Source organism: Prionailurus bengalensis, chromosome X (assembly GCF_016509475.1).
Source record: "Prionailurus bengalensis isolate Pbe53 chromosome X, Fcat_Pben_1.1_paternal_pri, whole genome shotgun sequence".
NCBI classification, from domain to species: Eukaryota; Metazoa; Chordata; class Mammalia; order Carnivora; family Felidae; genus Prionailurus; species Prionailurus bengalensis.
Genome location: NC_057361.1, coordinates 38825280 through 38897368, shown reverse-complemented (window position 1 = coordinate 38897368; position 72089 = coordinate 38825280). Strand labels below are relative to the sequence as shown.

Here is a 72089-nt window from a genome sequence, read left to right as displayed (position 1 = left end):
GGCGTGAAGAGAACGAAATTGATTTCGAGACACTCCCAGGTGTAGACCTCCATCCACACGTGACCGTGGGGTCACAGTCTTTCTGCTTACTGAAGTCCTCACTTGGTGGCCACCACTCTTTCACGCCTTTCACCGGGATCAGGCAGTGACCTAGAAATGCTAGAGGCACCCGGAAGTTTTTAGGACAGGGAAAAGAGTTTCACAAGTACAGAGAGTCAGTATCACGAAGCGATCTTTACCAAAATTAAGAGTGCCCTTGTGGTGATGAGCCCCGAGTGATGTATAGAACTGGTGAGTTGCTATATTGGTGCTATACCCGAAACTGATAGAACACATGGACATGGACGTTGATTTTCCTGGAATGTTTTCAATAAATAAATAAATAAAAAGACCAAAAAAAAAAAAAAAAAAAAGAACTAAACCAAAATAGAAAAAAGATGAATCCTGGAAGAAGGTCTTTCTACTCCACCAGACTTTCTGGATTCACTCGTCTGTGACGGAAGATACTTCTTACAACGAAGGACTCGACCGAAAAAGCAAGTGAGCAATGAATGATGGGGCCCACGTTGGGTGCTGAGGACTCCTAGTGGGTCCGGATGTCTGTCACCGGTGCCTCCTCGTAGGACCTGTTCGGCCTAGCTTGACTCTTACATTCTGGAACCCGCTCACTTCTTCTCTGCCCTGGACTCGCATGCTTGCTCCCCCTCTACTTGGGATGATTTCCCCCAAGTCATGGGCCTCTTCCTTCTCATCCCTCAGGTCACGGCAGCAAGCTGTCCTGAGTACTCAACCCGGGCAGGTCACCATTCTTAATGATATACTTGTTTGTCTGTTTACTTATTGGTTCCTTTTCCCCCTCAATGGTGACTGGCTTCATTTGCTGGGGCTGCCATAACCAAGTACCACAGGCTGGATGACATAAGCAAAGAAAGTTCATTGTCTCATGCTTCTGGAGGCCAGAAGTCTAAACTCAAGGTGTTGTTGGTGTTGGTGCCTTCTGGGGGCCGTGAGGGAGAATGTGTTCCAGGCCTGTCTCCTTGCCCTTGTAAGACGACCTTCTTCTCCATGTGTCTTCACGTTGTCTTCCCTCTATGGGTGTCTGTGTCCAAAGTTCCCGTTTTCATGTGGACACCAGTCCTACTGGGTCAGGGCCGACACCAATGACTCCGTTTTTGTTTTTTTAATGTTTATTTTTGAGAAAGAGAGAGAGAGAGAGAATGAGCGGGGAAGGGGCAGAGAAAGAGGGAGACACAGAATCCGAAGCAGACTCCGGGCTCCGAGCTGTCAACACAGAGCCCGATGCAGGGCTCGAACCCATGAACTGTGAGATCATGACCTGAGCCAAAGTCAGATGCTCAACCAACAGAGCCACTCAGGCGCCCCACTAGTGACTCCATTTTAACTTGATGATCTCTGTGAAGACCCTATCTCCAAATGTAGTCACATTCTGAGGAGCTGGGGGTTTGGACTCCAACACGTGAACGGGGAAGGGGCACAATTCAGCCCAGAACAACAGGAATTATGCAGTTTTCTCTTTATTCGCTGTACGGCTGCTCAGCACCTAGAAGAGGGTCTGGCACATCATAGCCCCTCAACTAATGTTAGTTGAGTGAACGAATGACCTATTCTCAGCTGTTTAAGAAATGAGTTCTTTTGTGGGGCTCGTACCGACTCCCCTCTGCTGTGCTTTATGATTCTTGCATGCTGGGAAATTCTTGTATTACCTCACAGCCCTTAGCGGGTGTACTTACAACCTTATACCAATTCTGTGTCTTCCCTGGAAAGACTTAAGCTAACTTATTGGAATACACAAAATACAAGATGACAAGGTTCTTACGCGGAACAATTACATGTCACATAGATTCATACCCTTGTTTACAGAGGTGAACATAGGTTGTCTCCAAGCTTTCTGGTTTACATGGTTCATAGGGTCCATCAGATAAAAACAGGTCAACTGCTCGGGACAAGAGCAACTGTCATTGGTTGTTCTTGTCAAGAATGGATAAGAATCTCTCCAGGGTGTTCCCCTGAAGGAGGCACTGCCTGTCATGACAAACGCATACTGACAACAGATTTTTCCATCAGACACACCAAGAGGTCCACGAGACTGCTTGTTTCCCTTTTTTGACTTCTTAAAAGTATTTTTGACTTAATTTTAATGTATTGACAATTTCTGATTATAGAAGAGTGCGTGCTCGCTGAAGAAAATGTGAAACCGACAGGTAAGCCAAAAAAAAAGATGTTATAAATCATCTGAAATCCCAGCATCTAGGAAAAAAGCATTGTTAACATTCCGGTATGTGCTTTTCCTGTCTTATATTATGCATGAATGTAATTTTCAACAAAAAGTTCAAACTGCATGTTATTTCTCAATCTGTTTTTAATTAAACTATATATCATGCACATTTTCCCATGTCATTAAATATTCTTTAAAAAATAAATTTAATGGCTTCTAGGTATTTCATTAGATAAAGGCATTTATTTATTGAGCCAATCCTTTATTAGAGAATAGTAAGTTGGTTTCCAAGATTGGCCATTATAAGAAATGAGGCTGTGGATGTACTTACAGATAAATCATTGGAGAAATGTATAATTATTTCCTTAAGGACAAATTCCCAGAAGCCCAATGGTCCATATATATACACGTATATATACACATATATATATATATGTGTGTGTGTGTGTGTGTGTATATACGTGTATATATATACGTATATATACACGTATATATATACACGTTTATATACACACGTATATATATATACACGTGTGTATATATACATATATATGTATATATACACAGGTGTATATATATATACATATATATATGTATATGTACATCTGACCACTTTTCTACACAGAATGTTATAAAATTTACACCAAACTTAGTGTGTCGTAATTTTATTTCAGCCTTGTCAGTTGACTACACAAAAGGTGATGTATACCTTGTGGTTATTTTGATTTGCACTCTGTTGTTAAAGAAGCTACACTTTTGCTAAAAATAAAGCGACTGGCTCTGCGATTCGGTGAATTACATTTTCCTGGCCTTTGCCAATTCCAACATTACTTTTTTCTCTGACTTGTGAAAGCTCTTTATGGTGTATCTTTTTATTTTTCTGCTTCATATGTAGTCACGATGTTTTCCCAATTTTGTTTGTGCTCTTCCACCAGAGGAGCACACTAGGCTTGAGTTTATAATATGTATTGTTGTTGCTTTTATGTGTTAATATTTTTATAGAGTGAAAGATACCAGTGTTTTCTTCTTGCGATGTTGCTTTCAGTGTTATGATTTGAAAAGCCTACTGCACTCCAGAATGACATAAATGTGTATCTATATTCTCTTCTGGAACAGTTCGTGCTTTTTTTTCCCCCTAAAAATTTACATTTTTTTTTTAGCCCAGCTGAAATCTATTCTGGAATGTAATGAAGTTAAATGAATTTTTCCACAAATATTTAGTCAAGTTCTATAAAAATATGGTTTTTAAATGAGACAGCTATCATATGCTAAATTCTTAAACATTCCCGTGTCTGTTCTGGACTTTCTATTTGTGTTACCTTGAATTGTTTGGCTAGTCCTGCATCCACACCACATTGTTCAAATTATTGCGGCTTTATAATATATTTCAACATTTGGCTTCAAGTCCCTTCTCATTTTTCTTTAAAAAATTTTCTTGGTTATTCTTGCCTGTTTATCCTTCTGGATAAACTTGAAAAGCCTTTGGTCAAGTTGCAAGAATGTGAAGTTGGTGTTGGATTAGATTAGAAATGTATCACATTTGTAAAGCAAACTGGGAAGAATTAACACTTTAGTAATAATGGGTTTTCCTATCCAGAAATACAGGGTGCTTCTGCATTGTATTCTAAACTCTTCTTTTAAGTCCATTTTTGTTTTCATTTCTTTTTTATTTTACAAAAGTTTATTTTATTTATTTTTGAGAGAGGGAGAGCATGAGCAGGGGAGGGACAGAGAGAGAGGGAGAGAGAGAATCCCAAGCAGGCTCCAAGCTCTGAGCTGTCCGCACAGAGCCTGACGCGGGGCTCAAACTCACAGACTGAGATCATGACCTGAGCCGAAGTTGGACGCCCAACCGACTGAGCCACCCAGGCACCCCTGTTTTCTTTACACAGTGTTGCACATTTCTTGTTAAGATCATTTGTAAATAGGTTATATTTTTTGTTCATTTTGTGAATGAAATAATGTATATTTTTTAATATGTGAAAGTTATCGATACTTGTAAATTTGTGTTGGTGCCCATCACTTCCTAGTAGTGACAACCTTTTCGTGGATGATTTTCTTGAAGTTTCAAGAAAAAAATTCAAAATGGCATTACTTCTATTCTCTCTCCAGTGTGTATGCTTCCTATTTCTTTTCTTGTTTCCTTATGTGGTTTGGAACTTACAACAAATGAAAAAGAATAGTGATGATGTGAAGCATCCTTATATTATTCCTCTCTTCAATTGAAAGGCCTGTCAGAATGACGTAAATCGTTGGTTTGCAAAATATGCTATTTATCATGTTGGCAAAATTTTCTTCTAGTCCCAGTTTACTACACATATTTGTAATGCATGGTATTTAATTTTATCATTGATTAATTAATTTGGGATGTCTGTTGAATTTTTTTCTCTTCTCCCTTGATGTGATAAATTATGTGAATCGATTTTTGAATATTAAATAAGCCTTGCATTCCTAGTATAAATTTGTTTCTATTGTGGTGTACTATTCTTTTCTTTTCACGCTGGATTCGGTTAATGAATGCAATGTTTAGGATTTTTGTTTCTACATATTTGCTGGACTATTTAATAAGCTTTGTCTCTGAGTGTTTAATCTTTATCAGGTTTTAACATCGTGGTTTTGCTAGCTTCGTAAAATGAGTTGGAAACTTTCCATTGCTTTCTCTACTTTGGAATTATTTAAATAGCATTGGAATATTATAAAAATGAAAATAACTCAATAATTCATTTTTGACAAGGTTTGTGATTTCTTCCACGGTCTATTTCTGGTCTACTCCAGTCTATTTCATTTCTATTTCTGGTCTATTCCAGTGTCTTACTTCTTCTTGAACCAGTTCATAAAGCACTTTCTCAGGAAAGTGTTTCTGGAACATTAATGTACACACAGATCTCCTAGGGATCTCCTTGGTGTCTAGATTCTGATCCGTTAGAACTAAACCATAAGAGACTCTTAAATACGGAGAACAAACTGAGAGTTGCTGGAGAGGTGCTGGGTGAGGGGATGAGCTAAATGTGTGATGGGCATTAAGGAGGGCACTTGCTGGGATGAGCAGTGGGTGTTATATGTGATGAACCACTAAATTCTACTCCTAAAACCAATACCACACTACATGTTAACTAACTTGAATTTAAATTAAAGAAAAAAACCAAAAAGAGCTACACCATGTATCCTACTCTCTAGTGAGTCATCCTAATTCACAGAAAGCTAGTAGAATGTCGTAGACTCTGGGTCTGGAGTTCTCTCTTGTCCAGCAAGAGAGCGGACGCGGGATTAAAATGCAAGAGAGGCTGACGTCCAGGAGGAGTCAAGAGCCCCAGGTAAGGGTCCTTGCTCCGTTTTTATTAGGATCAGAGGGCCGGCAAGCATGATGGACGTGCACAAGGAGACAATGAAATCGTGATCATTAACTCACGGGTGTGGGGGAAAGGGGGTTTTGAAGATACGCGGTGCCAGGGGTTTGGATCGATACAAAACAAAATCCTGGCACCGGGAGGATGGCTGTTTACAGCAGACATGAGACACCACCTCGGTTTACCTAAACTTGCCTAGGGGACAAGAAAGGCAGAGCATGCTACCTCAGGGTCAACAAGGCAGCTTTCTTTTGCTAATTAGCTCTGCTCTGGGCAACTTTGCTCTGCCATGGACTGTAGCCCTCTGTGTTCCTGTTTTTGTCCTTCCTTCCTGTGAAAGCGGCTTTCTGCTATTGTACTAAGTTGGGAGATGCTTCCGCCCTGAATGCCTAATCTTGTTTACCTCATCTTGGATGCTTTCATCCTGAGATTTCCAATTCCTATGCCTTGGCCCTGTTTACCTAATCTTGTTTACCTAATCTTGGATGCGTTCATCCTGGGACGTTCTATGTCTTTATGCCTTGTTAACCCATCGGCGCAAGCTCAGGGAATTCCTAAGCTTATTCCCCACAGTTGCCCCTTTTTGTTTTTCTCGGTTCTTCCAGTCTTGTGTTTGAGGACCGTCATGACCAGCTCCTGGTCCTTCTTTTGCTTTTGGATGGTTTGGAGGCTGATGGTCTGTGGAGTGGTTTCAGGACGAAGAGTCCATGAAGAGGCATCCTCCATCTTGAAAAGGGGGGTGGGGGTGGGGGCTACTCATTCAGAGTCATTCTCTGGATGTCCTGGTTCATTGGAAGATATCCTGGGGGTCTCCACCATGCCCTGGTACGGCTTCCCCAACTGAGAGGGAATCCACAGAGGTCTGGAATCTGAAAGAACACCAGCATATTCTCGACCCCGGGTGTGATGTTTAGTGGGCCCAGTCTGTGTGGACCCCCATTCAGGGATTTTGTATAGCGTCCTAGCTTGAGAGGGTTTATCTGATTTTGAAGAATGTCACTCAGCGGCAGGTAGTCCCTGAGGATTAAGATTTAAAAACTTAAGAGTAATCATAGCACAATTCGGAAGGAGCTGAGGCCGCCGTGCAGACAGTCAGGAGTATCTCCCCCTTTTCGTTTTTTTTAAACATGTTTTGGAGCGTATTATGTGCTCACTTTACAATTGCTTGGCCTTGTGGATTATAAAGAATGGGCAATTCCAACCGAGGCTTAAGTAAAACAACTTAAAAAGGGCATTGAGTTTTACCCTTTTGGTGAAATTATATTTATTTATAATTAATAAATATATGTATACGTTCATACATAGATATATGTGTATATTTATTTTCAATATATGTATGTGTTTATTTATTTATAAATATATGTGTGTGTTTATTTACTTATTTATTTATTACCTGTGACAAAAATGTATTTTCATTTTTTGCATCTTTCTTACGTATCTCTTACTTTCTTATAGACGAAGTTACTTATTTCCACTAGCCTTAATTACATTTAGCAGAATGTTAACTTTTAGAAGCCTTAGTCTCCCTTGAAAACTAAGTAGCAAGCAATTGTGAACTGTTTGTTACATCAGAAATTTTTTAGGTGGCAGACTTATGAATCCATTAAGCATAGAGCGTGTTTTTTTTTTTAATGGGTTTAAATATTCTTAGTTTTTGTGGGTTTTTTGCCATAAGAAGTCAGAAGCATAAACCTATGTTTAGCAAGCAAAGCTGCAGCATCCCGTTGGATTTGGAAGAGGCCTAAATGTCCCACGAACTTAATTCAATGTGTCATTTAAGCAAAACGTTCAAGTTTTAGGTTACCAAAGACCCTGAAAGCTATTTTAACAATTACGCCTGAAAACTATGAGACGGACAAAGTTCACCATTCCTTTAAGTCGTCCTCTTGCTGACAAATTGGAACAGAGATAACATGAGTTTATCGGACCTTTAGTAAACCTTAGTAGAATGAAGTTTTATTATTTAATTTTAATAATTCAAAAGACATGTCTACCTTAATTAGATTTCAGCTGTGTCCCCTTAAAAGTTTACCACTGTTGGGGCGCCTGGGTGGCTCAGTCGGTTGAGCGTCCGACCTCGGCCCCGGGTCAGGATCTCACTCACGGTCCATGAGTTCGAGCCCCGCGTCGGGCTCTGTGCTGACAGCTCGGAGCCTGGAGCCTGCTTCGGATTCTGTGTCTCCCTCTCTCTTTCTTTCTCTCAGGCCCTCCCAGCGCATGCTCACACTCTGTCTCTGTCAATAATAAAGAAACTTAAAACATTTTTTTTTGGAAAAAAAAAAAAGTTTACCACTGTCAATTTTTTTCTGGTGGAAAAAGCGAGGAAATCTGAAGCGTAAGTCTAAGGGGGTGTTTTTTGCTTTCTGACAGGTGGGGAGGAAGGAAAGGCAGAAAAGGTGAGGTGCCGCCACCAAGAGGCCTGAAGGCAGATAAAGGCGCAGAGGGCAGAGAAAGAGTTCACGTGGTCCTAAAGCCTGTCGGCTCAGAGGGATGAGAAAGATAGCGCTTTTGGTTGTGTTTTGTATTATTCGGTTTCCCACTAGTGGGATCTGGGCAGTCCGTATCGGGCCAGAGAAGACAGGGAAGTTCCCCGAGACAAAAGGAGTTTCGGCAGCTGCTTGAGAATATTCCTTAAAATCTCCATCCCGAGGTAGACCCTTAGCCAGAGACAGTTGGCGCTAATCATCATCGTTCTTAAGCCGGGAAATGAATGAGGGAGAAGCCCCCGCGTACGGTTAGTGCATTGTTTCATTGTCAATGATTGGAAGCTGGGCTCGCTGGCTTGGTTGGGACTATTGCCCTGTGCTGGACAGTCGTTCAAAAGACGCCGGAACAGCAGCGTCAAAGTGTTGCTTAGCACAAGCCACGCAAGCAGCCCGAAACTCTTGGGCATAGATTAGCGTATTGGGCCGGGGTCAAAACGATGTTCGTGAGGGAGCCCCAGTCCCAGGCCCACATGGAGTAAGTGCCACAAATATTTTCTAAAATGCCGATTGCACAAGGGCTGTGCTGGCCGTACAGCTGAACTGATTCTTGCCATTCCTTTACTATTGGAAAGAGCAGGCCTTCATGGACATATTGCCTACTTTGCCTGACAACGGGAAACCGCTGGAATTTACCGGCCTTATGAGCTTCCTTCACGTACTTTTGCATTGGGGTAAGGACCTTATCGGAACCGGTCAGTGAGGTTTTGAGAGGCTCAATATCGTCCCATCTTTTTGAGGGAGGGGGAGGTGCGGGCTGTAAAGGCACCGAAGGCACAGGCGGACTAAAAAAAGCTCAGGGTTTCCCTCTTCTTTGGGGGTAATTTTACATCTTTATATACATCCTCTGAACTCAAGGGGAGAGGGGCAGTGTGGACAAGGGACCAAGTGAGGACGACCTCAGGGGCGACATTAGCCCCCTCAGAATGCCCAGCTTTAGATGTTTTCCCTACTTGTTCCCAAACGTCAAGATCACAAGTTCCCTGTTTGGGGAACCAAGGGCAGTGTTGCTGGGTACTCATTAATAATGTAAGGAGTGCTTTCTGATTGAGGATAATGTTGGCCACCTTTTCCGATGACAGTAAAATACGAATGTGTCGTTCCTGTTTGGGGGATAGGGAGTCTCCCATGATAAATCTCTCCAAAGTTCCGCGGCAGCGAATCCTAATACAGTTTCGCTTATCTCTTACCTCGTCAGGAAGAGATTGCAATCTGGTGCCTCTTTCTTGGAGCTCTTTAGTCGGCCTGTAGTGCTCTGGGTTCCAATCCCGCCGGCGTCACCGTCTGTCGTAGACTCTGGGTCTGGAGTTCTCTCTTGTCCAGCAAGAGAGCGGACGCGGGATTAAAATACAAGAGAGGCTGACGTCCAGGAGGAGACAAGAGCCCCAGGTAAGGGTCCTTGCTCCGTTTTTATTAGGATCAGAGGGCCGGCAAGCATGATGGACGTGCACAAGGAGACAATGAAATCGTGATCATTAACTCACGGGTGTGGGGGAAAGGGGGTTTTGAAGATACGCGGTGTCAGGGGTTTGGGTCGATACAAAACAAAATCCTGGCACCGGGAGGATGGCTGTTTACAGCAGACATGAGACACCACATCTGTTTGTCTAAACTTGCCTAGGGGACAAGAAAGGCAGAGCATGCTACCTCAGGGTCAACAAGGCAGCTTTCTTTTGCTAATTAGCTCTGCTCTGGGCAACTTTGCCCTGCCATGGACTGTAGCCCTCTGTGTTCCTGTTTTTGTCCTTCCTTCCTGTGAAAGCGGCTTTCTGCTATTGTACTAAGTTGGGAGATGCTTCCGCCCTGAATGCCTAATCTTGTTTACCTCATCTTGGATGCTTTCATCCTGAGATTTCCAATTCCTATGCCTTGGCCCTGTTTACCTAATCTTGTTTACCTAATCTTGGATGCGTTCATCCTGGGACGTTCTATGTCTTTATGCCTTGTTAACCCATCGGGCGCAAGCTCAGGGAATTCCTAAACGTATTCCCCACAGTAGAATATCTAAGGAAATGGAGAGCACTTATGTCTTGTTCTCCAGAAGCAGACCCTCCCTAACGTGAGGGCTCAAATTTGTGCCCTCAAAATTTGATTTCTTTAAAACGTGTTCCCAGGAGAAACTGGCTGGCAAGGGCGTCGTCGGGGCAGACAAGAGGGAAGAAGGGGAAGAAGCTGAGGAAGGGTGTGAGGTCGAGTGATGTCCCAACCTGAACCTGATGGGGGGGGGGGGGGGCTCTGGAGGAGAAAGTGCAACTCAGAGTCTGTCCTGACCCGGGGCAAAGGAAGTTGGGGGAGGGGGGACACACTGTTATAAGGGATCCCAGGGATATGAGCAGAGTAATGAACGGGGGGGATTCTGTATGATTCTATATGAACAGGGGGCATTCTCTATCCTTTAAGTAATCTTCCCCAGACATTTTCTTTTTATTTCAGACAAACATTCAATGAAAAATAGAGCAACAGAGGGTTTGAGATTGCGCTCTGATAAGTTCTGACAGTCAGCCTTTGTATGTTGGGATACTTTTGCCGACGGTCGATCGCCCGGGAGTAGGGTTGACATCCATTTGCAAAAAGCTGGGAATCACTTAATAAGGGTATATGACTGAATAGGGAGCCATATTACCTCTGCTTTAAGGTGAGACAGGGGCACACCATGGGCCAGGCCAAGATCCTCCTAGAAAATTGTTTTTCATTTACTACAGTACATAGACACATAGGAAATAGAAGCCCAAACTCTATTTCATATGCAGCAGCAAAACTATCTTTGGTCTGGAATTTTTCAAGGCTCTGAACATTAAAGATATCTGAGTAAATGACCCCAATTATTTCCAAACGTACAAGATAACTACCTAAAATAACGCATACGGACATTTAACCTATATACTAGTCTGTGATTCGAGGAAGGTCTGCCAAAACATCTTTAATTTTAGAAAAGCTTATCGGCTGCCTCTCTTCCTTCATGTAATTATTAGCTAGAGTTTCAGTAATCTGTCCAAACCATATCTGTGTGTAAGCAAATGTCTGTTATTCTCACCTCCATAGTCGGAGGGCAAAACTCAGCTTGTCCCAAAGTAGTATTGGTTCCTTAACAAACACATTACTCATTTTCACTGTGACCGATTGTATTTTTCAGAGATGGTAAGTCCATGTATATATATATTTTTCCCATCCTTCATGCCCTTCTTATAATACGACATGGACACTTCTCCACTGAAAGGCGGTGTCTGTATTCTCTCCCTTAAACCTGGGTGAACCATTGTAACTGCCTCAATCAGTAGGATGTGGCAAAAGTGATGCTGTGTGACTGCGAAGGCTCAGGTCGCCATAGGGAGCACGGCCCCTTTTTTTTTTTTTTTTTTTTTTTTTTTTTTTTGCTTACATTCACCCTTAAAACCCGGCCACCATGTTGTGAGGCTGTCCAGGCCATGCAGAGAGGCCACGCGTGGGTGTTCCAGCTGCCGGTCCCAACTAAGCCTCAAGCCAACAGCCAGCATCAGCCTCAGACACGTGAGTGAATGAACCCTCAGAAAAATCTGGCCCTCAGCCTTCGAGCTGCCTCAGCTGAGGCTCTAAACACTGTGCAGGGTGTGGAGACGAGCTATCGCCATGCCATTCTGTCAGAATTCCTGACCCACTGAATCTGTGGGAGACAATAAATGATTACTGCTGTTTTGGAACACTAGGTTTGGGGTTCATTTGTTAACTTAGACGTGTACCAATAAGCCGTATTTCCTCACTGATGTAAGACCTCATTGTCATATACTAAACTTGTAAGTAGACACGGGTCTATTTATGAACCCTTTGATATTTCATTGATCCGCTTGGGAGTGTCTCTTGAGGAAACTTTCCTTTTGTATCACTATATACATATACGCTATGGGAAAACCCAAACCCCCAAATCTCTGTAGCTGAATACAACAAAGACTTACTTCACATTTACCTGAATGCCACCTTGGGTTGGGCAACGCTCCAGACCAGTTGTCTTTCAGGGAGAGATTCCGTGACACAAGCCGCTTCCATGGGCAATGTTGCAATCTTAGCACATGGCCTTCGGGTCACCAAAGTATGGGAAGAAAGAAGTGAAGAGTTGGTGCCCGAGGTCGTAAATGGCGTGACCCAGGGGGGACACCTTTTCTGCCTGTTGGCCAGAACCAGTCACATCATCCCCTCAACAACGAGGAGGCTGACAAATGTGAGAGTACGTGAATATTGGGCGAGCAGTAGGTGTTCTGGCCACACCCTTCGTTAGTTATTGTTTATTTTCCCAGAAATGTCTCGGCAATGCTCACACGTATATTGTACCTGACACATTTTAGAATCCGATCCATTACATTTTCGTGATCTTTTCGTTTTAGAGGGGAAGAAATAAACTAACACAAAGAGGGACCAGACTAGTTCCCTAATTTTTACTTGTTGCTTCACTCCTACCAACCAAGAATCTTTCGGTTCCTGATTAAATATTACTAATCATGATTTAATGTCTACTTCGTTTAGCTTAGGCCACAACCAATTCCTGGCTGTAAATTCGAAAATGGAGGGAAGGCCGATGGCATTTTCAAATTTCCTTGATGACTTCTCCCTAGAGTATTAGAGAATCTAAGCCTGATCTGCGGTAGACTAACCATATCGGAAACATCGTTGCTCTGTAACTCAGGCCAAAGAACATTGGCCTGAAAGGCCTCCTCTTGAAGCAGAAAGTAGACCTATCCCACGAAGGGAATGTCTACTAATTTAATAGTCCTGTAGTTTTATGGGAGGACAGAGTAAAATATAGCCCAATTAAAAATAGGATAAGATGTTGCATTCGAAAGAAAAACAAATCTTCTCCAAAAAAACTTTGAGATAATTATATCATTTTAATTGAAATCTCTGCAAGAGACGACTTTTGCCAATTTTCTGTTCCGCTGATAGGTAATTCTCCTTGGAGGAGTGAAGAGAAAGCTGTGGTTTAATATGTGTATGTTCGTCATGTTTTGTATCTGCGTTTGCAAAAATACTCCCCCATGGCCTTGGAACGGGACGCTTCCGGTCTGCCTCAGGCCTGCCTTATGCGGTAAATCACAGGCATTATTTTGAGATTGTATTGTGCTTGAATCTTCCTTCTTTTCTTGGTGTAGGCAACCGAGAGTCTAGTGGGCATTAGAAGTGGGTATGAGGCCTTCTCCAGATTTCTAAATATTGAGTATAACCCAGGCTGAGTTCAATTTGTGGCCCTTTTCTCTTTTATATTTGCTCCTGAGAGGATCCAGTCCCCTGGATCTATTGTTCTTTTAATTAAAAAAAAAAATTGTTTATTTATTAATTTTTGAGAGAGAGAGAGAGCAGGGGAGGGGCAGAGAATCCCAAGCAGGTTTCACACTGTCAGCGCAGAGCTCGATGAGGGGCTCAAGCTCACGAACTGCGAGATCGCCACCTGAGCTGAAATCAAGAGTCGGATGCTGAACCGACTGAGCCAGCCAGGCGCCCCTAGTCCCGTGGTTTTAAAAGGCACCTACGTGCCGATGACCCCGAAACTTGTATCAGCTACACAGATCTCTCCCCTAAACTCCAGGTGCTGGCCGCCTCTCTACTTGGGTGTCTATCAACCATTTCCAGATCAGAACCTCCTTGATCTCACCTCCGCCCTCACGACACACTTCTTTAACCTTCCTTATTTCAGTGAGTGACAACAAGATGAAATCAGCTGTTCGGGACAAAAAAACTCTACGTGCTTCTTGAGACCTCTTTTCCCCCCTCAACTCACGAGATCAATCCATTAGCAAGAGGTTTTTTTTGTTTGTTTGTTTGGTTGGTTGGTTGTTGTGTTTTTGTTTTAGAAAATCTGCATTCAGACTGTTTGCAGAATCCAAGCACATTTCACCCCTCTACCAACTTAGTCCAAGTTTTTTTTTTTTACTACGAGGTAAGTATTAATTTGTCTGTGATTTATCCCCTGTAGAGAGGAAGTCGGCCTCTTGCAAATCTCCGTAGAAGCTGGCCAAGGCTTAGTACTTAAGGACATCAATCCTGGTCGACCATGAGACTTGGACCTCAGCCCTCCAAACATGCCCAAATTGAAGCTGGTGCTCCTTTAATCGTGAGCACTAGTGTGACAAATCCTGCTGCTAGTCTCTCTTTGTCCCCACAGCTGCGGCACAAGGTCTGGGCCCTTCACTCACTCCCCTCACACGGGAAGAGGAGCTGGCAGGATAGGAATGGGGCACAGCTCGACTTTTTCATACTGCTTTTACGTCCTGGCCCCTCATCATGTCAGAGAAGAACTTGGCTCAAGGTACCCCAGAGTGGGAGGGGCCGTGTGGAACTCACGTATCTGCCCCAATCCTGTTCCCCATGAGTTTTCTTCCAATGAGTGATGTTCTTACAGGTCTGGTCTGTGTGGTAGCCATTTTTCCTTGTTGCACAATAGGTGTTCTATTACGCCCAAATCCCAATTCTTGGTTCCGCCTCCCTCATCCGCTGTTTCAGTGAAATGAGAACGCCAACCGATCACCCATTGTGTTCCTACCAAAAACCTAAGTGTGTCATTGCCTATTCCTCTTCTTCACCTAAACCATGCATTCGGTCCTTCAGCCCGTTCTGCAAGAGCTCTACTTTCAAAATACAGTCAGAATTTAACCATGTTTCATTGCATTCGCCTCCTAACCAGACTATTTCCGCAAAAGACCCCGAGGTCATCCTTTTAATTTTTTTTAAATTTTTTTTAAGGTTTATTCATTATTGAGAGACAGAGAAACGGAACATGAGCATGGGAGGGGCAGAGAGAGGGAGAGACACAGAATCCGAAGCAGGCTCCAGGCTCTGAGCTGTCAGCACAGAGCCTGACGCGGGGCTCGAACTCACAAACTGAGAGATCGTGACCTGAACTGAAGTCGGACACTTAACCGACTGAGCCACCCAGGCGCCCCCCAGGGTCATCCTTTATAAACCTGAATCAGGTCATGTCACCTTCTGGTTTGAAACTCCCAGATGACTTCTCATCACATTTAGAATACCCTCAAAAGCCTCATCATGGCTACAAGGCTCTACGTGATTTGGCCCTTGCCTCATTTTCTTCCACTCTTGCTCTGTTTCCTCTGCCTGGAATGATCCTCTCCCAACATGACTCTCTCTTACCTTCACCCACATCTCTGTTCAAATATCACTTCCTCCTGAGTGCATTTCCTGGTTGCCCACTCCAAAATAATAGTCCCCTTCACTCTGGATCTCCTTATTATTACTATTTTTTTTAATGTTTATTTATTTTTGAGAGAGAGACAGACACAGAGACAGAGCACCAACAGGGGAGGGGTAGAGAGAGAGGGAGACACAGAATCCGAAGCAGGCTCCAGGCTCTGAGCTGTCAGCACAGAGCCCGACGCGGGGCTCGAACCCACAAACTGTGAGATCATGACCTGAGCCGAAGTCAGACGCCTAACGGACTGAGCCACCCAGGCGCCCCTATTACTATTTTTTAAGAGAGCATGTGCGTGTGCACACCAGAGGAGGAACAGAAGGGGGGGGGGGGAGAGAGACTCTCAAGCAGGCCCCATGCCCAGCACAGAGCCCAATGCAGGGCTTGATCCCACAACCCTGAATTATGACCTGAACCAAAATCAAGAGTCTGACACTCAACCGACAGAGCCACCCAGGAGCCCCATCTTTACTATTGTTTTTTGTTTGATTGTCACCATGGCGCTTACCAATTCCTGAAAGTATATTGTCTGTTTGTTTATGAGCCTGTTGTCAGCCTCCCTAATGGAATTTCTGCTTCACGAGAGCTTGGACCTTGTTCGTGTCCTTTGCTGTTCTGTCTCCAAGGCCTAACACAGGGCGTGGCTCTGCTCAAAAATTATCTGTTGAATAAATGAATGAGTGGGACTGAAAAAAAGAGGTCTGAAAATAATTCCTCAGAGATCTGGGAAAATCTGAAGACATTTCTAAAAGCATAATTATCCATCAGCCCCGTTAGGAAAGACGGAGCCTTCTGCACTTAATAGGTGTTTGATAAATACAGATCGAATAAGTAAATGGATAAAATCAAGCTGCCTTTATTCGTCACACGGAACAGCTATAGCATGCCTCTATGCCTGTTATTTTTTTCTTGACTCAAACCACCACATGTGATTTTTAAAATGAAAGTTTTGATTGAAAAAGTCACAAATTTGCGGAAATGGTTCAATATGTGAAAAAAATTCTTTGGGGAAAAATAAAGAAGTGGGAAGTATGATGAGTGGTATCTTTTTGCGTGGCAGGGGTGGGGAAGATCAAGAACTATAATCTTTCTCTGAACATCAAGTGCATGATTATTCATCCTTTGAAAAGTATACGTGAATTAGAAGCTGTCAGTACAAACTCTTAGAGTAATTCTTTCTGCGTGAAACTGACCTTAAGTAAGATGAAAACTGGCCTAACATGAATTTGTTGAGCTACTAGTGAACGTAGTTTGTCCTTGATCACGGAGACATGCAAAGTTAATTAAGAATGTTATTTCCAAACGAATGTCGCCTTTGGTACTAAAGGAAGTGAATATTTCTTAATACTGTGAAATTGAAGAATCTCTTTGATTCTTAAAGAAGAATCAAGAGTTGACAGCAGAGTCTATTATCTTACAGGAAGAACCAAAGAAGTTGAAGTTCAAATATGACTGAAGCAGTTCGGTTTCATTCTGTAGAGAAAGTCATTACTTCCCAGCCTCCCGGTAGTTTTATAGGCATCTTAACATGGGAGTCGAAGACCTTGGGCCTGTTTGTAGCCGGGGCTGAGTTCACCATTTCCGTTGGCGTTCTCCAGCAGGGTAACAACACACAGCGATAATCTTTGAAATCGTGTCAGCTCAATGCCTCAAATAACCTTCACGCCGAGCCTCTTAAATTGGTTTTCTTTACCCATAAAACAGATGAAGTAACTGAGGTTGTAAGGAGTTTAACGACTCTGCCCAAATTGCTGAGCTAATGAGATTTGCCAGGCTGGGGCATCCGTGGTGCAATTGAGTTAAAGGTGCAGATAATGTTGGAGACGTAGAGGATAATCAGTTGCGCTTATGTATCCCGGTGAGAGGTGCCCATGGGAGATCTAAATGGTGCTTTCTCAGGAATAAGTGGCAATTCCTGTTTTGAAGTTCAGAAACTAGGCTGAGAACAGAGATCGACGTGGAGGTGACATAGGAACCAGGAACTAGATAAATCATTCAGGTGGGTGTTAGTGAAGAGCATTGAGGCCATGAAAGAAAAGGATGCCAGGGAAGAAAAATTTGGAGGAAGAGTGGCTCGTTTGTGTCCGATATTATTGAGGGCTCCTGTGGAGTGGGGACTAAGACCTTTGAAATAAAATGGATATCGGGGTCCTTACCGCTAGTATGAAGCACCCCATGCCCAGTAGTGTGGCATAGTACTAACTGATGATTTTAGTTCTATTTCTCCCCTAAATAAGGAAGAGCTTATTAGCAAGCTGACACATTTTGTTAGAGGATTTGTTTCCCCACCAAATATGTCCTTTTTTTTTTTCTTTCTTTCTCAAATGTTCTTCGGACTGCTTTGAATCTTTGCATTTCTAATTGTGTGTATAAAATGATTGTTCACTATCTTTCTGGAGTAACTCGCGGATAGAAGAATGCATTTAAAAAGAAAAGGGCTAGATAAAAATCTTAGTTTTCTTATTGCAGTAACAATGTGGCTCTTAAATCACTTTTTATAAAGTTCAAAAGGTGCTTGAATTTAGGGCTGAGAGTCTTTTTTCTTTCGTCATCTTTTTATAAACTGAAGATTGTCCTGATTTATGCTTTGATGAGATGTACAGTATGCTGTATGAAAAAGATATCCTCTCAGTGCTTTGAAGATTCTCATAAAATGGTGAAAACCGTGCCAAAAGAGATTATTCACTAAAATTAGTACATATGCAGTGGTTCATTAGCTTGAATTTACATTGTGAAATTGCTCATTGAATTGACTGGGTATTTTTATAATGGTTAAAGACTGGTTCTTAATTCGGATTGTGCTTTAGAATTGCCTGGGGAGTTTCCCCCTGCCCCTCGAGGCTGTCTGCTTAATTGGGTAACATTTCATGCGGTGGGTGGGGGAAGAAAGAGGGTGTGCTATGTTGTTGGGTTTTTTTACATAGACTTTATTTTTCAGAGTAGACTTAAGTCCACAAAAAAAAAAAATTGAGCGGAAAGTACAGAGAGTTCCCGTGTTTCCCCTGTCTCCCCTCCCCATGCACACACACCCTCTCCCGATATCAACATTTCACACCAGACTGATACATTTGTCACAACTGATGAACCTACATTGACATCATTATCACCCAAAGTCCATACAGTTTACATTAAGGCTCACTCTTGGTGCTGGACATTCTATGGGTTTGGACAAACGTATAATGACATCTATCCATCATTACGGTATCTTGCCGACTATTTTCACCGTACTAAAAATTCTCCATGTTTGGCCTATTCATTCCTTACCCACACCAACCCCTGGCCAAACACTGATCACTTTACCGTCTCCATAGTTTTGTGTTTTCAAGAATGCCGTATCGTTGGAATCATACGGTAGGTAGCCTTTCGGATTGGCTTCTTTCACGTAGGAATGTGCATTTTCCACGAATGTAAGCTTTACTGAGGTATTATTGACATATGCAATTGGAAAGTAATATGCATTCAGGATTCTTTTCTGTCTTGTCATGGCTGGATAGCTTACTCCCTTTTAGCACGGAATAGTATTCCACTGTCTGGATGTACAGGCGTTTATTGATCTGTTCACCTACCGAAAACAGCTTGGTTGTTTCCAAGTTGGGGCACTTACGAATAAAGCTGCTATGGATATCCACGTGCAGGTTTTTGTATGGTATAGTTTTCAACCCTTTTGGGCAAATACTAAGGAGCACACCTGCTGGATCATATGGTTAGAGTATGTTTACTTTTGCAAGAAACTGCCAAATTGCCTTCCAAAGTGGTTGTACTGTTTTGCATTTCCCCCCACAATGAATGAGAGTTCCTGGTGCTCCACATCCTCGCCTGTGTTTGGTGCCGTCCTTGTTCTGGATTTTGGCCATTCTAATAGGCATGTGGTTAGTAGCTCACTGTCGTTTTTGTTTTTGTTTTTGAATGTTTGTTCATTTTTGAGACAGAGACCGAGCATGAGCAGGGGAGGGGCAGAGAGAGAGGGAGACACAGAATCCGAAGCCGGCTCCAGGCTCCGAGCCGTCAGCACAGGGCCCGACGCGGGGCTCGAACTCACGGACCGCGAGATCAGGACCTGAGCCGAAGTCGGCCGCTCAACCGACTGAGCCCCCCAGGCGCCCCTCACTGTCGTTTTAATTTGCATTTCCCTAATGACATATGATGTGAAGCATCTTTTCATTTGCTTTTCTGCCTTCTTCTATGGTGAAGTGTCTGTTCAGGTATTTTGCCCATTTTTTCATCAGGTTGTTCATTTTCTTCTTTTGAGTTTCAACATTCTTCACAGATCTGATGTCTTTCGCAAATGTTTTCTCCAAGTCTGTGGCTTTTCTCTTCATTCTCTTGACATGGTCTTTCACAGAGCAGTCTTTGTTTTAATGAAGTCCAGCTTATCAGTTGATTATTTGATGGACTGTGCTTTTGATGCTCTAAGGGAAACTTTACTTTAATTAATGTATTTTTATGCCTTGTCTTCTTATTCTTTTTTTTCACACCTCCAGTTTTGGTAACCACCTCCACTTTCTGTTTCTAAGGGTCCTTCTTTTTTAGATTCTACATGTAAGGGAGATCATACGGTATTTGTCTTTCTCTGTGTGATTTATTTCACTTAGCATAATACCCTCATGGTCCATCCAAGTTGTTGCAAATGGTAGGATTTCCTTATTTTTCGTGGCCAAATAATATTCATCTGTGTGTGTGTGCGTGTGTGTGTGTGTGTGTGTGTGTCTCACATCTTCTTTATCCATTCATCTGTTGATGGACACAGGTTGTTTCCATATCTTGGCTATTGTGAATAATGCTACGTTGAACACAGGGGTACATCTATCTCTTCAATATCCCGCATTTTCATTTCCTGTGGATATATACCCAGGAGCGGATCATATGGTAGTTCTATTTGTAATTTCTTGAGAAACCAAAGAGAGCTTTTTAAAATACCAGATGCCCTGTCTCCACTTTTAAAAACCTTGTGTTTTTTTTTTTAATTTTTTTTTTTTAACGTTTATTTATTTTTGAGACAGAGAGAGACAGAGCATGAACAGGGGAGAGTCAGAGAGAGAGGGAGACACAGAAACTGAAACAGGCTCCAGGCTCTGAGCAGACAGCACAGAGCCCGACATGGGACTCGAACTCACGGACTGAGAGATCATGACCTGAGCCGAAGTCGGCCGCCCAACCGACTGAGCCACCCAGGTGCCCCTACCCTGTGTTTTTTTAATGTTTATTTATTGGGGAGCCTGGGTGGTTCAGTGGGTTGAGTGTTCGACTCTTGATTTCAGCTCAGGTCATGATGCCAGGGTCGTGGGATCAAGCCCTGCATTGGGCTCCTCACTGAGCATGGAGCCTGTTTAAGATTCTCTCTCTCTCTCTCTCTCTCTCTCTCCCTCTGCCCCTATTCTCTGCTCATGTGCACACATGCTCTTGCTCTCTCGCTCTCTCTCTAAAATAAAAAGAAAATGTTTATTTATATATTTTGAGAGAGAGAGAGAGAGAGCAGGGGAAAGACAGAGAGAGAGGGAGAAAGAATCCCAAGCAGGCTCTGTGCCATCAGCGCAGAACCCAATGCACGGCTCAAATTCATGAACCGTGAGATCGTGACCTGGGCTGAAATCATGAGTCGGGCACTCAACCCACTGAGCCACCCGGGCGCCCCAAGAGCCTGTTGTAATTAGCCTGAGTGAGGCCCGGGCATTAGCATTTTTAAAGCTCTTGTCTATTCTGAAGTTGAGAAGCACAGTGCCATCATTTCCTTTCTCCAGTCTTAGGCAACAGCTTTCAGTGTTAACGTTTTAGTTTTAACGTTTATTTATTTTTGAGGCAGAGAGAGACAGAGCATGAACGGGGAAGGAGCAGAGAGAGAGAGAGACACAGAATCCGAAGCAGGCTCCAGGCTCTGAGCTGTCAGCACAGCGCCCGACGCGGGGCTCGAACCCACAGACTGTGAGATCATGACCCGAGCCGAAGTCGGATGCTTAACAGACTGAGCGACCCAGGCCCCCCGTATCATTTGTTTTCTGATGACAACCCACTCTCCTGGTTTTCCTCCTACATCTCTGGCTCTTCTTTTCGATCTCTGTCACTGGAGGGGAGCTCAGGACTCCATCCTAGTTCCTAGCCTTTAGCTGGATTCTCTCCCCCGGTGATCTCAATCAGCCATATAGCTTTAAATACCTTGCATAGGTCGATATCCTTGAAATATACATAGTGCTAGCTCTGAAATTGTCCCTGAAATTCAGGCTTGTGTATCGCACCATCTTCTCTACCTTTCCAACGTGGACATCTTCCGAGAATGTCCAACTGAACCTGTTCCAGACTGAATGTAATGATTCCAAACCCTGCCCCTCACCAAACCTGTGCTTCCCTCCGTCCGCCCTGGGACAGGAATGGCTCTGGGTTCTTCTCTTTTGGCACCTTCCACATTTCATTCAGAGGCAAGTCTTGTATCATTCACCCCCCAAAATACCTCCCAAATCCGTCTGCTTCACTTCACCTGCTCTGCTTCGACCTTAGTACCAGCAACCGCCTTCTCTTGCCTGGGAGACTTCACTGATCTTTTTTTTTAACGTTTATTTATTTTTGAGACAGAGAGAGACAAAGCATGAACGGGGGAGGGTCAGAGAGAGGGAGACACAGAATCTGAAACAGGCTCCAGGCTCCCAGCTCTCAGCACAGAGCCTGACGCGGGGCTCGAACTCACGGACCGCGAGATCATGACCTGAGCCGAAGTCGGACGCTCAACCGACTGAGCCACCCAGGCGCCCCTTCAGTGACCTCTCTGTTGCCCTCTGCCCTTCCTCCCTCATCTGCCCATGACCCACCTACATATGAGGCAGAGTGAGCTTCCAAAAACGTGAATGATTGCTTTACACTCATCAGTGCGTTCCTATCCGATGGCAAACAAAATTGTGTTAATTTCCTCTATCAGTGTATCAAAAACTGTACGGTGTTAGACAACAGAACGGTATCGCATCACAGCTCTTGAGGCCAGAAACCAAGACGGCAACAGGGCTGTGTTTTCTCTGATGGCCTTAGGGGAGAAGCGTTCCTTGCGTCTTCTATCTCCTATTGTTCATCATCAACCTTCGGCCTTCCTTGGCTCGTGAATCCATCACTCCAGTCACACGACCATCTTCTCCCTGTGTGTCTTCACCTCATCTTCCCTCTGTCTGTGTCTGTCTCTGTGTCTAAGATTCCCCTTCTCATAAGGACATCAGCCATATCAGGTTAGGGCCCACCCTCGGGACCTCATGGTAATTTGGTCATCCCTGTAAAGATCCTATTTCTTTTTTTCAAGCCTATTTATTTGTTTTGAGAGAGACAGAGAGAGTGAGCAGGGGAGGGGCAGAGAGAGTGGGGACAGAGGATCTGAAGAAGGCTCTGTCTGCACTGACAGCAGAGAGTCCGATGTGGGGCTCGAACTCACAAACTGTGAGATTATGACCCGAGCCGAGGTCAGACACTCAACCGACTGAGCCACCCCCATGCCCCTAAAGACCCCATTTCTAAATAAGGTCACGTCCCGAGGTACTGGAGGTTAGGCCTGCAACGGATGGTTTTCCGAGGGGACACAATTCGACCGATAGGAAGACCCAAACTCTCTCCACTGGCCAATACAATTTTATTTTATTTTATTTTATTTTATTTTATTTTATTTTATTTTATTTTATTTTTTTAACGTTTATTCATTTTTGAGACAGAGAGAGACAGAGCATGAACAGGGGAGGGGCAGAGAGAGAGGGAGACACAGAATCGGAAGCAGGCTCCAGGCTCTGAGCCGTCAGCACAGAGCCCGATGTGGGGCTCGGACTCACGGACCGTGGGATCATGACCTGAGCCGAAGTTGGACGCTTAACCGACCGAGCCACCCAGGCGCCCCTAAAACTGCTGCTTTTATGTCTGGCCCAGCTCCTATCACTTGTCCCTCTCCCTCTTTGCAGCCACTTTGGCATTTCTGCTTCCCAAGTTTGCTCTTAGCATTTACATTCAAATGCCACCTCCACGGGGTGCCCAACTCGGCTCACCCCATTAATTCAGCCCTCTTCCTGGGCTACTTCACTTACTCTTTATCTCATTACTGTTTTGTTTGCCTCATAGCACACGTCACACTCCGAGGTATATGGGTGGCTCTTCCTGTGGCAGAGGCTACTGGCGATCTACCCACCTACTGGTCAACCTTTTTGATCACTAAGAAGCAGGCATAGAGCAAGCTCTTTCCTCCTTCCCTCTTGATCCCTGAATCGAGAGGCGATTTGTAGAGTCCCCACCGGTTATCTTGGGTTCACGAATTAACCTCCCAGGGAACAGAAGCCAAGAACGGTGAGCACGACAGAAGTGGAAAGAGTTTGAGGTTTTTGATGACACCAGGTCCTGGTCTCACGGTTCGTGGGTGTGAGCCCCACTAGTCAGGCTCCGTCCCTGCTGGCACCGTGTGAGCCTGCTTGGGACTCTCTCTCTCCCTCTTTCTCTGCCCCTCCCCTGCTCATGGGCACTCTCTTTCTCACTCTCTCAAAAATAAATAAATAAGCTTGAGAAAAAGCCTTAGTATAAAAGAGAATAATAGTATTCACCTTACAGGACTGTTGTGTATCTCTCTGAAAGAGAGCATACGTATAGAATATTTCGCTCAGAGCCCAGCAGACAGTAAAAAAGCATTCAATAGTTGTTGTCGTTATTATGGATAGGTATTTTTGAATGAATACTATCCTATTCATGAGGATGGTAAAGATTAGTATTCTCACAGAGAATTAAAAACTGTGACTAGCAGATTATGCCAGTATGTCTGGATTTTACACACACACACACACACACACACACACACACTCGCACACTCCTATCTTTATCCATGTAGATATGATATGAAATGTTATTGGCTCTCAGTGGGTACCTCGATAAGTATTGACATATAAGAACTATGGGTCTTGCTGGGAATTTTCTACATTTGAAATTTTATAACAGAGACTATAGTAGACGGTCAGTGAATCGGAAACCATTTTTTTTATTTGGGGAAGTGGCTAAGAAGAAGTAAAGGCTGCATTTCCATCTGTATGCTAATGGTGTTGGTTTGCCTAAATTTGGAAAATCGAATGCTCAGGTCAGGACACCAGGTCGCCCATCTCAAAAACTGTTTCTTGCTAATTAAAGCAGAAAGGAATGTATTGGCAGGATCTTGGTGGGTATGGTGATGGGGGGTACCGTTCACAGAATCACGTGGAAAGCTGGAGATCCAGGCTCATAAAATGGTGAATACGGATGTAGCCAAAAAGAGCAAATTGCTAAGGATGCCTTCCTGGACCCTGTGTCCCCAGGAGAGCCACCTCACGTGGCTGGGCTCGGTTGCCCCCGACATTGGCTGTTGTATCCTCCGGGCTCTCCATTCCAGAACAACCATGGAGAATAACTTTTGAATGTCTGCATGTGTTGGCCACTCCTCCTGGATGGCACATCCACCTGGCTCTCCAGCTGCCCAAAGAGGGGAGAGGAAATACCTCCTCCCTTCAGATTCCGCAGGGAGGAGGCAGGACCTGTCTTGGGATTACCCATCCCTTCCCAGGTGTTTGGATGCTCGGCGGCTCCAGTAAATATCCACGAGAGCTCCCAAGAAAGAGAGAGAGAGAGAACCGGAAAGCAGCACCAGAAAACAAAGGCTCAGAAGCGAGCCCTTAAAAGATTTCCCATCCAGCTGATAGACACCTCCTTCTCAGAACCCCGAGTGCATGTGAAATTGCAGCAGGAGTATTTTCATCCCTTTTGGCATGGGTGGAAATTTAAAGGGAACCCTTCTTCCTCAGCAATGTTTACAACAAGCCAGTAAAGTAACCATACGTGGCACAGCGACCTTTCTGAAAAGCACGATGTGAGAGAAAAAAAGAGTTCCTGTCGCCAGATGCCTATCGATAGGCTCGGAAACGGGTCTTCTGGAGCCCAATGGGCGGAGGCGAAGCCTTTCTCTTGAGAAGGGAGCAGATGGTATTCTTCGCCACCCCTGACAGAATAAACGGCTGGAGGAAGCAGTGGGGCTCCATCTGGGAGAGAGCCGGTCTTCTGTGGCCAAGCAGTCAATGTGTTTGCGATCTTTACACTTCTCTGTGGTGCTCTTGCAGAAGGGCAGGTTGTACAAGGCTGGAAAATTCCAACCGGGAAGGACCATACACCTCTTGATGTCCCTTCAGAGCAGATAAACTCTGAGAAACCCAGAGGAAATAGAGAGTGGGGCGGAGTGGTGACCACGCGTTGGGAAAGCCACAAGGTATTTATTTGAGAGAAATGAACAAAGGTGGATGGGCGGCAAGCTGTGATATTTGAACGTGTTGGTGGCCAAAGAGTCCATCCTCCCTCCCGATCTGACCCAGAGAACTGAGCCAGAAAATGTGTTCATGACTATTTCCATGGCTCTTACTCAGCTACAAGTCATTTTCCCTTTCAGATTGTTTCCATTTTTAAGGCCCAATTTCCATTTGCTTTTTTGATCTTCTGCTTTTAAGACATTTGGCCAGTATCATCGTCGGCCCTAGTGCCCGGTTTTCTCGCAAGGCTTTGAACTTGTCATTTCTCCTTCGGCCTTGTAGGTGGATTCTGTTTGTAACTGGCTGGTCCCAGGTAGACAGAGTTTTGCTGACAGGGCAAAAGGAAAGGCTTCTTCTGAAAAAGGTAGAGGTATAACTGAACATTTGAAGACACCTCTTGTAAACATCAATGACTGTTTAGAGTAAAAGTTCTGTGGAAAAGTAATGATGTGATCATCAATTTATTTTAATGAACAAATGAACATGACAGTTTCGGCATCAACAACCCTATGGACCTCCCAAGAGAAATTTCTTCTTCAGTTTTATGATACATTTACTCTTCGGTGAAATGCCATTTTTTAAATATTCTCAGTTTAATTCTTCATCAGGGTTAATTTAAAAAAAATCATTCTGGGGCTGTGTCCGTGTGACATAAAATAATGCATAAATGGTTCAATGGTTCTTCGTGTTCTCCACAAAAATTGCTTGATGGTTTTCTGTCTTAATTTTGAGCTTTTGAAGGAAATACTCCCCTTTGTCTTTTCACAGCTCCTAAACAGCGTTGTCCAGCTAGCAAGCACTTAGCGCCCACACATAGTGACCTTTGCCACTTTTGTACAAAACTAGCTGTTTCGCTGGGGAGTCGGCCTTACCTATTAGTTTCACACTCCTCTATTCCAAGGAGCCACGGACTGCACTTCCTCATGGTTTCAAAATCGTATGGAGAGTTACCTGTTAGTTTCACACTCCTATATTCCCAGGAGCCAAGGGCTGCACTTTCTCATTGTTTCAAAACCATATGGAGAGTTTTATTCTAAATGATGCAGATGAAGGCACTTATTAACGTGCCCTTGTGGATTTCATCGTGTACACGCTGCTAGAAATCATGTAATGGATGAACAACTCAGAAAAGAGCTCTCGCCACCCACACACATCGTGATGAAACGGGGCAGCGTTTTGCACTTGCTTCTACAGCATCGCCTGAGAAGTCGTTCTGATTCCCGTCCTCCTCCTCCCTTATACTTAGAATCTCAACTTCATCTCGGGCAGCTGCTGAATCGTTAAACAGAATGCCACCGTCCCTGTATTTCCAAAACTACGACTCTTCCCTGCGGACTGCCCATCTCCAGGGCATGCTTGCCAAAGAATTAAACCCAGAATATTCATTCAGCCTCTTGTTATTCCAAAAGGGGGATGGGGGTGGGGGGAGGAAACTTCCTCGCCCTTGCCCTTGTTCTTCTGTGTCGTTCCCATCCCATCGTAAGATGCTCCGTGGAAGGGAGCCGAGCGGTGGGCAGTGGCCGAGTCCCCGATAAGGAGCGCCTCACATTTCCGTGGCATTCTCATTTGCTAGTGCGCTGCTGCGGCCGCACGCCTGATTGATATATGACTGCAATGGCACTTTTCCATTTGACATTCTCTCTCTCTCTCTCCCTCTCCCTCTCCCTCTCTCTCTCCCTGTGTCGCTTAAACAACAGTCCTAACTTTTGTGTGTTGCAAATATAAAAGGCAAGCCATGTGACAGAGGGACAGAAGAACAAAAGCATTTGGAAGTAACAGGACCTCTTTCTAGCTCTCAGAAAAGTCTGAGAAGAAAGGAGCCCTACGTTTCCCCCAAGGTAAGCAGGAAAAACAAACGCTGACGGCTTGCCTAGGAAATTGCTTCTTTCCAAACCGACCATTTCATCCTCCTCTCAGACAAAGAGACAACCTTTAAATACCACTTAAATTTGCATTACTTGAATTTGCATTAATCGGTAGCATGCTAGCATTGTGGGTTTTTTTTTTTTTTTTTTTTAAATGAACGGGTCTTTGAAGTCTGTGACAGAGCCGGGGAGCCTCTCGGAGAGGCTGCTGGAAAATCCCTTTGGGTTTGACCGAAAGAGATTTTATTTTCGAACTCTCTGCGTAGTTCGATGGAACTTTGTAATGGTTCTTATATGTGACCCGGTGAAAGGAGGCTGGGAAGGAGCATTGGGCGACATGGATTCCTGGAGCCCCAGTATCTTCCCCACCGCCCTCATCCCTGTTACAATGGGGGCACTATGAAGGCGGGCAACCCTCCGAGTTTAAAAGCGCACTGTTTACTTTTATTACTACTTCTGTATGCTGCTGATCTCCTGCCAGGGCTCCGCCGGAGTGCTTAGAATGACTTCAAACAATAGGCAACATTTATTTCTAGCTTTCTCTGTCACGCTTTGCAGGAATCCTGTTCCTTTGCACTCTCCTCCCAATGTGCAAGGACTTCGCTTTCCGTAGACGCAGTCTGGAGCGCCGGGGAGAGAGAAGGACGGGTTTACTATAGGATTTTGATTGGGCAAAAAGTCCAAGGAAATGCATGCTGTTTGCCTTGGCCTTATCGCAAAGGGTTATTTTTAGTAGTCAGCTTGTCCCTGCGGCTCGACCGATGCTACACTGTCCGAGCGGTGACCGAGGAAGGATGCTCCCACCAGCGCAGGGACCGGGACCTGTAGGAATGACTCCTACAGACACCTGAGGAATATTCGGAGGGTTCTTTCGAGCTCCTGAATACAAGTTCTCTCTTTAAATGAACAATTGGGCTGTAGGAGGCCTGGGCATAACTCTTTCTTGAGGGACGGGAAGTTTGTGTACAGAATGTTAATGACTCAGAACGCGTTGTAACTGAGGCTCATTGTAATTCACGAGCCCAGATAAACCTGCGTGAAGAGTAGACTCCCTTCTCCAGGGAGATTCAGGTGCAGCAAAGGAAGCTCTCTGGCGAGATGGGAGTCCCACTCCCTTGCCCTTTGTAACTGTCAGTGATAACAGATATGGATGCCGTGAAACCGTCTCTTCGTTTCTAATATTCGTGTATTTTAATTTGCAAGGAGCTGGCTACGGCAAACTGCTCCAACATGTAACGTTAAGTACCTGGTATATTTGAAAATGTGGAGACGCCTGCAATACAGTGTCGGCTGTGGGTGTCAGCCACATACAGCGGGGACTGCAGAATGCTTCTCGAGTGTGTCCTTAGACCAAATGCAAATATCTGCCCATTTCCTTCTCGCCAGTCTGGCTTCTGAAAGTGAACTTTAGGGTCCTATTCAGTTTATGGGGAACTTGCCTGATCTTCTCTAATAACTAGCCTCCCGGGCATTGCTGAGTGGAAATGCAGCTTCTGAATGAGTTCATTTACAACTTTGGGCTATTCGCCGTTTGAGAAAGCCTGAAACGATACTACGGGTTCTATTGCTATGCAATTTTATGGTGATTTTTTTTTAACTACTGCGGTTAACAGAGCCATCAGCTGAGTCGAAACAATAGTCTTCTACTGTTATTCAGGCCGTTGTATGAGAATGTCTGAACACAAAATGCAAAGTTTTGCATCATTTACTTTAAAGTACGTTTGGTTCAGGTAAAGGGACAACTGACCGAGGCCTTCTTGAGCGGCTCTGTAACCAAGCAGCTGACACCCACAGATGGAAACATGCCTGTGGAGTTTTCAATCTTAATCCGGGTTCCAGTGACACTGTCAAGGGGAAAATAAATCATTTTTCAATACATTTAACAATTTCCAACTCATTTGTTTTTCCTGGGCCCTTGAAAAATGTGAGTTTCTCGGAATCATAGCCACCAATGGTGGCTGGCAATTTCTACCAGACCTTAAGGACTCAGGATTCAAGTGCTATTATTCTTACTGGTGAATTATTCATTCCATCATTCCTTTAAGAAATTCCGCTAGTCCTGATGGATGCAAAGGTGAATGAGGCATTGTCCCCTGCCTTCATTCTCAGCCTGTATGCCCTCTGCAGTTAGATTTGGGGACTGCGATGGACTTTGCCAACGGGGAAACGGGTCAATGAGTTTCTTGTAACAAAGAGCTATTTCAAATATCTGCTGATACCCAGGCTTACGTGAAATGATTGTCGCTTATCAATGGGTTTTCTTTCCATTTGTGACGAAGGGGTTCCCCTGAGGCCTCTATCACCGGATCTCGGGTACACATCACTCAAAGCTGACAAGGCCCGGACCTTTCCCGCCTGGGTAGAGGAAGCCCGGAAAAAGGGCAGTTAATCCTTTCTCTGCTCCCTTGAGCACACTTTGGAGAGGATCACGTGTTGTCTCTATCATGGATGGCTGTGAGTCACCTACTCAGCGGCTGACATCAGGGCCGCTGGATGAATCACTGAATTAAAAACATGCCCGGAGGAAGATGCTATCACTGTCTCCCACCGCTCACTAGTCCCGCCCCCAGGATCCGAACCAGTGACCTCTGGGGTCTGGCCTAAATTCAAGGGGGCCCCTGGGAAGAAGTTGCCGGAAGTCATTCCCCAAGCCTAGGTCCCAGGCAGAGCCACACGCAGTGTTCCTTTGAAATAAGGCAGTCTTGTGTTTTCTGGCTTTGGTAGGTTACTCGGGGGAGGAAAAAAAAAAACAAAACAAAAACACCCTGAAGACAGCATCACCAGAGTCCTTGATTTCGGTCCTTATCAGCAGATAAGCCCCCCGTGGTTGGATTAAAATGCCTCTGACTCCCTGGGGTGCCTGACTCACCCTAGCCAGCCTCAGCTTCTTGGCCAGCGGCCTCTAAGGCCAGGCTCACCTCTTCCCATGACACTCCGCTCCTGCTACTTTGTCCAGGCCACCTCTCCCCCTCCCCCCAACACCCCCTCCCCTCTACCCCCAGGCTGGGCCAAGCAGGGGCAGAAGGGATGGGGAGGCAGGTAGAATGACCGAAGTGCTAAAGCAATGGAAGAGAGCTGGGCCATGTGAGGGTGGGTAAGCTCCAGGGCCCAGATCGCTGTGGCCTGCCCTGGGCTGTGATCAGCTGTCATTTCCTCTTTGTGTATGACACTGTGGAACATATTAAAATTTCTCGGGGCTGGTATGTGTGGAATTCCTCTGATGCCCCACCTCACCAACTTACCCGGACAATAAAAGCAAGGTTGTAAGCCTTTGAACAGCTGGCGGGCTATATATTTCCCCGCTTTCTTTCGCATAATCTAATTCAGAAAAGAATCCAGCTAGACTGGCAGTGCCACGTCTGGGCACTTGTTGCCTGCAAGTCCTTCCTCCGCCACCTCCTTCCCGCCCGCCCTGGAATCTTCCTGGGTGGCATGTGGCTTTTATTTTCTTTTGCTCTCCACCACTCGCACCCCGCCCCCTTTTCCCTGCGCCGGAGCTTCTGCCATTGTGAGCTTGCTCTTCTGCCCTGCCTGAGTTTCCAGACAGCCTGGGTCCGGCTCCATCGGGGGTGGGGGGTGGGGGGATGGGGGGGAGAGCAGCCCCGTGAGGTCTGCTAGGATCGGGGGGCTTCTGGAGCCCTTGAGCCGGAACCCACTCGCAGAGAAGAGCAGGGCTCGGCCTGCCCCTCAGGCGGTTGAGAGCGGGGCTGGAGTGACCCCGGGCTGGCTGGGACAGGCATACCATCACAGTGACCCGGCACATCTCCTCCGGCGCAGGGCTGGGGGGTGGACAGCTATGGGAACGCCTGGATGCACTTCGGCCTACATTAAGAGAAATGTGATTATTGTCTGTTCCGGGGACAAGTGGCTTAAAACAAAGCTCCCTGGATCCTCAGGCCCCACTCCGCCCCCTTTCTCCGTCCTTCCCACAGCCGTCCCTTCCCAAGGAAAAAGAAGGACAGACAGGGTTTTTCATTTGGCTAGCACGAGCTTGACTGTCTTTTGGAAACCCAATTGGGCGAAAGGGAGAGGGAAAAAAATGGATCCTAGCCGGAGCTGAACTAAAAATGCATGGGGCCGGGGAGATGGGGAGGACTTTTTCTCCCTCCCTTCCTCCCTTCCTTCCTCCCTTCCTTCCTTCCTTCCTTCCTTCCTTCCTTCCTTCCTTTTTTTTTCTCTCTCTCTCTCTCCTAACAGCAGAACAACCGTTCGGTTTATGAGTTGCCAATGGAAGGCACTGGACTTCTCAATTAGGCATCCCCATTTAAGAGCCTCATGCAAACCCTTCAAAGATGGGTTTAAAAGCATCCTTGAAAGATGCTGCTAACGTCTTTGGGACCAAAAGGTATCCAAGAGCAATCGACGATGCAGCTTCCTATTCCTTTTCTTTTCCTGGGGGTTTTCGTAGTCTTTTCTGAATTAGCTCAAGTTCATTAAAAGACCCAAAAGGAGAAATTTAACACAGCTGAATGAAAATGAGTCTTTTCCTGTTCGCTTGACAAGGGGTGGGGGGTTGGGGGGGGGGAGGAAAGAAAGAGAAGAAAGAACCCTCCTCTGCCACTTCTTGGGTTTTAATATGAATTATTCCATACAAGTCCCTAGGCTAGAGGATCTATTTAAAGACGCCTGGCAGCATGAAGGGAGAGGGTAAAAATACAACCGCTCTTTTGTCCATCAAAGGTTTTCTTTGGGAGGACATTAAGAGCTTTTCTATTTTCCTGTCTGCCCCTGCCAGTGGCAACGTTCCAGCTGGTAGTACCCACTCCTCACCAGTCAGATCGGCAACCATGAACTTCTGTGTTTGATTCGGGCAGAAGACAAAGGGTGGGGAATCCTTCCGAAACCCCCCAGCGTGTGCAGCGCGGCGGGAGAGGCTGGTATCGAAATGAATGCTGGCTCGCCTGTTCAGGTTGCATGCTGCAAATCCACACACACACACACAAACACCCCACGTTTGAGTTTCTGAGGACGATTGTGCCGATGGCTGAGAGTTACACCCCCTAGACCCATTTTCAATCGTCGGACTGTAACACCCTGGATGGGGTTCACAGTCTGGAACAACCGCTTTCTTGTTAGAAAGAGTGCTGACTCAGAAAATTCAAAGAATGGGTAACTTCAGTCGACAATACATCCCCAGTGCTGAGAATCAGGAATTCATCCAATTGGGGTCCGTTTCGCCCTCATGTCAAAATCTGCACAGGAACGCTGACTGGTGGCTTTAAACTGGTTTCTAGAAGGTTTGCAGTGGATGTGTTTCTCTTTTTGTTTTTCTGCAAAAGCTAAGAATTTTTCAGACAATTTTCTCTCTTCCAAGGCCTGGCTCAAGCCCAGCTTTTCCTTTCAAACTGTGATCCAACCAATTGCAGTATCCTTTAAAAATGAAAGGGCAACAGGTTAATACATTCACAAAAGTTGATGAACTGTCAGAATGTCACAATAGCCCTAAACAGGGCGTCCCCTTCCGTCCTGCCATCAATGGGGAATAAAAGCGGGGAGGGAGCCGGGCACGGGAGAAGCAACAAAAGAGAAGGAGGAAGGATTATTTTTGATGTTCAAAATCTGCCACCCCACATTTTCAAATGGCACCATTTCAGAAAAGGAAGCTTCCTTCAGTTTCACCTACTCTCCCCACCCCCCCCCCCGGAAGAGGGGTTTGAACTCTAAGGTTGCCTTCTTTACTTGGCGTTAGAAAAAGAGGTCAACTCTTCAAGTGAAAAAATATCCCCATCCTCAGCTCTCAGTGAAATGTAGGCACATACGTGCCTAAAATGGACGTGAAAAATCAAAGTCCGATTTTTTTTTTTTTTAAAGCACAAGGCGATATTTTAGGACTTGATACATGTCTGTGATTTTTTTTTTCTTTCCTTCAAACTATGGGAAATTACTCCTTTTCGGAATTTAGATTTTTCTTTTGAGGTTAGAAATCCAAAGGCAGCAGAACGGAATTGTTCAAGGCGGACTGACAATCAAATGCCATGGCTAGCCGTAAGCGTGCGGAGTTTACGCAAAGCCAAAATACAAAGGGAAAACCCACAGCCCAAGGAGTTCAGAATTCTTAGCAATATGGGAGGAAAATGTACCCCGGCGTGTTTTTATTTTCACCTTGCCCCTTTGACGGAAGTCTGCATGGATTACAAGAGGATTGAATTCGGTATTCAAATCCCACCGTTGGGCAGAAAAGGCCATTTGAATGGAGACTGGGAAGAGCGAGTTTGTCCCATTGTTTATGCCCCATTTCTAACTAAGGGCTCTACAGCTGTTAGGTGAGATCAACTACCCACCATTCCAAATCGTTGTTGCGGGTGAGGAGATTCAAACGCAGCTTTGGAAACACTTTGCTGGATACTTTGAAGAAAAGCCAACATACTCATTTGGCTCCAGGGCCAAAGGAGGCCTGTACCCTGAGCTAACATTGGTCACCTCTCTTCTCCTAAGGCCACACCAAAGCCAGCAGTCCAGCGGCAGAGCAAGTATCGAATTGCACCGGCACTAGGGTCCCCAGAACACCTGGTCACCTTTTCTTTCCCGTAGGGAGAGCAGACCTTCATGCTCTGGCAGCACTGAGTCCCCTGGCTTGGGTATCTCAAAACTCTCACCCCTCATGGGAAATCCCCTTCAGGGGAAAGAGTGGGTAAAATGTAGGGAATCTTCCCTCTCTGAAATTGAGCTATTTGCAATCGTTGAAAGAGCAGCGGCAGATTTTGAACATAATGGTCGATATAACTAACCGACTTTTAGAGTACACACGGGTAATCAGACTTCATCACTTCCAACCTTCTAGAAACCAGTTTAAAGCCACCAGTCAGCGTTCCTGTGCAGATTTTGACATGAGGGCGAAACGGACCCCAATTGGATGAATTCCTGATTCTCAGCACTGGGGATATATTGTCGACTGAAGTTAAGAGAAGCAACAGAAGAGAGTAGAAACTATAGAAGCCCACAGAAGCCCAGCACTGGATCCAAGAGCCATCACCAACAGGCAACTCTTTTAGACCCGAGTCCCCACCCGGGCCTTCAGGAATGTACCTCCCCTAGCATAAAGGTTCTATGGATGCTTTACCAAGCAGAGTGCCTGGCTCTTGACCACTAGGACCTTATTCATTTTGCATCCACCAAGAAGACGACCCTTCTAACTAATCTTCCTCTTCTATCCCGAACCAGAGTATCACAGATGGCCCCACCAGGGGATGCCGATCTGGGGCTCAACCTCGGTTTAGGAATAAGGTCATTCGTAGCAAATTCCTATGGCTTCGGTTTTGCCCCACGTTTTGCCAGGCCCCACGTTACGACTTGTTTGGACTTTTCTGCAATCATTAACTTCTGGAGTCAGAAAGGAACCCTTTCTTACTGTAGTACGGCTTCGGGGAAAATGAAGCCCCAAAGCACTTGCTGTACTCTGAGAAGGTAGGATAGAGTTGGAGGATGTTGGAAATGGATAAAACCCCACCAGCATCTAGAGCAGTCCGTTCATTTTGTAGACGAGAAAACTGTGTCCCGGAGAAGGCGAGGGACTTGCTCGGGATCACACAGCCAGTGAGGGGAAGGGTTTCTGGTTTCAGGGGCGCCTGGGTGGCCCGGTCAGTTGAGCGTCTGACTTTGGCTCAGGTCATGATCTTGCAGTTCGTGAGTTCGAGCCCCATGTCGGGCACGCTTCTGTCAGCACAGAGCCTGCTTGGGATCCTCTGTCCCCTTCTCTCTCTGCCCCTTCCCCACTCATGCTGTTTCTCTCTCTCTCTCTCTTTCACACACAAAAAGGATCTTTTAAAAATAATTCTAAAAATGCTCTTCTGGTTTCAGAATGCAGTGGAATAATTATCTAATATCTCTAACAAATGAGTGCAGAACACTGGGGCATGGGACACGGAACCCAGGCTGGCAGTGGGTTTGGGGAAGAAGAATTGAAAGCTGTAGGTAAGCGGGAGGTTGACTAACGAGAGGCTCCTCTGGAGGTCCCGAAAATCAGGATTTTTAAGTTTCAGTCAAGTCTCAAGGTCAAGTCCTCCCACACCAGTCCCTCCCCAGACAGTAAAACTATTTAATCCAAGGACACACACACATAGGAGGGGCCACTTGACACTTGACTCATCCTCAGAAATCACTTCTATTCCCAGTCCTTCTTTTTTGCACCCTTCGTTCCTCCGGGATCGTGATTTACTGCCTTTTTCCCACGCTGTGGTCCTCCCCCCGCGCCTTGCTTGTCCCACCACTCCTCTCTCCATCACTGCCACTGCTGCCTTTGGCCATGCGTGGCTAGGAATGCAGGTTGTGAGAACACAGAGTCCCATCCCAGACCGGAAGACTCAGGTCGACTTGCAAAGAAGTTGCCGCCTCTCTCCCAAGGTGCATCGTGGAGGCAGGCGTGGCCTCACACCCCACGCGCCCCGCCCCCCCCCCCCCCCATCGGAGAATAGACACGGGGAGATGACAAGGGCGCGAGCCACACCCTCCCCAGTGACCTTGTGGTTGCCCAGCCTCAGTACCGCTGCCCCCGGGTCAGCCCGGGCTTGACTGCTTGGCTGCTTACTGATGTGCCGCCAGATGGGAATAATATCAAAATCCATTCGTTGAGCGCATGGCATGCTTTATAAAATCCAACATGCTGTTTACAGTTTATAAATTAAGTGCCTTGGGAAGAGGCATCTGACTTATTCTCCAAGGCATCTAGTTGACTAGATCCAATTGGAATTCTTGGAGTTCCTGAAAAGGAGTTACTTAGCATTCACACTCTCTGATTAGACCTAGAATTCTTTCTTTTTCGAAAAGCCTAGGTGTGATGCGTCCTCTCAAGGCAAGCTTTCTTCCACACTTCAGTCTTCTCTTTTTCTTTCTGGCCGTTCCTTTGAGAGAGGCTGTGTGTTCTGCCATGTTTACCCTTACTCGTGCCTGAGAGGCTTGTTTAAAATTTTTAAAAATGTTTTCATTTAGTTTTGAGAGACAGGGAGAGAACATGAGTGGGGGGTGGGGGGTGGGCAGAGACAGAGGGAGACGCAGAACCCGAAGCAGGTTCCGGGCTCCGAGCGGTCAGCACAGAGCCCTAAATGGGGCTCGAACTCACGAACCGCGAGATCGTGACCGGGGCCAAAGTCGGATGCTCCACCGACTGAGCCACCCTGGCGCCAGGGTTGTTTTAAATGATAGGAAATATTAAATCATTCTGTCTGTTACACTGACGCCATTCCGAAGTCATGATGTTCTATCTGTTTAACTTAATCTTCTTAGAAATGATGCAATGCGTGTTAGATATGAATTAGATGTTAAGAGAGTTGATCCTGGTGTCCAAAAAATTACCCAGGAAACAACAGGCCAAGCCTCTTTGCTCGTAGATGCAGTGAGCTGGAAGAAGGCACCAGAATAGGCCCTATTCCCACCCCCCCCCCACCCCGACCCTTAACTGTTATCTGCTAGAGCAAAGTGAGACACATCTTAGGTGCTTAACGAATGTGTGTTAAACACATATTTGTACAAAGAAGCCACAGGAGGGGCGCCTGGATGGCTCAGCCGGTTAAGTGTCTGACTTTGGCTCAGGTCACGGTCTCACGGTTCATGGGTTTGAGCCCTGCGTGGGGCTCTGTGCTGACAGCTCAGAGCCTGGAGCCTGCTTCGGATTCTGTGTCTCCCTCTCCACCTGCCCCTCTCCCACTCGTGCTCTGTCTCTTTCTCTCTCTCAAAAATAAGTAAAAAGTATTTTAAAAAATTAAAAAAAGAAACGAAAAGAAAGGAGCCACAGGAGGCATTACTTGCATCTATCAATACTGAAAACAGCCTCCGGGTGGGAATATGGATACCCAAGCACTGCCCTCTCTCGCCTGGCAAGCGGGGCAAGAATAAGGCCATTCTTGGCACAGGCCGCTTGTCTTAGCCTGTTGCCGGAATAACTTGCGTGAAACCAGCAGTCCGGCCTCTGCCAGGCAGAAGGTCAGCCCAAGAGTGAGCTGATCTGTGGACACAACACCATCTCTCACCCAGGAGGCTGGGCCCGCTGTAAGCTCTGCTATATTATTTCCCCGAGGATGACAGGTGGGGAAATCTGGGCACCAGTTGTTCTTTTCCACTGGTATCGTTTGGAGGGTAGCTCCAAAGTCGGGCACGCGGGCCTACGTGCCTCTCCTGCCGGCAGAGGCTCTACATCGGAGGGATGAGAATGTGGGCTCTGTACGTCGGCCAAGTCCGTGTCTCAGAGACCGTACCCAGCGCACGGGGCGGCCCTGGAGCTCCTGAGTTCAGCAAGAGAGTCGCTTTCTCATTCAATCCATCGCTGGCCAGGCCGAGGTCCTCAGTCTTGATGGGCAGCATTTGATTTTTGATGCTATGTGGCTTAAAAAAAGAAAGAAAGAAAGAAAGCAAATTGGAATTAATTTAACTTTGGGAAAAGTGACAGGAGCTCCCTCAAGACAGACATCAATTGCCGCTAAGCCGCGGTAAATCAGGGCTCTCGGGTGATGTCAATTTCCCTCGTTTCCGTGTTCCTCTTCGTGAATGCTTCCCCTGGCCCTGTGCGCTTCTCCCCTATGCACCCGCCACCAACACGGCGTTAGGACAACTTGATTTAACATCGCTCTTTGTTTCAGCATGAGGTTTACTTCTTCCACACGACGGTGGCGGTTCATTCGATTTGAGCACTTCAGGCAAAAATCCCAATGTTAAGTTGCAAGAATCTGACCTTTATGTTTTGAGAGCTCTGTGAGTTCTGTGGCATATGTACATTGCTGCCTGGATTCTTGTTTCGGAGTTTAACATGAAAACTGAACAAAAAGTACCATGCTTTGTGAGTGTGTGGAAATGAAAAATGTATTTCTTATCAGCAGTAAAGCAACATTTTCCCTGTCATGCTTTTATACTTTATTACCACTTCTGGGTTCAGCTTATCTTCAACGAGAAAATCAGATAATAAAGTTACATTTTGTGTGACATTAACTATCTCTTTGCCGTTCTACACTTCCCAGCATTCGTTGGCAAAATACTTTTGCAAAAAGTATCTTTACCTTTTAGGAAAAAAAAAAAAAAAAAAATTCAACTGTGCTTGCAATTCAAGATGTTGCTACTAGGTGGCAGTAGTGCTTAAGAACCAAATGATCCACCAGGAACAATGTTTGACTAAGAAATGAGACTAGCCCGTACGCAGCTCAGTCGGTTGAGCAGCTGAGCGTCCCACTCTTGATTTCGGCTCAGGTCGTGATCCCGGGGTCCTGGGATGGAGCCCTGTATCAGGTTCCATGCTGAGCCTGCTTGAGATTCTCTCTCTCTCTCTCTCTCTCTCTCTCTCTCCTTCTGCCCCCTCCCCCACTGGTGGTCTCTCTCTCTCTCTCTCTCTCTAAAATTAAAAAAAAAAAAATTAAAAAAGAGACTAACAGGTCTTCCAATATTTATAAAAGATAAAAATATAATACTACGAAAATACTCAAACTGGCACAAATCATAAGCATCCATTAACTTAATTGTTATTTTTAAGCCAAGTTTTGAAAAGATAAAGTGTAATTTTTTTGAATGAAATTTTGGATGGGCAATACATTTACAAGTTCGGAAATGCACAAAGAAAATAGATGTCTGTATACAGTGAAAAGTCTTCCTCCCATGCCTATCCTCCTGCTGTTGCAAATAGCTCATCGTAGAGCTTCTTGACTACCCTGCCAGAGCGACTCTGTGCCAATATAAATGAACACAAATATATGTTCTTATCACACACAAATTAGTAGAGTCACTGCATCCTTCTTTATACAGTTGCATAGTATTCCATTGTGTGAATGCTGTATAATATATTTAGCCAGTCCCTTGGTGGTGGGTATTTTGTGCAGTGTCCAACTTTATGCCATGACAACCAATGTTGGAGTGAATAGCCATATGCTTGTGTGATCTCACACGGAGGGTAATTCTCAGAAATGGACTAGCTGGGTCTCGACATTCACATATATAGGGTCTTGTCATTGGATGTTGTTTGCTTGTTTTTTTGTTTGTTTGTTTGTTTCTTTGTTTTGTTTGCCATCAAGCTATGGGTTTTTCTTTCATTTTGCTTTGTTCATTTAACCATCGCTGCCGGCCATCGGCTCTGAAGAGAAGTGGCTGGAAGTGGGGAGGGAGGGCCAGGACCAGAATGTCTGCCTTTCCCTTCACCCCTTCACCGCCGATTCCTGGGGGGAAATACCTGTAGGGCTGGAGCGGTAAAAGGAGAAATCTATAAATTCCTTTTCTGAGACTAATTAAGGCTTCAAAGAGACAGCTAACCACTTGGGATAATATAGTCATATTGAAACTCAGGAAATGGTCAGTAATGCTGCAGCTTCTGAACGTTGAACCCTAGAAAGTTCTGGCTCTTTGAGGTGAAATCTTGGTGAGTTTCAGTGTGATGTGCAGCCGAAAAGAAAACAAACAAACAAAAATGCTCTTTGTCATTCTTTGCCAGTTTGGAGCTTTAGGCTCAGGTTTGACCAATTTTTTAAAAATAAAAAAATTGGGGGGGGGGCGCCTGGCTGGCTCAGTTGGTTGAGTGACCGACTTTAGCTCAGGTCATGATCTCACGGTTCATGAGTTCGAGCCCCGCGTCGGGCTCTGTGCGGACGGCTCGGAGCCTGGAGCCTGCTTCGGATTCTGTGCCTCCCTCTTTCTCTGCCCCTCCCTCACTTGCACTCTGTCTCTCAAAAATAAATAAACATTAAGAAAATTTTTTAAAATAAATAAATAAATAAAAATTTTAAATTTTATTTATTTATTTTGAGAGAGGCAGAGACAGCGCTAGTGGGGAGGAGCAGAGAGAGAGGGAGACAGAGAATCCCAAGGAAGCTCTGTGCTGCCAGCGCAGGGCTTGAACTCACGAAACCGCCAGATCATGACCTGAGCCAAAACCAAGAGTGGGACGCTTAACCGACTGAGCCACCCAGGCGCCCCAGGTTGATTAGTTTTCATGAGATGTTGCCATTAGCAAGCTCATAAAAGAAAGTGGTGCAAAGTCGTGTGAAGATATGGTCTTACCTTTAGGACTGCCTTCTACATTTGGAGATGGTGGTGACTGAATCTGTGCATATCAGGCGGGGCCATTTTAGAACAAGAGGGGACTGTAGGCGCCATCTTTTCCAACTCTCTTACTCTACAGATGGGGAAACTGAGGCCAGACCAGTTGAAATGCCCTGTGCAAGGTCTCTCAGCTAATCGATGGCAGTGCTCCAGCCCAGGTGCGTCTCCTCATTACTGGTCCCTGCCCGTCCTGCCATTTATAGGATTTCCCAGAAACACTCGCGATGAGATTATGCCATCACCAGGGATGCCGTTCTCTGAAACGGCCCTTTGTCACATACACTTTTCAGCCTGGGATCCCCCACCCCCCCACTCACAAGAGAGCTAACTGAAGCTAAGTGGGTCTGGGGCCATTCTATTGGAGCAAAACGAATTGACTTATGGGGACTTAAACTTCTTATCTGGATCTTACCATTACTTTGCCCTGTTTATTTGGACTGGCCATAAGTAGGAAGTTAAAAAAAATGTACCATGAACAAAATAATCAAACTCTTATCTGAAATACCTTTTGAAAGTTTGTCTGAAGCAAATTTTGGGGCGCCTGGGTGGCTCAGTCGGTTAAGCCTCCGACTCGGGCTCAGGTCATGATCACGCGGTCTGTGAGCTCGAGCCCCGCGTTGGACTCTGTGCTGACAGCTCGGAGCCTGGAGCCTGCTTCACATTCTGTGTCTCCCTCTCTCTCTGCCCCTCCCCTGCTCGTGCTCTGTCTCTCTCTGTTTCTCAATAATAAATAAACCTTAAAGAAATATATATATTAAAAAAAAAAAAAGCACAAAGCAAATGCCAGGACAACTGGTATACCCTGATCCCATCGTAATGGTAAGCGTTTGCTCTGACGACCGCTTACTTTGTCACATTATACCAGGTGCTCAGGCTACAGAGGCTCTGCGGAAACGTGTGACTCTTTGGCAAATAACGCGGGTGTCGCTTTAACCACACTGGGGGCCGGCGCGCATAATGTGTATTTCAGATGCACTTTGTCATTGATGCTGGGTGGCACGGGGCTTCAAACGAAAACAGGATGGGCCCAGAGCACAGAAGGGGAAAACTAGGTGGGTGGACTAGGAAATGAAAACTGAGCTGCTTTCCCCTGGGACGCGGCCTGTGTTCATTCGGCCTGGCCTGCCTCCTTTCTGGTCCTGTGCGCTTGACGTGGCCACCAGAGCTCACTGAGAAGCTGGATAGACCCTCCCGCCCCCACCAGCCAGGGATGGGGATGGGACCACCCGTATTCAGTTACGCTGGGGCCAGAACCACATGTTTCATCTTGACCGTGAGTTCAAACTATCCTTGCTCCTAGAAATGTGGGGCTCCGGCAACTGAAATCAACATGTGCTTTCCTGAAACCATTGCGTCCACCTCCCAATGGCTTTAAATACGTAGCACAAGCTATGGGGCGGGAGCTGGTAGGATGAAGGACAGCCCGTGCTAATGGCACTCTGGAAACCGATACTCTTTCCTCAAAACGACATGGAAAAATTCTACTCAATACCTCCTGGGCTCCATTCGTTTTTCTGGGTGAATGTTTCCGGGGAAAACCATTTCTGTTTTCATTCCAGCTGTGCGGCAGATATCGTGAGGGTGGATTGCAAGTGGAAAGAGCGAGACCCGACTCCGACACACAAAGGACAATGACAACCAGAAAGCTCCGGCCAGATCGTGCCCTTTGCTGGGAAGGAACTGGATCCTAGAGGGCGAAGGCATTGCCAATCTTTAGTCCTCTGCCTCCCTCTGCTGTTCCTTCTGAGAAGTTTTCCTTACAACAATGAGAAATCATGCACTCGCTGCATCTTTTTCTATGCTCTCCCTGCTGGCGCTGATGGGAGATACAGACAGCAAAACGGACAGCTCGTTCATGATCGACTCGGACCCTCTGCGCTGCATGAGGCACCACTATGTTGATTCTATCAGTCACCCGTTGTACAAGTGTAGCTCAAAGGTAAGACGAAGGGCTCGGTGAAGGTGGTGCGACTTCCCAGAGTCGGGAGAGGAGCCGTATTCCTTTGTCAGGGGCTGCAGAACCACGATCGTAGTCCAAACCTGAGCTAGATGGCTGGCCCACGGGGCTTGTGGGAGAATCGTGCTTTTTCTGCTTTTCGGGTTTCCCAGCATGCTTTGGACCTTTGTCAGTAAAGCTGCCTAATTGACCGTGTGCACACCCAGGCAGCTTCTCTCCTTTCAGGCTGCTCAAAGTCCATAGGAAAGGCCGGAAGTTTCTCCCAAGGAAATTGTTGCTAAGCACGGGGGAGAGAGGTGTGTTTCGTCCCTGGCTGTGAAATTCACGAGCAGTAATGTTCTTTATCGACAAAGAAAAGTAGACTAGAGGCGCCTGGGTGGCTCAGTCGGTTAAGCATCTGACTCTTGATCTCGGCTCGGGTCACGTTCTCACGGTTCGTGGGTTCGAGCCCCGCATCGGGCTCTGCGCTGACAGCATGGAGCCTGCTTGGGATGTTCCCTCTCACTCTCTTTCTGCCCCTCCCCTGTTCTCTCTCTCTCTCTCTCTCTCTCCCTCTCTCTTTCAAAATAAATAAGTTCACTGGCAATAAAGAGGAAACAGAGGCAAGAAATGTGGTTGAGCAGCAAATCGTACTTCTCAGGGGGACTCTTCAAAGCCATGCCTGATGACATAGCTGCTCACCGGCCTCGTGGCCCAAACCTTTCTCCGCCTGCCACGTTTACGTTACGATGATTTCGAAAGATAAGTGGCAGTTTGATCATTTATCATTCTTACGTGGATTATCCAAACCATTCTTGTCTGGAGTAGGTTGTATGCTCATTTGTGGAGGCATCCTGTGCGGGTAATGTCTCAGTGTTGGGACGAGGCGTGAGAAGGGGTACCATGCTTCAAAGGCCACCGACAGTGGCCGGCCACCTGGACCACCCAGAAGGGAGGCACGTAGTAGCGAAGAACAGACTCAGACTGAAAAATGTCACGACCGTCACTGCCCCCAGTCACATGAATGAAATGTGCCCACATTTGGTAAATAAGAATCCTTTTAGCCCAACCTCAGAGATTTTCACTGCAGTCCTGAGACCAAAACCGCTTAAGCATTCTCATATGGCAAGTATTTTTTAAATTACCAGTATAATTAAGAAGTTTGGGTAATATCAACCACGAGAATTAAGACCATATAAGTTAATGTCCCTACCCTCCATTTAAGAACATTATGACTTCTGTCTGCCTTTAAAATTTCCATCACTTCTCTGATTACACCTCGATGATAATGGCTTGTTTTAGTTTGGGGGAATCAGAATTTGAGTTAAATCATTTTACCCATTATATTAATAAGATCTAGGATGGTGGGAAAAATAGAGAGCCTTTCCACTTAAAAACTTTCTGGCTCTCATTTGTAGTTATAGAACTAAAAAAAAAAAAGGAGTAAACAGATAAACTTACATTTTTGCAAGATTGCAATCCCTTCTTAGGGGGGAAAAAAAACTAAAGCAAATTGAGGGAAAAAAGTCGGGACCTGTTTTTACAACTGTGATGGCTCAAAGACTGTGGGCCTCAGCAATTATTAGCTTCTCCTCCACTAGTATTTGAAAGAAGAGATGCCGTGAACTTGAGCCCCACACACTCACGGTGCTGCAGCACGATTCCCAGACACAAACTTTGGCCCACCTTTGTTCACGTCTGTTTCTTCCAGAATGCCACGATAAATAGCACAAACTTGTGATAGTAGCAGAAATGTTTGTAGTTCTGTGGGAACAATCTGTTTCCAAACATCCCAAACTATGTCAGATATAGCAATATTATTATGTAAATGGTGCTCGTAATTATAAACCTTTCTTTCTCGGACTTAAAATATGTCTGGCAGAATCTGAACCACCCAGACCTTTTCTGGATTAGATTTGCTCTATGTGTCCAGGAACAAAAACTGGTTTTCATTTTTATTTTATTTTATTTTATTTTATTTTATTTTTTTGGTTTTCATTTTTAAATCTTCTATAATTCTTGACTCTCACAGACTCAGGCTGGTCTTCTTTCTAATGGGTCTCGTTAACGAAACTGTTCGTCTTGACAGACTCGGGATAAAACCTTTATTTAGCCTGTGTCTAGAAAACAGGCACCAAGGGTTTTTACAGTGGAGGAGACCAGGCTAGATCTTTCCTCTCTGTGAAAAGCATCCGTCCACATGCTGTTCAAAGACTGTTATTTACTAGACACATGTCTACCGTTGGCCTGTTGCTTGTTAATACTTCCTGACTTACATTTATCCCACTGTCTGGCCTTGGGAAGACAGGTGAACGGGAAAGTGCGAGCCAGGCTTAGGGGAGGGAGAGCATCTCATAATATATGATATAATCACTGCCAGAAAACCCATGTTCGAAGGCATTACCGATCCCATTTTAACGGTAGGGAAAACTGAAACCCTAAAAAAGTACTCAGGGGCGCCTGGGTGGCTCAGTCGGTTACACGTCTGACTTCGACTCAGGTCATGATCCCATGGTTCGCGGGTTCGAGCCCCGCGTGGGGCTCTGTGCTCATGGCTCGCAGCCTGGAGCCTGCTTCGGATTCTGTGTTTCCCTTGCTCTCTGCCCCTCCCCTGCTCTCTCTCCTCTCAAAAATCAAATTAAAAAAAAAAACTAAAAAGTGTAAAAACGTATTCAGCATAGATTCCTTGTTTAGTCCAAGAGTGAAAGTGCCTGTTTCAGATCATTTCTTTCGACCGCTGGGATCTTCATGTTGGAAAATTGTAAGTAGAATGGAGAAGGCACTTTTTAAAAAAAATTTTTTTAACGTTTATTTATTTTTGAGACAGAGAGAGACAGAGCATGAACGGGGGAGGGGCAGAGAGAGAGGGAGACACAGAATCTGAAACAGGCTCCAGGCTCTGAGCTGTCAGCACAGAGCCCGACGTGGGGCTTGAACTCACGGACCGCGAGATCATGACCTGAGCTGAAGTCGGATGCTTAATCGACTGAGCCACCCAGGCGCCCCTGGAGAAGCCACTATTTCGAAGTCCAGGCTCAGCTTCGGATCCACGGGAGATAGTGATTTCTACTCTGCAATGTTTCTAGAAAATAGGAAGAATAGTGGGAGTCTTCCATGAGCCTATCTGATCCCCATTGCCCTGAGTTCCAGAGGCCTGGCGCCCATCGCCTAGCAGTTCAGGAAAGGGCCGTGATGGAGTCCGGCAGAGAAGACTGGCCACCGTGGTCCACCAGGGAGGTCAATGTGGCCACAGATTAAGATGTGCCTGCTAGCTTTCGGGGGTGACACTTCCTAGGACTGGGTACAAAGGATCCTGGGAGTGGCAGGTTCACTGACAGTCTTCCCTGACATTCTGGGTGCGTAAAGGCTCTAGAGCGAACAGGCAGAAGGTCAGTGGTTAGTGGAATCTTGAAGGGAGCTGAGGCATCTCAGACTTTGAAGTGAGAGGGAGCCGGTTTCCTATTCCAGCTCCACAGTGCGCCCAATGGGTGACTTTGGGAGAAGTGAAGTAGTTCTTGGGTGCCTCGACTTGTTCCCACATAAACTGGAGCCAGTGCCACCTATCTGAAGGTGGGGTGTGGATGGGCATGGGTGATGATGTTTGCCAAGCACGCGGCACGGTGTCGGGCATATCATAGACGTTAAGAAACGATGTTATCATCTCGATGATGAAGTTATGCACCGGACAGGTGTTCAGACTCACTTTTCTATTTCAGTCACTACTAAGACCTCAATAACGGTTGGGATCTCGGATAGCCTTAAAGGATTAGGAAAACGAACCTCATTGGGGTTCTGGTTTAGCACGGAAACCTGGCGGGGGTGGGGAGAGCGTGCCGAAAAGCAACATAAGCGTAAGCCATCACGCTGGCTGCTAAGAGTGGGGATAAGAGCAGAAGAGAGGCAGATCCCGCCGTCTGACCTCCCTTCCCAGGTGAGTGGAGGAGGGCGGGGCCGGTTCTGGATTCGAACCAGGGAGGGGTTTTCAGGAACCGAGGCTGGAAGGCAAGCTGGTAGGGGAGGCCTGTGAAGTCGGAGCTGGGAGATGGTGGCCCCGCAGGGACATGGGACCAGGGCAGATGGCTGTCTGAACTCAAGGGCCACAGGCCCAGCAGCCGAGGAGAAGGACAGTTCAGGGGATAAAGCCTGGGAAAATTCCCAGGGGTAAAGGGGCCTGGCAGGCCAAGGGTTATGCCTTGGGATTCGGAGGGAGCTGTTAGGATCTCTCTCCCAGTGCCGCCCAGGAAGCTCATACTGTGGTAGAAGACATAGGGAGAGTCCGGAATATTGAACTTATAACACAATCACACAATCAACTCTTGGAGAGATAGGACTTCTTTTTTTTTCTTATTTTGTATTTAAAAAAAAATTTTTTTTTTCAACGTTTATTTTTTTTTGGGACAGAGGGAGACAGAGCATGAACGGGGGAGGGGCAGAGAGAGAGGGAGACACAGAATCGGAAACAGGCTCCAGGCTCTGAGCCATCAGCCCAGAGGCTGACGCGGGGCTCGAACTCATGGACCGCGAGATCGTGACCTGGCTGAAGTCGGACGCTTAACCGACTGTGCCACCCAGGCGCCCCCTTATTTTGTATTTTTAATGTCTGTTATTATTTGTGTGTGTGTGTGTGTGTGTGTGTGAGAGAGAGAGAGAGACAGAGAGAGAGAAAGAGCGGGGGAGGGGCAGACAGAGAGGGAGACACAGAATCAGAAGCGGGTTCCAGGCTCCGAGCTGTCAGCACAGAGCCCGTCGCAGGGCTCGAACTCACAGACCGTGAGATCATGACCTGAGCCGAAGTCGGACACTTAACCGACTGAGCCACCCAGACGCCCCAGGACTTGTTTTGGGTTTTTTTGTTTTTTTTTGTTTTTTTGTTTTTTAAGGAATGATTTTATCCTGAATGCCCACTACGTACAGGCACCGTGGCCGGTACTGGAGGCACAAAAATCAGGGGGAAAAGAAGACAGCATTTTTTACCGTCGTAATGCTTTTAAGTAAATGGGGTATAGAGGGAAGGGCAATGCTCTGTGTGCAAAGGTTTCGCAACTGTTTCAGCTGTGACCAGAGTGAAGGGGACCAGATCCCATCATTCCCCATGCTGCTTCATTCCTCTGGTTGCAATTTTGCTGACACCCTCAGCCGGGCACGGACCCTTTGGGGGTTGACCTGGGTGCCTGGAGATGAGCTGAATAGTCATTTATTGAGGGTGCCCGGGAGGGCAGAAATGGGTCTCCAGGAGGTGCCAGGGAATAAGGGGTATGTCGTGTTCACTGCTGAGAAAAAAGGCAAAAAAAGAAAAAGAAAAAAATAGTTTCTCACTTAACTGAGGCAAAATAGCCAAAATCTGGTTTTAGCATAGGATGTTTTGTGTGCAAAGTCTTTTTTTTTTTTTTAAAGTTTATTTAGTTATTGAGAGAGAGAGAGAGAGGGCAGGATAGGGGCAGAGAGAGAGGAGAGAGAGAATCCCAAGCAGGAGCTGCACTGTCGGTACAAAACCCGATGCAGGGCTCGAACTCACGAACTGTGAGACCTGATCAGGACCTGAGCCAAGATCGAGAGTCGGACGCTTAACCGACTGAGCCACCCAGGCGCCCCATCTGTGGGCAAAGTATTTATTCTGCGTCTTTATTCTGAAACCGATGAAGACACCTCGTCAGTCATGGCCTGAGCCAGGAATTCACAGGGGTTCCACATGACAGACGAGGAAAGTGGCTTTGGCAACGGTAAGAATCTTTCAACGAGGAGCGATGAAAACCATCTGTGGTTGGGTTTTCTCTCACTCAGAAGATAGGTGTATACAGCAGGAGAGGACACAACTGCCCAAGACATACGGGCAAGTCTCCGGGTGCAATCCTTGGTCGCGACCCAGGAATCACAGCAGGCTGTAACCCTCACGCTGTAGCCTGAACTTGCCCATGACCACCTGGAGCAACTCGTTGAGGTTGACAGGGGCTTGACAGGCTGACTGTCATGGTTAGGACGGAGGGCTCAGCAATGAAGCTGTCTCTGTTCAGCATTCTGACCCTCCGTTATACAGCTATGTGATTTCAGGCCAGTGACTTATCCTCTGCCTTTTCAGTGCTTCATTTGTAAATTGGGGAAGGCTTAGCTTTTGAGATGGCTGTTAAGAATGAGATTGCACATGACGGGCTTGGCACAGAGCCTGGAGCCTGCTAAATGTTCAATACGTGTTATATATCGTCATCATTACTGTTCTGTTACTATTACCCGAGGGCCTTGCATTCCCCTTAGCCCCAGCCCACGGAAATCAGATGACAACAGGAAGGAGCCCACAGCTCTGTTAGTATTAGAAAGAGCTGGCCACATCCAGCGGGAGCCAAGTGACTCTAAGGTTGGGGGGCTCCCAAGGGACCGCTGGAGAAGTCGCCTAGCTTCCCAGAATCAGGCCACTTGTCTGGGGAACATAAGACAGCAAACATTAAACTGGACCCAAAGCAGATAATGTGTGTCTGTCACCCTCCTGAGCTGTGAGACGTCAACAGAAGGTCAACGAGCACCAACCAACTGTTGAAGCTTCTCCTTTAATGGTGGATCCCCGTGCGGGCTCGCTGGCAAAACGAGGTCGTTTCCTGATTTCGCAAAGGAGTCGTGTGGATGCCCTTTGTTAGGAGCAGTTGAGTGCACAGTGAAGAGTCTTCCCGTGTTAGTAAGACACGGCCAAGTCCCCCAGGCATGAGGGGGGTGCGTCTGACCCGCAAACTGGATTTTGGCGGGTGAACTGATGTTTGAAGGTGGTGAAGGTTTGTTGAACCGAAGGGTGAGTGGGTTAAGGAGTTAGACACTGTGTGGTGTGGTACCATCCAAGGAATTTCTGGGAGTCCCCAGAAGTCCCCCAATCGCTGGACGATGGAACCGGGGGAGGGTCTCGGTAGCGGAGGGGATATTATTTAGGAGGGCACTTTCACCATTCAGCTCTGCGTAAGCTCGGAGGTGGTGATGCTATCTCCCAAGAAGTTCATAAGAAAAAGGGCAGACTCCTATGCTTTTGATCGGGTTAGGGCTCCCAGAATCAGGTCAAAGTAGATGAGAGAACGGTGGGAGCTGGCTCATGCTTCAGGGAAACATTTTGCTATGATTTAGACCAGGGGGGTTGGTTTTGGACAGACCCGGGTTTGATTCCAGCTCTGCCTTTCACCAGATATGTGAGTTTGGGCAAGTTACTTAAACTCTCTAAAGCCTCGGTTTCCTCATCGATAATAATACTACAGATAATAATAGTACCCCAGCAGGGGAATGTTATGAGGAGTAAATGAGATTGTAAGTGTTGTAAGCACTCAGTAAATGTTAGCTGCCATTATTATTATTGGCTAAATGACTGCTGTCTAGTGGCCCATCTAGTGTGGAACCTGTCAGACTCTCCCACTTTGCTACTCAAAGCGTGGACGTTCAGCAGTACCGACATCAACCAGAATCCGACGAGAAATGCAGGCTCTCCGGCCTCGGCTGGAACTACTCAGTCACAATCTGCGTTTTAGCAAGATCCCCAGCTGACTGACATGCCCATTATAGTTTGAGAAGCTCTGGCCTGGAAGAGGTGAGAAGATCCTCGTGAAAGCCATAAAACGGGCGAGGCACGGCCGAGAGCGAGCCTGGAAAAGCAGACATTTATCCCTTCCATCCCGTAATGACACTCGTTTCTCGATCTTCCCTTCCAAGCTCCCGGCTGTACCCCTCCAACGCACATTCACAAAACAAAGCTAGACTTTTATAGCATTTCCAGCGTTGTGATGGGATCTATATACTGGAAATCTCCCAGAGGGGAGATTTGCACGTGTGTGTCGAGACCATCAAGGGCCCCGATAATTCTTTCATAGTGTCTTCTTCGAGGAGAGGGCATCTGAACGTGGCAATGGAGGATAGCCGGGATTTCATGAAGCAGAGCTAGGAGGAAAGGGCATTCCTGAGAGACGAAAGACACAAGCGAAGGCAAGAGGCAGGGAAATTCAGAGCGGTTCCCTGAACTCCTACCCGATTAGGCTGGATCAGAACAGGGAGTGGGTGATGACAATGAGAACAGTTTTAAGTAAGACTGGAAAGATGTGACATCCGGGTCACAGAGGATCTTAATACCCTTTCAGGATCTGGGGTTTTATTCTGAAGGCTGGAGGCAGCCACCGAATGCGTTTATGGCACATGTCTGTGCGTTCTCCTTGCGCAAAAATCCAGCTGCGGAGAGAGGGGGATCCATTGGAGGTGGTCTCGGGGTCTTTTCAGCGCTGGAGTTCTTGTCCTTCAGAAAGAGCCGAAGGTGGAGCTTGAGACCCTTGAACACGTTTAGTGAAATCACGGTCAGGTTAGTGCTTCTACCAATGGCCCAACGTTGCTGACTTGGTCGTTTTATGGACAGTGTTAATTGCATGGTCATCCAAGGTCTACATTCAGTTCACCTGCATTTGCATCATTCGGGTATGATGCACCACCATGTCCGTGCCCCTTTGAATTAAATCTGTGGACACGGATTCACTACATTCATCTGGACTGAAATTGGACCTCTGAAGACTTCCGTCTGGGGAGGTGATCTCTGAATATTGCTTAATCTGCCTAGGAGATGACCCGCATTAGAGATGAGCACATTTAGAAGACCTTGGAATCCCTCTCATTAGAGGGATGGGGTGGGCACCAGAGACTGGCCCGTGTGCTGCTGATTTATGGCATAATCTCTCAAAACCTATTTCAGGTCCTGTCTGTTTTGCCTATCAACGGGCAGGCAGGATGGCACCAACGCTTTCATAAAACCGAGACGGTTTATAGCTGCCATTTCCTCTCTGCCCCTGCGATCTTTCAGAGAAAAGAAATCAATAGGTCCTACCCCCCACTTCACCAAGCCCAGCTGGTCGCTTCCTAGCAACTCGTATCCTCTTGCGGGATTCATCCGAGCATCTTCTTCGATAATGGGGCTGATCGTCTATAGTTACCAGAAGTCATCTTGGATTCCTTTGAGAAAGATGAGCAGGCCATGTCTTTCTTTTAATTCTTCTCTCTTTAATGCTTATTTATTTTTGAGAGAGAAAGAGCGAGTGTGCATGAGTGCGGGAGGGGCAGAGAGAGAGGGACAGAGAAAATCCTGAGCAGGCTCCCCACTGTCAGCTCAGAGCCCGATGCGGGGTTCAAACTCACAAACCATGAGCTCGTGACCTGGGCCAAGATCAAGAGTCAGATGCTTAACAGACCGACGCCCCCCCCCCGGTGCCCCTTCTTTTTTAATTCTTAGTGAATCAAGCTCCCCACCCTACCCTACCCATGTCTGCCACTGCCAGGATCCCGGGATTTATGTACGGGAGACATAAATGAGCTCACTCCATCCCCGTGAGCTGGATGCTTGTGTCCATCGTTCCGAGCATAACCTTGGTAGTTTGCATCGGACTCTTAAAGGAGACTTTTTACTAAAGCCAGGGAAAGAGCCACTAGAGAGAACACACAGCCTCTGTTACTTCAGCCCAACCTTTATTGTCACCCTAACCTACCTTCGGAAATGGAGATGGTCAGAATGGTAATTTGCCATAAATGACTCTAAGATTGGGTTGTGCAACTCTCAGGGTCCTTCGGTGTATATAAGCCCAGAAGTGTGATTCCAGGGCCCCAAACGTACGCTGTTTCTGTTTCATTCTCTTGTTTCAAAACGTATTTTTTTTAAATGTTTACTTATTTTTGAGAGAGGGAGAGAGAGACAGAGTGCGAGTGGGGGAGGAACAGAGAGAGAGAGGGAGACACAGAATCTGAATCTGAAACAGGCTCCAGGCTCTGAGCTGTCAGCACAGAGCCCGACGCGGGGCTCGAACTCACGGACCGTGAGATCATGACCCGAGCCGGAGTCGGACGCTCAGTCGACTGGGTCACCCAGGCGCCCCTTGCCCGGTGATTCTAATGTGCAAGCGGGGCTGGGAGCCGCTGGTGTCATCCAGCGGGAATTGGCCAAGGGTGTTAGGATGCTGCGGGACCCGGCTGAGGTTTTGGCACCCCCCACAGGGTAACCATTTCCCTTCTCTCCCCAGATGGTGCTTCTGGCCAGGTGCGAGGGGCACTGCAGCCAGGCGTCACGCTCGGAGCCCCTGGTGTCCTTCAGCACTGTCCTCAAGCAGCCCTTCCGCTCCTCCTGTCACTGCTGCCGGCCCCAGACCTCCAAGCTAAAAGCACTGCGGCTGCGCTGCTCCGGGGGCATGAGGCTCACAGCCACCTACCGGTACATCCTCTCCTGTCACTGCGAGGAGTGCGGCTCCTGAGACCGGCCGCTCAGCGGCTTCTGGACGGGACATCCTCCTCCCTCGCCGAGGCAGATCATCCAGCCAGGGAGAAGGACTGGCAAGAAAAGAGTTAAGGAGGAAAAAACCCCCAAAAGATGCAGCAATTCCCACGGGATTCTGCTTATTCTAGTAATAAAGACTCTCCATGCTTGTTGACAGAGAGACAGAGACAGAGAGAGAGAGAGAGAGAGAGAGAGAGATGCTCTGGGAACTTGGTTTCCATCCCCATCTCCTTTCCGTGGTACAATTTCTTTCGGTTCCTTTTCAGATTCAGGCATCCCCCCACCCCCCCTCCCCCTGCCTTGGCACGGAATGCCGTTTGGGTCTCCAACAATTCAGCGTCAGTCGGGAACAGTGGGCCCCCGTGCAAGCGTGGGTCAGGCCGTCACTTGCTGGGGGCGCGTTGGGGGCGCATTCGCCTCGGAAAGCAGGAAAGCGCAACCCTTTCCGCGATCCCGCCTGGCTCTCTTGCGCTCTGGTCTTTATCTTGCCATTTGGTCTCAGGTCGCCACCCCTGCTCAAGGTTACCCATTTCAAATTGCAGGCACCGAGCATGTGGATGTGCGTAGCCAGGCTCACTCGCAGCCGGCTAACCAACATTAAAATAGCTAACAAACGGATGCTGGAACTCCCGAGAGCGGTAATTATTGTTCCGAAATAACTCCTGGGAAGTAAAGGTGGCATAAGGAATTCGTCACCCGAAGGCTCTTGCAGATAAATTACGGTAGAATTTTGAAAGGGAGCAGACTCTTAAAGACCTGCACAAATACGGATCCTGCACTGACTTGGAAAAAGGCATACACGTACTAGTGGCATGGAGAACATACTATACTCATGCATGCAAATTAGACAACTCAAGTATGAATCTATTTGTGGGTGTGCTATAGTTTTAGCCATGTTGCAGACATCATTCTCAACCATCCACTTGTCCGTGTGAAGCTTGCTGCCCCGAAGGCAGCCTGACTCATCCTCGGAACATTTGGCTCAAATATATTTTGGTCCTTGAGACTCAAAATTTGAGTTATTCCCATGTTGTGAAATAAAAAGACAGTATCTTCAAGATTTTGACCGTGTTAGTGTTTTTTTCCTACTAAATATCCTACTATAATGCATGCCCGACGGTGTGTGTGTGTGTGTGTGTGTGTGTGGAAGGAGGTCCAGAAAAAGAGAAAGATAGGGTTCTAGAATGCACGGTGAAGACATTTTTTGAAATTTTGTCGTACAAAAGAATTAAATTTAATATGTAAAGTTACAATGGTTATGATCCTTAACTGATTATCCTTAACTATACTCGGGTGATGGAGGCTTAGGGAACTTGGCTTTTAGTTTCAGAAATTAACTTATTGAATCAACATAAAATCTGATGCATTCCGGCTTCTTTGGGCACTATGGAATGAAATAGAGGTCATTTTCTTTAAGTTTATATAGTTATTTTGAGAGAGACAGAGACAGCACCAGCGGAAGAAGGGCAGAGAGAAAGGGAGAGAGAGAGAATCCCAAGCAGGCTCTGCACCATCAGCGTGGAGCCCGACGCAGGACTCGAACTCACCAACTTTGAGATCATGACCTGAGCCAAAATCGAGTCGCTTAACGGACTGAGCCACCCAGGTGCCCTAAAGTCATCTCTTTTTTAATGTCTTCAATTTACTCGGAAAAGAGTAAGTATCCATAAATGAAGTCTGAAGAGCCAGGACGACAAATAATTCACCCACCATGGTTTCTGTGCCTTTGACTGTCCGGGGCCCTAGGTCCGATTATACTCCTGAGCATTATGAGAATTATCGAGGCACTTTAGGCGCCACAACACTACCCCAGACTGGCGACTCAGTTTCCAGGGCAACCTTGACACTGAGCTGTCTTGGTTCACCAGGGATAACGGTGCACCCCACTGTTAGTGCAGCCATCTTGTGAATTGCTTTTCCTTTGTACGCTCTCTGGGCATAGCTTTCGCACCGTTTTCAGAAAGCCAGCAGGGTTGAATTTGTATTTGTGACCTTGGAACAGAATCAAACGAATGCTATTAAACCTTGACCTTGATCTCAACCTTCCTGGTGACAGAGCCAAGCAGTTGACTGATTAGAGGTCTCCTCATTTTGAAGGCAAATGTGAACTGGTAATTTAAACCATTACGTAAAGAGAAATTTTGTCATAAAAAAAGAATTAAATTTGATACCTAAAGTTACATGGCTATAATCCTTAACTGACAATGAAAGTATTAGCTGCAGGTCACATTTATAGCTATATTCTTTCATGTTGCTAATCAAAAAGCGCAAATAATGCATCTAGCCTTAAAAGATCTCTTCCCGGCTTTGAAAATTCAATTTGCTTTGAGCGTCATATGCCCCCAACTCCAGTTTTTGTTTCCTTACTACCAATTTGGGACTAGAGGGGGCAGTTATGTGACTCATGTTTTCCAAATTCCCCAGAAGCCATTGAAAATGTTCCCTTCAAATCCCATTACATAGCCTATTGTCAAAGCTTCCCCCATGGAAATGAGCAGACTATGCTCGAAACACCAGAGAAGCAAAGAACAGTGGCATTGAGAGAGCCATGAAAGACCACCCATCCTCTTCTCTCCCTAAACACGAGCAAATGGAGACCCGCAGAAAGCCAGGAACTCGCCCAGTTGCCCAAAGAGTGAGAGACACAGAGTGAAGTTTAATGGGGCATATCAAGGCTGAGAAAGAGGAAAAAGAATGATATTTTCCCTAAAGACCTCAAAATAGCCCTGGGAACGGAGAGAAGTTGGACATTATTGGATATTGAGTTACTATGGAATTTGTATTATGTCTTTAAAAAATCAAACATATTTAGCCTTGTTTTAATGTCTACCCCTAAGGATTGAGAGAAAACCAAATGAAAACATTGATCAGTTAAAAACATTACCCCTGGAATGCCTGAGAAATATTCACCCACCTTCCCCATTTGCTATGCATGAATAAAGGGAGATCAAAGTATGTTATGATCTTAGTAGCATACATCTTCAGAATCTGCATGAGAATCCATGACGGTGGAGGGCAAGACTCTGGTAAACCGATTTAACCCTCACCATTTATAAGCATTTATTAATGGTGAGTTAACACCACCCTGGAAGATAGAGGGGATTATGGACCGAATTGATTTTCTTGAGTTTCCCAGACCAATCTCTTGAGCCTTATTCATGTAAGCTTCTGGACTTTCCCCAGAAGCTTAGAATGAAGGACAAATGAGCCCTTCTTGGCCCTAAGGAAATAATGGTTGATTTTTTTTTTTTCTAAATTCAAGTGCTTGTTAATCCAGCCAACGCAGTATTTTGTATTAGGCAGGGCGGGCGGCATCCACATTATGACTGGGTAACTGAGTACGTTCATTTCTTGAGTTCATTTCTGAGTACGTTCATTTCTGAGTACGTTGGAGGAATTAAGGTCCAGACATGCTTTAGGCCACTTCTTCAGGCCCTGCTGAAACAGACACGCTTGAGCAAGAGGGCCGACCAATATGGAGCACCAAATGCATGGGGGTCAGGTGGTTGGGAAGGCTTATATCCAAAAGGCAAGCCATATCCTGCTGATGCTGTCCTCTTCAGGACCCCAGGGCGCAGTCACATCATGGTGGATAGACATGGCCATTCCCTCCAGGAACTGGAACAGTGGAGACGCTCAGATCTGGGAAGAGAGGTCCTGCCCGTAGCTGTATCATTACACGTTGGGAGCAGCGTTTTGCTTAGTAATGCCTGTGTCAATGCACAAACGGGTACCCAGCAACTACTTGCCGAAGGATGGTATTTCATGGGAGAATGATAATCGCATGCCAACAAATCAATACCTTCCTCTTAAGTCTTCACTACGTTAATGAAATGTTTCGGTACGTTCTACCCTAAATCTGTAAGGGCATAGGCCTTTTCTGTAATTCAATTAGGAATGTATAATTCCAGGGGTGCCTGGGTGGTTCTGTCAGTTAAGCATCTGACTCTTGATTTCAGCTCAGGTCAGGATCTCACAGTTCGTGAGTTCGAGCCCTGCGTCGGGCTCAGTGCTGGCATCGTGGAACCTGCTTCGGATCCTCTCTCTCTCAAAAGTAAATAAGTAAACATTTTTTTAAAAAAAGGAATGTTGGGGCGCCTGGGTGGCTCAGTCGGTTAAGCGTCCGACTTCAGCTCAGGTCATGATCTCGCCGTCCGTGAGTTCGAGCCCCGCGTCTGGCTCTGGGCTGATGGCTCAGAGCCTGGAGCCTGTTTCAGATTCCGTGTCTCCCTCTCTCTCTGCCCCTCCCCCATTCATGCTCTGTCTCCCTCTGTCTCAAAAATAAATAAACGTTAAAAAACATTTTTTTTTAAAAAAGAATGTAATTCCAAATTTCTCATTCATTGAAGTCATTCTGTGCCCTCAAATATTAACACCATCTTCTCGCGGGGTAGACAGAATCTTTTAAATCTGGTGACTATGGTGAACATGGACAAACACCAAAGAAGGATTTGTGGCTTCGACTGTCAATCCCTTCAGGAACTGCCTTAGCTATAGAGTCACCTTGCCCAAGGGCACGTTCTTCCAGGGGTGGCTCATACCCAGTGACTGATGGGGATGGGGGTGTAAGAGCCTGGCTATCCTGGCCTGATGAAAGACAGCTCGAGCAGGCGGTCCCGGCTCCAGGGCTGGCCAGCGGGGTTGATGGACGCGTGCCAGCTCCATCCGTCTTTGTGTCCAAGCTTGCTTCCCCCGCTTGCTTCCAAGCTTGATCAGGCACCCATCCCTAATCAATACTGTACCACAAGCACCACCTCAGCTCAGGAGCCAAGCCCACAGCAGTAACTTTTACATATTTCATTGGCCTATGAAAGGAGACAAGTGTCTTTAAGCCATCGAGTCTCATTACACACGTGGCCCATAACATGTGGGGTTCAAACCAATGTTCGTGCTCCCTCTGAACGCGAACGTCCAACATACTATGCCGGCGCCTACTACGCGTCCGCTAGAGTGCTAAATGCCGGAGAGATTTGAGGTGAAAAACTCATAGCCTTGCTTTTAATATGTGCCCAGGCTAGAGGGGCCGAGAGGTAACTGTAATAAGTGATAATCCACCAAGTGATGACCTTATGTGCTTGGCTTTGAAGCAGCCATTTCAGGGGCGCCTGGGTGGCTCAGTCGGTTAAGCGTCCAACTTCGGCTCAGGTCATGATCTCATGGTTCATGGGTTCGAGCCCCTCATTGGGTTCACTGCTGTCCACACAGAGCCTGCTTCAGATCCTCTGTCCCCCTCTCTCTACCCCTCCCCCCCTTTCTCAAAAATAAACGTTAAAAAGAAGTAAAAGAGCCATTTTAAAAGTAAGGAGAAACGTGACTTTAGGTGATAACACTAACATTTGTGTAGCATTTGCACGTCTGGTTTTCAGAATATCCTTACGGCGTTAAGTTAATTATTACAAAAATCTCGCGGGTAAGAAACCGAAAGTTGACGTTTGAACTTAAAGTGCATGCCTTCTTTGCCATTTCCAAACATGCTCTGTTTCTTTTTCCTGAAGCATGTGGACAGAACGAAAAGGAACTCCAAATCCCTTTGTGTCGGAATATACCAGTCCTCGTTAGCAAACAATAACACAACATACACAGAGCACGCAGGACCTTGACCCAATAGAACATCAGAGAATATACTGTCTTTCTATAAGCATCTGGGGAAAAGAAATACATTCCAAATTATATATGAGGCCAAAACTGTGCTTGTGATTTTAAAATCCTATCACACTCGGCTGTAATCGTTTTAATAGCTTCAGCGTCCTAGCGCTAGACGAGCATGTTAACTGGAATGTTCTATTTTCAAATTGTTGAGAGTGGGACAGGGCTCCCTAGGACCATCATCATCATCGTCATCAACCTCGAATCACAGCATATAACGAAGCAGACACTGTGATGAGCACTTTCTCTGCTTTATCTCATTTAATCCTCCCAGACGACCTTGAGGTTAACATCAGCCTTGCTTTACAGAGAGGAGGACTAAGCGCTTTGGTTTTTCATCACTCAGACTTTTCTTTTCGGCACCGCAGAGTTCTTCATTATCTTCAAAATGACCACCAGAACTTGTATTGCCATCATCACTGCAAAGCATATGTGAAGTATTTGTGCGTGCGTATGTGCTATGGAAATAAATTTAAAGAGGTAAGTTCTCTCCTTGCCAGAGCTGACATTCTAAACCCTGCTTACGGTTTTAAATAACTGAATTCTTCACAACGCATTCTCTTCTATTTTGGTCTACACCAGCAGTGTGTTTTTCCATAATCTTAGCATCCAATTATGCCCTTTTTTCGCACTGGGACAATCTCGTTCCCTTTCCCTTATTTGATTCCACGGCACCATTTGCGATTCACGACTTTTTGGGTACCTGCTGTTGGAAGAGGCCATAAGAAACCATGGTACTAACATCAACACTGAAGAGGCACATGGAAGGCATGTGGTTCACCTCTCTCATTTTATAGAGGTTTTTGATTCTGTGTCTTCTGACTGCTCCACCAGTACTCACGCCGTTGGCCAATGCGATGTTCCCAATTCTTCTTGCCTGACGGCCCCTCACGCACAATACAAAAGCATTCTTCGCTATTGTCCTTGAAACTGACATCCTAAGATTTTGTTTTGACTGTTTGCCCCCTTTCACTGACTAATTTGTAGTGCTCAGCACACATACTGTTGCATGTTAAGAGCATTGGGCGCCTGGGTGGCTCAGTCGGTTGAGCGTCCAACTTCAGCTCAGGTCATGATCTCACAGTTTGTGAGTTCAAGCCCCGCACTGGGGTCTGTGCTGATAGCTCAGAGCCTGGAGCCTGCTTAGGATTCTGTGTCTCCCTCTCTCTCTGCCCCTGCCCTACTCATTCTCTCTCTCTCTCTCTCTCTCTCTCTCTCAAAAATAAATAAACATTAAAAAAAAAAAAGAGCATGAACCCTAGGGCCAGACTGCTTAAGTTCACATCTCTGCTCTGCTGTTTCGGAGTCATTTGACTTTCAGGCAAGTTATTTGGCCTTTTTGTGCCTTGGATTCTGCCTCTGTAAGTATGTATAAACTTCAGGGTACTGTTATGAGGATTAAAGCGAGTGAATGGGTGATGTGTAGAAATCTAGAACCTTACCTGACGCCAGAAAGCAGTCAGAAGTATCAGCTACCATTTATTTATTCTACCCATTCATAGTTCAAGCAAGCTGTAACTTCTCAAATATAGCTTCGCTGAGGCTGAACATTATGCTTACCCATATTTTTTCCCAGCAAAAAATATGCATTCTTAGGATTTCTTGTTATATGACTCTGCAATAAAAAGTTTTAGGTTTTTTTTTTTTTAAGGTTATAGTACTACATTGATAGAAATAAATCAGAGTTGGCTGCTATTTTATAGCTCAATTTTTAGCCTGGGTATTCTGCCTTAAAATTACATTCACGCTGCCAGCCGAAGATACCTATTAGATCATTTTATTTGCCCTCCTATGTGCCTGGATCAGGCTTCTGTGGAAACAACCAAAGCAATGAAACGTACAGGTTTCTCAGTACCTTTTCTGGGAAATTAATTTACTCCGAAATAAATGTATAGCCTTCTTATCCTCCAATCATCCAATTATTCTCAGAAACACTGTTCTCTCTCCCTTTCTCCCTTCGTGTCCCCCGCCTTTCCCCACCCTTTAACAATTCCTCTTACAGGTTTGACCTAACAAGCCTCGTCTGAAGTATGGCCTGAGTACTGGCCTGTTGAAAGAACCCCATGAAGGTACATGTTTCATGTACATGTTCCACTCCAAGGAAGGGAGGATTATAGTAAACAGTACAAGTCCAGACATCGAAATCATTTCTTTCTTAAGCTTAGCACAGCTTAGTACACCTGAGTCATTTATCTCTTACATTAATCTTATTTATCCAAAACTGCAATCTTTTATCCAGAGCCTAAATCCATGCCACCTGATAGAAACGTAATGTGAGCCACATAAATCATTTAAAATTTTGTAGTAGCCACATTAAAAACAATAACTATAGGGGCGCCTGGGTGGCTCAGTCGGTTAAGCGTCTGACTTCGGCTCAGGTCATGACCTTGAGGTTTGTGAGGTCGAGCCCCCTCATCGGGCTCTGTGCTTACAGCATGGAGCCTGGAGCCTGCTTCGGATTCTGGGTCTCCCTCTCTCTCTGTCCCTCCCCCACTTAGTGTTCTCTCTCTCTCTCAAAAATAAACACTGAAAAAATGAAAATCAAAAATCAAAACAATAAATATAAACAGGTAAAATCAATTTTGACAACACCCTTTACTTAATCGAATATATCCTGAATATTATAATTTCATCATCTAATCCATAGGAAAACCTGTTAATGAGGTATTTTACATTCTTTTCGTCACACCAAGTCTTTGAAATGGGACGTTTATTTTACGCTCACGGTGCATATCACTTCAAACTACATATTATTTTTGGGATTTCAGTGGACAAGTCTCAGAACAAGATCAGAGAGGATGGGCCCACAGATTATGAATGAACCAGCTTGGAATCTGGCAAGAAATAGTTGCTTGGACATGTCAAAGACTTTATTGTCAGCGTGGCTTGGCCCAGCAATACCTTGGGAGTCAAGAAACCCGGATGCACTCCTGACTCTACCACTAACCAGCTGTGAGATCCCGAGTAAATGACTTATGCTTGGTACTACTCGGTTGTTTAGACTAGATTACGAAAATCTCTTCCCCTATCACAAATACTCTACACACACACACACACACACACACACACACACACACCTGCTCTAACACCTACCTATTCTCAAGGTAAAGGAGATTTGTTTTTAAAAAGTGAAGCATAGGGGCGCCTGGGTGGCTCAGTCGGTTAAGCGTCCGACTTCGGCTCAGGTCATGATCTCGCGGTCCGTGGGTTCGAGCCCCGTGTCGGGCTCCGTGCTGACTGCTCAGAGCCTGGAGCCCGTTTTGGATTCTGTGTCTCCCTTTCTCTCTGACCCTCCCCCGTTCATGCTCTGTCTCTCTCTGTCTCAAAAATAAATAAACGTTAAAAAAAATTAAAAAAAATTGAAGCATAGTTAACACAATGTTGCATTAGTTCAAAGGGTACAACGTAGTGATTTGACAAATCTAGATGTGATGCCATGCTCACCATCGGTCTAAAGGAGCTTTGAAAAGAGAAGAGGGGTGGGGAGACCTGGGTGGCTCGGTTGGTTAAGCGTCTGACTCTTGGTCTCGGCTCAGGTCAACATCTCTCTGTTCATGAGTTCAAACCCCGCACTGGGCTCCGCACTGGCAGTGCAGAGCCCGCTTGGGATTCTCTCTCTGTCTCCCTCTCTCTCTCCCTCTCTCTCTGCCCCTCCCTTGCTCGTGTTCTCTCTCTCTCTCAAAATAAATAAAATAAACTTGAAAAAATAAAAGAACAAAAAAGAGAAGAGAAGGAAACAAACCACCAGAGACTCTTAACAGTAGAGAACAGACTGGGGGTTGATGGAGGGAGGTGGGTGGGGGATGGGCTGGATGGGCGATGGGTACTCAGGTGGGCACTCTTGTGATGAGCACTGGGTGTTGTATGTAAGTGATGAATCACTCAATCCTAGTCCTGAAAGCAATATTACACTGTATGTGAACTAACTAGACTTTAAATTAACAAAAAAAGTAAAAGAAATAAAGAAAACCAAATAAAGGAGCTTTTAAAACATCTGTTGTGTTTTTCACCACTAAAAAACCTTATATTTTTGCCTATCGAGTTTCTCCGTTTCGCCTTTTCTTCTTTTCAAGAGTTGTGCACGGTGATGTTTTATATAAGGGATTAAAACAACGGGAGTGAGCTCATTAAAATCCTGCTTTGACTGATCTCGGAACATGGTGAGTTGCCGATAATGCCTCGTTCATTTTGAGAATTAAAAGAATTTTTAAATACGGTATATTTCATGCAAAATGGATTAAATGTTTCCTTTTCTTTACCCTGCCCCCCAGCTCACTTTTCCTCCTTTCCATTCTAACAAAGGCAGCGAGCCGCAGGTCGCTGGGGAGAGATCGGAGGTCATTCAGTAGGTGGGTGGATGGGTCAGCCATCCTTCTGCTTTTGTGCATTGAGGCCCTGGATAGATGCCAAGGGTATTTGAGGAAACAAGAGAGCAATACAGGCCTTCAGGCAGAGCGCTCATTCATAATTAAGTTGCTTAGTTGCAGGGCCATCAAAGGAAACTTCAAATACCCTGACAGCAAAGCCACCTGGGCTAAAAGCAGAAGCAAGATCATGCCCAAAAAAGGCAGGGCCAATAGCAGATAGGAAGCACCAAGCAGAGAGGACATTTTGAAATATAAAAGCAAGAGCCTTGGGGGCGCCTGGGTGGCTCAGTCAGTTGAGCATCCGACTTCAGCCCAGGTCGCGATCTCGCGGTCCGTGGGTTCGAGCCCCGCGTCGGGCTCTGTGCTGACAGCTCCGAGCCTGGTGCCTGCTTAGGATTCTGTGTCTCCCTCTCTCTGTCCCTTCCCCGTCGTGCTCTGTCTCTCTGTCTCTCAAAAAGAAACATTAAAAAAAAAAAAAAAAAAAGGAGAGTGATTTCAAAATAATAAGCCGATGACGTCACTCGTGGAATATTGACTGTGCATTGAGTATTGTGCCAGGCACGACAAGCGCAATATCTAATTTCATCCTCTCAACAACTTTGTTGTTAGCTGCGTTTCACAGAGAGAGAAATCAAAGCCCAGAGAGGCCGAATGATTTGTCCTGAGTCTCAGAATCGGCACGGGGCCGAGGCAAACTGACCACAGATGTCTCTGCTCTGCTTAGTAGCTAGAGATTCTTTTTCTCTTTGCTCCATCCACCCTGTGTCCCCACACCCACCTAGGTTTGACCCTTGAACCGACACATTCCCACTAGATGACTCATCAAAGGGTGAGGATCAAAGGTCAATCTATTCTAAAAAAAACCAAAAAAACAAAAAAAAACCCCCAAAAAACCCAAAAAACAAAAAAAAAAAAACCCCAAAAAACCTGCTACCACTCAAGTCTTTAAAAGACTAGCCCCTCTTCCTAAAAGGTCCCCAGGAGCTTCTAGGAAATCTAGGGACTCCAGCTAACCACCGGGGCCTCGTAAACTTGCCGAGGAAACTTTCAGTCAGTATTTCCTTGGCCTTGAATCCAAAGGGTTTGGGTGAAACTAAGCTGGGCTTAAGAACACCATGAACAGAAGCCTGCCTAGATCGTTTTATTTCGCCCACTACAATGATAATGATAGAAGGAGAGGTAGGGGACCATGTCATTTTACATGGGCTTCCCAGAACGCAGGGTCACACTGATGGTAGAACAGGAGAGATCCCTAGAGAAAATCTAGTGGAAGGGCCTTGTTTTACGCATGACAGGCTCAGAGACATTTAGGTCACAAACCTAGCAAACAGCATCATGGGACTGGAGCCCCCATATCTCCCACGAAGGCGAACGGTTACTGGATGGCTACTCCAATCTCCTCCCCCTAACCCGATCCACCACCCCCCCACCTCCGGCCCCAATGCTGCGGTTCAACTCCAAGTTCAGACTAGGCCCAACGGCGGGGTGAATTTCCTGAGCTCAAGAATGACGGATACCTACGTAAGCAAGCAAGCAAACGCACCTTCTGATAAATGTGACCTACTCTTTCTAACAGGCATTCCTCTCTAGGAATGTCACGGTCACAGCCACGTAGCACACAGTAGGGGCCCCTGCTTCCTTCTATGGCGCTCATAGCAAACAGCGTTTTGAGAAACATTCACAATGCCAAGACATTTGGTACATAGCCTTTAGATGGTGCTCATGTTCTATTATAACACAGAACCTGCGCGAAGTCTATGCTCAGACCTCCTGAGGCAGCAGGGAAACACACCCACAGGCACTTTTTGGAGGTGTCTCGATAAAAGTGCCTTTCCGGGCTTTCACTCCCACAGCAGGGGTTTGGTAATGCTAAACGTAGGAGACTAGCCTAAACAGGTCTCACGCGATCCGCGCCCTCAGTCCGTGTTTAAATGTGAACACACGCTCTCAGAACTCAGATTCATCTTGCGTCTTTGTGCGTGGACTAGAGTTTGTGGCGATCTTGCTTCAAAATGTCCAACTGGGTCGCTGGATTGTGTGATGGAGCCATTCATTTTGTGAGGCTGTTTTCTTCGGGAAACCCTCTTTCATTCACTTAAGAAAGAGCTGGTGAAATCCAGCATCATTCTTCAACACCGCCCCCCCCCCCCGCCCCCGGCTCTGAAAAGAGGGGTGGGAAAAAACACATCACGCCATAGCAACCTTTCTTTCATTTCTTCTCCCTTCCACACATTGTGAGGTCCTAAGGCTCTATTTGCCTCCTAGTTCTGCCAAAAGACACGATTCTTTGCTATCCAGTTTTTCTTTGCCAATGCAGCGGGTGACAGGCTGTGTCACAGTTGCATTGAGAAGCCCTGGACATTGTTGAGGTTTTCTATGCAGGGGAGAAAATAACTCCTTGCCCATTCACACGGATGGCTCTGCGCATGTGGGAGCTGACAGAGATTTCCAAAGTGGGACGTTATAGTCAGTATATGGGTGTGTGTGTGTGTGTGTGTGTGTGTGTGCCCACCTTGAGTAGAGGAGGCCTAGGGATCGGGCAGCTGTGAAAGTCAGGAGGGAGGTAAAGTTCCCATCTGGAGCATCTGGTGATAACAAGTCCGGGAGAATCATGATACCGTTATTCTCATGTCTGAAATTCTAGTACAATGGGGAAAAATCAATTCATCCAGAAAGATCATATAAGGAGCAGAATTAGAACCGAAGGAATAGAGGGGGGCCGGAGTGGCTCAGTCAGTTAAGCGTCCCACTCTTGATTTCGGCTCAAGTCATGATCTCACTGTTCATGAGTTTGAGCCCCTCGTTGGGCTCCACACTGACAGTGTGGGATTCTCTCTAAATCTCTCTCTGCCCCTCCCCTGCTTATTCTTTCTCTCTCTTTCTCTCAAAACAAATAAACTTAAAAAAAAAAAAAAAGAACAGGGGCTCCTGAGTGGCTCAGTCAGTTAAGCATCCACTTCGGCTCACGTCACGATCTCGTGCTTTGTGGGTTTGAGCCCCGCATCGGGCTCTGTGCTGACAGCTCGGAACCTGGTGCCTGCTTTGGATTCTGTCTCTCCCTCTCTCTCTCTGTCCCTCCCCTGCTCATGCTCTGTCTCTCTCTCTCAAAAATAAATAACAAACAAGAAAGAAAGAAAGAAAGAAAGAAAGAAAGAAAGAAAGAAAAGGACCAAAAGAATAGGAATCTTTAAAGAATAGATTGCAATTCAATTTCAGAAAGAACTTTTTAGTTTTTTTTTTTTTTTCCAACGTTTTATTTATTTTTGAGACAGAGAGAGACAGAGCACGAACAGGGGAGGGGCAGAGAGAGAGGGAGACACAGAATCGGAAGCAGGCTCCAGGATCTGAGCCATCAGCCCAGAGCCATACGCGGGGCTCGAACTCACGGACCGCGAGATCATGACCTGAGCTGAAGTCGGCCGCTTAACCGACTGAGCCACCCAGGCGCCCCAGAAAGAACTTTTTAGTTTTTAAAATTAAAAAATATTCTAACTTACAGAATCATTGCAAGAAAAGTACAAAGAATGCCCATATGCTGCTAATCTAGATTCCTCAATTGTTAATATTTTTGCCACATGTGACTTCTCTCTATCTCTTTCACTCATTTGTGTATTGATATTTTCCTGAACTTCTTGAGAGTAAATGGCATTATAAATTCCCTATATTCCTAAATATCTCATCATGGAGTTCCTAAGAACACCGTCTTGCATAACCAGAGTAAAATTATATACTCCATATTCAAATTTTAGCAAATTGTCCCAATCATGTTCTTTATAACAGTATTTTTTCCCCTGACCCAGGATCCATTAAGATATATTACTGGTGATGTTTAATAAGTATAAACTTTTTAAGCTTTAGGGTTTTCAAAGAAGAGCAAAGCTGGAAGCATCACAATTACAGACTTCAAGTTATACTATAAAGCTGTAGTAATGAAAACAGTGTGGTACTGGCATAAAAATAGACACATAGATCAATGGAACAGAACAGAAAACCCAGGAATGAACCCACAACTATATGATCAACGAATCTCCGACAAAGCTGGAAAGAATATCCAATGGGAAAAAAAAAAAACTGTCTCTTCAATAAATGGTATTGGGAGAACTGGACAGCAACATGCAAAAGAATGAAACAGAGCCACTTTCTTATGCCATACACAAAAACAAATTCAAAATGGATGAAAGACCTAAATGTGAGACCTAAAACCATAAAATCCTAGCTGTAGCAACTTCTTTCTAGATGTGTCTCCTGAAGCAAGGAAAACAAAGGCAAAAAATATGTATCTGTATTGGGACTACATCAAAATAGAGAGCTTCTGCACAGCAAAGGAAACGATCAACAAAACTGAAAGGCAGCCTGCAGAATGGGAGAAGATATTTGCAAATGACATATCTAATAAAGGGTTACTATCCAAAACATATAAAGAACTTATCAAGCTCGACACCCAAAAACGAATAGTCCAATTAAAAAATGGGCAGAAGACCTGAACAGACATCTCTCCAAAGAAGGCATCCAGATGGCCAACAGACACGTGAAAAGATGCGCACCATCACTCCTCATCAGGGAAATACAGACCTTTGAAACTACAGTGAGAGATCACTTCACACCTGTCAGAATGGCTAAAATCAACAACAGAAGCAACAGGTGTCAGTGGGGATGTGGAGAAAGGCGAACCCTCTCGCACTGTTGGTAGGAATGCAAACCGGTGCAGCCACTCTGGAAAACGGTATGGAGGTTCCTCAAGTAGTTAAAAATAGACCTACCCTGCAATCCAGCAATTGCATTACTAGGTATTTACCCAAAGAATATAAAAATCCTAACTCAAAGGGTTACATGTACCCCGCTGGTTATTGCAACATTATCTATAACAGCCAAATTATGGAAACAGCCCAAGTGGCCATCGATTGATGAGTGGCAAAGAGGATGTGGTATATGTATATGTGTATATATATATATATATATATATATATGTATATATCCAATGGAATATTATTCAACCATGAAAAAGAATGAAATCTTACCATTCACAATGACATGGATGGATCCAAAGAGTATGATGCTAAGCAAAAAAGTCAGTCGGGGAAAGACAAATACCATATGATTTCACTCATATGTGGAATTTAAGAAACAAAACAAATGAGCAAAGGGGAAAGAGAGAGAGAGAGAGAAACCAAGGAGTGGACTCTTAACTATAGAGAACAAACTGACGGCTACCAGAATGAAGTGGGGGGGCGGCCATAGGTGGCACGGATGAAGGAGGGCACTTGTGATGAGCGCTGGGTGATGTATGGAGGTGCTGAATCACCATATTATACACCTGAAACTGATATTATGCTGTATGTTAACTCACTGGAATTTAAATAAAACCTTAAAAATTATTTAGGATTTTCAGAAATGAAAGGGGCTGTATCAAATATCAAATTTTAAACATCAGCTTGGCAAGTATATCATGTACAGTTTACCAACTCAACGCGTGGTGGCAGGATAAACAACGTATGTAAATAAATAACCGAAAACACCAAAAACGGTGAAGGCTTTCTGTGTCCTACGTGCGAAATTTGCCTGCCCCGAAGTCATGGAAATCCCCTCTAAGTCTTCTGGAAGCTTTATAGTCCCAAGTTTTACATTTAGGTTTATGATAACACCCCAAATAAATTTTTTGGTGAATGGAGTGAAGTAGGGGGTCGGGGTTCTTTACAAAATTTTCTTTTTCTATACTACTGTTCCAGTTCCTTTTTTTTTTTTTTTTTTTTTTAATTTTAGAACATCAGGCCTCTCTCTGCTAATCACCAGGCGTGTTTCATAGACAAAGAGATTTGGCCAAAGACTTGCATCCAGATGTAGAGCTGAGCAGAGAGGGCATGGCATTGGAAGGATGTGGTCATAGGAGGGGCATTCCTTTGCATTGAACCTCAGTGTTGGGGGTTAGTCCCGGAGCTCTGAGGTGTCACTTGAGGTCTTTGTGCTGAATTTCCGAAGACAGCGAAGGACTTGCCTGCTGCCGAAAAAAAAAAAAAACCCACAAAAAAACATAAAACAAAAAAACCATCTATCAGTGGACAGGCCAAATAAGCTATCACTCAGGTGAAGGTATGGCTGCCCAAGGGTCCAACAGCGCCCAAATCACCCAAACTCGGGAATTCCAACATAGATTTAATGTGAAAAGGGCGAAAACCATGCAATGTCATTTCAGAGCATGGGCTAACTTAGAAGAGACATTGAGGCTGAGACTGAAGGATGGGCAGGAGAAAGCAGGTGGAGAGGAGACTCAAGATGGCACCAGCATGCACCGGCAGCCATGGACGCGGGGTGTGGGAAGAGTGAGGGAGAGGGTGAAGGAGCACGGAAACAGCATGGGCAGGCAGGTGGGAACTGACTTGCCTCTGCAGGGACTTCTGTCATGCCAGGAATCTTAGACTGGATTTTAGGGACATTACGAAGTCTCTGATCATTTTTTTTTAATTAATTTATTTATTTTGAGAGTGAGAGAGACAGTGAGTGGGGGAAGGGCAGAGAGAGGGAGAGACAGAATCCCAAGCAGGCTCGGTGCCGTCAGTGTAGAGCCGGATGGGGGCTCGAACCCACAAACCGTGAGATCATGACCTGAGCCGAGATCAACAGTCGGACGTTTAACCCACTGAGCCACCCAGGCGCCCCGCCTCTGAACATTTTTAAATGTTGGTGACTTTTCTGTCCAGTGAGCTTTCGTGCACAAAAACATTCTTACAAATACTTCCGCCTTACTATTTAACGTATCCGTGTAATAGAAATAAAAACCTACATGTTTTAAGATTTGAAGCTTACCTTGTATTTATAACCTGGGTGATTTTTTTTGTAAGAAAAAGAACAATCAACTTAACTGATTATTTGATTCGTGTGCACTCATTTCATAAATGTGACAGATCAGATTCAAAATGGATGAAAAACCTAAATGTGAGACAGGAAACCATCAAAATCCTAGAGGAGAGCACAGGCAGCCACCTCTTTGACCTCGGCCACAGCAACTTCTTACTAGACACGTCACCGGAGGCAAGGGGAAACAAAAGCAAAAATGAACTAGTGGGACTTCGTCAAGATAAAAATCTTCTGTATATGGGAATGCAAGCTGGTGCAGCCACTCTGGAAAACAGGATGGAGGTTCCTCAAAAAATTAAAAATAGAACGACCCTACGACCCAGCAATTGTACTACTAGGTATTTATCCAAGGGATACAGGTGTGCTGTTTCGAAGAGGCACGTGCACCCCCATGTTTATAGCAGCACGATCAACAATAGCCAAAGTATGGAAAGAGCCCCAATGCCCATCGACGGATAAGTGGACAAAGAAGATGTGGTATATAAATACAATGGAGTATTACTCGGCAATCAAAAAGAATGAAATCTTGCCATTTGCAACGACGTGGATGGAACTGGAGGGTATTATGCTGAGTGAAATTAATCAGTCAGAGAAAGACAAAAATCATATGACTTCACTCATATGAGGACTTTAAGAGACAAAACAGATGAACATAAGGGAAGGGACACAAAAATAATATAAAAACAGGGAGGGGGACAAAACAGAAGAGACTCATAAATATGGAGAACAAACTGAGGGCTGCTGGAGGGGGGATGGGAGGGGGAATGGGCTGAATGGGTAAGGGGCATAAGGAATCTACTCCTGAAATCATTGTTGCACTATATGCTAACTAATTTGGATGTAAATTTAAAATAATAAAATTTAATTTAAAAAAGTGAAATAAGCTAATAATGTCTTATTTTCTTAGTTTTATGTAACTTCATACTTTCTGAAAATTAAAACACCCTTAATATATATGTACTCGAAAAAAAATCTTCTCCATAGTGAAAGGAACAACCAACAGAACTAAAAGGCAGCCTACGGAATGGGAAAATATATTTGTAAATGACATATCTGATAAGGGTTAATATCCAAAATATATAAAGAACCTCTCGGGGTGCCTGGGTGGTTCGATCAGACGAGCGTCCAACCTCAGCTCAGGTCATAATGTCACAATTCGTGGATTCGAGCCCTGCATCTGGCGTTGTACTGACAGCTCAGAGCCTGGAGCCTGCTTCGGATTCTGTGTCTCCCTCTCTCTCCCTCTCCCCTACTTGTGCTCTGTCTCTCTCTCTCAAAAATAAATAAACATTAAAAAAATTAAAAAAAAAATGAACTTCTCAAACTCAACACTCAGAAAACAAATAATCCAGTTAAGAAACGGGCAGAAGACACAAATAGACATTTTTCCAAAGAAGACATCCAGATGGCCAACAGACACACGAAAAGATGCTCATCACCACTCATCATCAGGGAAATACAAATCAAAACCACATTGAGATTCCACCTCACATCCGTCAGAACGGCTAAAATTAACAACACAGGAAACAACAGATGTTGGCAAGGATACAGAGAAAGAGGAACCCTCTTACACTGTTGGTGGGAATGCAAACTGATGCAGCCACTCTGGAAACCAGTATAGAGGTCCTTCAAAAAGTTAAAAATAGAACTACCTTACGACCCAGCAATTGCACTACTAGGTATTTACCCAAAGGACACAAAAATACAGGTTCGAAGGGGGTATGCGCACCCTGATGGCTATAGCAGCATTATCTACAATAGCCAAACTGTGGAAAGAGCCCAAGTGTCCATCAATGGATGAAAGGATAAAGAAGACGTGGCATACACATATACATGATGGAATATTATTCAACAGTCAAAAAGAATTGAAATCTTGCCATTTGCAATGAGATGAATGGAGCTAGAGGGTATTACGCTACGTGGAATAAGTCAGTAGGAGAAAGGCAAATGCCATATGATTGCACTCATGGAATTTAGAAAATAAAACAAATGAACATATGGGAAGGGGGAAAAAAGAGAGAGAGAGAGGGAAGCAAACCATAAGAGACTTTTAGTGACAGAGAACAAGCTGAGTGTTGATGGAGGGGAGGGATGGGCTAAATGGGTGACGGGCATTAAGGAGGGCACTTGTTATGATGGGCACTGGGTGTTCTATGTAAGTGATGAATCACTGGGTTCGACTCCTGAAGCCACAGCATTCTTTGGCTCACGGACCCCTTCCTGCATTTTTAAAGCCAGCAAAGGTGTGTAGGTTCTAACAAAAACATAAGACTTCCTAAGTTTCAAGATATATCCTCCCCCCCAAAAGAAGGTGCAAATGAAATATAAGATTGAAGAGGAAATTGTGGCTCAGAGGTAAATGAGCTAGTAATCTATAGACCCAGGGTTCAAACCTAGAATGTTTGATTCCCAATCTCTTGCTTTTTATTGCTTTACGTGATAAAGTTCAAAGACACATCTCTTAAGAAGTGGAATAATGGGGGCGCCTGGCCGGCTCAGTAGGTACAGTGTGCAACTCTTGATCTCAGGGTCGTGAGTTCAAGCCCCATGTTGGGTGTGAAGTCTACTTAAAAAAAAAAATGCCTTCATGGGGCGCCTGGATGGCTCAGTCGGTTAAGCGTCCAACTTTAGCTCAGGTCATAATCTCACGGTTTGTGA

General features: G+C 45.6%; 1 protein-coding gene across 1 annotated transcript; it reads left to right on the top strand.

Annotated features, from left to right (window-relative positions):
• Nucleotides 1-26945: 26945 nt before the first annotated feature.
• LOC122476993 (norrin cystine knot growth factor NDP) lies at nt 26946-53624 on the top strand. The gene is made up of 3 exons (XM_043569923.1): nt 26946-27337; nt 41929-42308; nt 52316-53624. Exons 2-3 carry the CDS (start codon nt 42135-42137, stop codon nt 52541-52543), a joined length of 402 nt encoding a protein of 133 aa, XP_043425858.1. The 5' UTR covers nt 26946-27337; nt 41929-42134; the 3' UTR covers nt 52544-53624.
• The last annotated feature ends 18465 nt before the right edge of the window (nt 53625-72089 follow it).

Bases quoted from the DNA above. Each gene is read 5' to 3' on its own strand.
- LOC122476993 (XM_043569923.1), top strand. From the start codon at position 42,135: ATGAGAAATCATGCACTCGCTGCATCTTTTTCTATGCTCTCCCTGCTG. The intron at 42,309-52,315 runs GTAAGACGAAGG...TTCTCTCCCCAG, and splicing joins TGTACAAGTGTAGCTCAAAG to ATGGTGCTTCTGGCCAGGTG.